At 36.8% G+C, this 50,944-nt stretch overlaps 1 protein-coding gene across 1 annotated transcript; it reads left to right on the top strand.

The window, feature by feature from the left end:
• Positions 1-19,041: 19,041 nt before the first annotated feature.
• Positions 19,042-36,314, top strand: ptger3 (prostaglandin E receptor 3 (subtype EP3)). The gene is made up of 2 exons (XM_061976464.1): positions 19,042-19,884; positions 36,006-36,314. The coding sequence occupies exons 1-2, from the start codon at positions 19,057-19,059 to the stop codon at positions 36,312-36,314; spliced, it is 1,137 nt and encodes a 378-aa protein (XP_061832448.1). The 5' UTR covers positions 19,042-19,056.
• Positions 36,315-50,944: the final 14,630 nt, after the last annotated feature.

Here is a 50,944-nt window from a genome sequence, read left to right as displayed (position 1 = left end):
CCTAAGCAGGGAAGCCCAGACTTCCCTCTCCCCAGCCACTTCGTCCAGCTCCTCCCGGGGGATCCCGAGGCGTTCCCAGGCTTGCCGGGATATATAGTCTTCCCAACGTGTCCTGAGTCTTCCCCGTGGCCTTCTACCAGTCGGACGTGCCCTAAACACCTCCCTAGGGAGGCGTTCGGGTGGCATCCTGATTAGATGCCCGAACCACCTCATCTGGCTCCTCTCGATGTGGAGGAGCAGCGGCTTTACTTTGAGCTCCTCCCGGATGACAGAGCTTCTCACCCTATCTCTAAGGGAGAGCCCCGCCACCCGGCGGAGGAAACTCATTTCGGCCGCTTGTACCCGTGATCTTGTCCTTTCGGTCATGACCCAAAGCTCATGACCATAGGTGAGGATGGGAACGTAGATCGACCGGTAAATCGAGAGCTTTGCCTTCCGGCTCAGCTCCTTCTTCACCACAACGGATCGATACAGCGTCCGCATTACTGAAGACGCCGCACCGATCCGCCTGTCGATCTCACGATCCACTCTTCCCTCACTCGTGAACAAGACTCCGAGGTACTTGAACTCCTCCACTTGGGGCAAGATCTCCTCCCCAACCCGGAGATATATAACAGCAAAACAAAATCAAACATGAAAATGTCAATGCACTCAGTACTTGGTTGGGAATCCTTTTGCACGGATTACTGCATCAATGCGGCGTGGAATGGAGGCAATCCGCCTGTGGCATTGCTGAGGTGTTATGGATGCCCAGGATGCTTCAATAGCGGCCTTTAGCTCATTTGCATGATTGGGTCTGGTATCTTTCAACTTCTTCTTCACAATACCCCACAAATTCTCTATGGGGTTCAGGTCAGGGGAGTTGGCAGGCCAATGGAGGACAGTAATGCCATGGTCAGTACACCAGTTACTGGTGGTTTTGGCACTGTGGGCAGGTGCCAGATCATGCTGTAAAATGAAATCATCTCCATAGAGCTTTTCAACAGATGGAAGCATGTAGCCGTATTCCCATGGTCAAGCCACTCCTGAACTCAAGACAACGGAAGAAGCGTCTGACTTGGGCTATGGAAAAGAAGCACTGGACAGTTGCAGAGTGGTCCAGAGCCCTGTTTTCAGACGAAAGCAAGTTTTGTATTTCATTTGGAAGTCAAGGCGCTAGAGTCTGGAGGAAGGCTGGAGAGGAGCAAAATCCAAGTTGCTTGAAATCCAGTTTGAAGTTCCCACAGTCAGCAATGGTTTGGGGAGCCATGTCAGCTGCTGGTGTTGGTCCCCTGTGTTTCATCAAGTCCAGAGTCAATGCAGCTGTGTACCAAGAGATTTTAGAGCACTACATGCTTCCATCTGTTGAAAAGCTCTATGGAGATAACAAATTAATTTTCCAGCATGATCCAGCAGTGCCAAAACCACCAGTAACTGGTGCACTGACCATGGCATTATTGTTCTTGATTGACCTGCCAACTCCCCTGACCTGAACCCCATAGAGAATTTGTGGGGTATTGTGAAGAAGATGCTGAAAGACACCAGACCCAATCATGCAAAAGAGCTATTCAAATTTTTTGAGATGGGATTTTTGAGTTTTCTTAAGCTGTATGCCATAATCAGCAATATTAAAATAATAAAAGGCTTGCAATATTTCAGTTGATGTGTAATGAATCCAGAATGTATGACATTTTTGTTTTTTTAGTTGCATTACAGAAAATATAGGACTTTATCACAATATTCTAATTTTCTGAGACAGTCCTGTATATTTTGCAATTGCATATGCAACATTTTTCTGGCAAAATGAAAACAATGAATATATTTAGCCGGAAAATGCGTTTCGCAGGCCACATACAAATGTTACGGCCAACCATATAGAATTATGTGGGGGGTCCACAATAAAATGTTATGGCAAACCGTATAAAAAATATGTGGTGGTCCACCATGAAATGTTATGGCCAATCACATAAAATTGTGTGGGAGTCCACAAAATGTTATGACCAACCATACAGAGTTATGTGAGGGGCCACAATAAAATGTTATGGCAAACCATATAGTATGATGTGGGGGGCCACAATAACATTTATGGCCCACCATATAGAATTATGTGGGGGGCCACAATAATATGTTGTGGCCAACCATATTGAATTATGTGGGGGGAGGGGGCACAAAAAATATGGCAAACCATATAAAAAAAATTGTGTGGTGGGCCACTATGAAATGTTATGGTCAACCACGTAAAATTATGTGAGTGGCAACGGTAAAATGTTATGGCCAACCATATAAAATTATGTGTGGGGGGCACAATAAAATGTAACGGCAAACCATATAGAATTATTTTGGGGGGGCACAATTAAATGTTATTACCCACCACATAAAATTATGTGGGGGGCCACAATAAAATGTTTTTGCCAACCGTATAGAATTATGCGTGGGGCCACCATGAAATATGGCAAACAATACAAAAACAATGTGGTGGACCATGATTAAAATGTTATGGCCAACCACATAAAATTACGTGGAGGGCCACAATAAAATGTTATGGCAAACCATATAGAATTATGTTGGGGGCCACAATAAAATGTTATGGCCTACCACATAAAATTATTTGGTAGGTCATGATAAAATGTTAGGGCCAACCATATAGAGTTATGTGAGGGGCTACTATAAATGTTATGGCAAACCATATAGAGTTATGTGGGGGGGCCACAATAAAATGTAATGGCCTACCACATAAAATTATGTGGTAGGTCATGATAAAATGTTAGGGCCAACCATATAGAGTTATGTGAGGGGCTACTATAAATGTTATGGCAAACCATATAGAGTTATGTGGGGGGGCCACAATAAAATGTGATGGCCTACCACATAAAATTATTTGGTAGGTCATGATAAAATGTTAGGGCCAACCATATAGAGTTATGTGAGGGGCTACTATAAATGTTATGGCAAACCATATATAGAATCATGTGGGGGGCCAATATAAAATGTCATGGCAAATAATGCAAAAATTATGTGGTGGGCCATGATGAAATGTTATGGTCAACCACGTAAAATTATGTGGGTGGCAACGGTAAAATGTTATGGCCAACCATATAAAATTATGTGTGGGGGGCACAATAAAATGTAACGGCAAACCATATAGAATTATTTTGGGGGGCCACGATTAAATGTTATTACCCACCACATAAATTATGTGGGGGGCCACAATAAAATGTTTTTGCCAACCGTATAGAATTATGCGGGGGGCCACGATGAAATATGGCAAACCATACAAAAACAATGTGGTGGACCATGATTAAAATGTTATGGCCAACCACATAAAATTACGTGGAGGGCCACGATAAAATGTTATGGCAAACCATATAGAGTTATGTGGGGGGGCCACAATAAAATGTTATGGCCTACCACATAAAATTATGTGGTAGGTCATGATAAAATGTTAGAGCCAACCATATAGAGTTATGTGAGGGGCTACTATAAATGTTATGGCAAACCATATATAGAATCATGTGGGGGGCCAATATAAAATGTCATGGCAAATAATGCAAAAATTATGTGGTGGGCCATGATGAAAAGTTATGGCCAACCATATAGGACTATGTGGGTGGCCACAATAAAAAAACCAAATAGAATTATGTGGCCCACCACATAATTCTATTTGGCCTGGAGTTTGACACCTGGGGTCCAAAATATTCCAAGTGGCCCCTGCTGTGCTGTCATAAGAAGGCCTTGAAATATAAATAAACACTTCAAAAGTATGTCCCTAAATATTTTTAATTCAATCCATTTCTTTGCTTATTAGTGTGGCACAGTATTTACCCTGCATTACTATTTGTCAGACATGAAACATTATTAAAAGTGCATGGTTTTCACTCAAATGAGTCAATAATGTTTGACTGCAAGCTGGTATGTTAGTCATGTTGCTACACCAGTTTCTTCAAATCAATTGAAAAAATAAAGCTACAATAAAAACGGCAAGATGAACTGTTACATACTTTTTGTTTACAACAGTCAATCAATAGATGTACTTGTCATGTCGCTGCTACTAGTAGAACAGTCAATCAATAGATGCACTTGTCATGTCGCTGCTACTAGTAGAACAGTCAATCAATAGATGTACTTGTCATGTCGCTGCTACTAGTAGAACAGTCAATCAATAGATGTACTTGTCATGTCGCTGCTACTAGTAGAACAGTCAATCAATAGATGCACTTGTCATGTCGCTGCTACTAGTAGAACAGTCAATAGATGCACTTGTCATGTCGCTGCTACTAGTAGAACAGTCAATCAATAGATGCACTTGTCATGTCGCTGCTACTAGTAGAACAGTCAATAGATGCACTTGTCATGTCGCTGCTACTAGTAGAACAGTCAATCAATAGATGCACTTGTCATGTCGCTGCTACTAGTAGAACAGCCAATCAATAGATGCACTTGTCATGTCGCTGCTACTAGTAGAACAGTCAATCAATAGATGCACTTGTCATGTCGCTGCTACTAGTAGAACAGTCAATCAATAGATGCACTTGTCATGTCGCTGCTACTAGTAGAACAGTCAATCAATAGATGTACTTATCATGTTGCTGCTACTAGTAGAACAGTCAATCAATAGATGCACTTGTCATGTCGCTGCTACTAGTAGAACAGTCAATCAATAGATGCACTTGTCATGTCGCTGCTACTAGTACAACAGTCAATCAATAGATGCACTTGTCATGTCGCTGCTACTAGTAGAACAGTCAATCAATAGATTTACATGTCATGTCGCTGCTACTAGTAGAACAGTCAATCAATAGATGCACTTGTCATGTCGCTGCTACTAGTAGAACAGTCAATCAATAGATGCACTTGTCATGTCGCTGCTACTAGTAGAACAGTCAATCAATAGATGCACTTGTCATGTCGCTGCTACTAGTAGAACAGTCAATAGATGCACTTGTCATGTCGCTGCTACTAGTAGAACAGTCAATCAATAGATGCACTTGTCATGTCGCTGCTACTAGTAGAACAGCCAATCAATAGATGCACTTGTCATGTCGCTGCTACTAGTAGAACAGTCAATCAATAGATGCACTTGTCATGTCGCTGCTACTAGTAGAACAGTCAATCAATAGATGCACTTGTCATGTCGCTGCTACTAGTAGAACAGTCAATCAATAGATGTACTTATCATGTTGCTGCTACTAGTAGAACAGTCAATCAATAGATGCACTTGTCATGTCGCTGCTACTAGTAGAACAGTCAATCAATAGATGCACTTGTCATGTCGCTGCTACTAGTACAACAGTCAATCAATAGATGCACTTGTCATGTCGCTGCTACTAGTAGAACAGTCAATCAATAGATTTACATGTCATGTCGCTGCTACTAGTAGAACAGTCAATCAATAGATGCACTTGTCATGTCGCTGCTACTAGTAGAACAGTCAATCAATAGATGCACTTGTCATGTCGCTGCTACTAGTAGAACAGTCAATCAATAGATGCACTTGTCATGTCGCTGCTACTAGTAGAACAGTCAATCAATAGATGCACTTGTCATGTCGCTGCTACTAGTAGAACAGTCAATAGATGCACTTGTTATGTCGCTGCTACTAGTAGAACAGTCAATCAATAGATGCACTTGTCATGTCGCTGCTACTAGTAGAACAGTCAATCAATAGATGTACTTGTCATGTCGCTGCTACTAGTAGAACAGTCAATCAATAGATGCACTTGTCATGTCGCTGCTACTAGTAGAACAGTCAATCAATAGATGCACTTGTCATGTCGCTGCTACTAGTAGAACAGTCAATCAATAGATGCACTTGTCATGTCGCTGCTACTAGTAGAACAGTCAATCAATAGATGCACTTGTCATGTCGCTGCTACTAGTAGAACAGTCAATAGATGCACTTGTTATGTCGCTGCTACTAGTAGAACAGTCAATCAATAGATGTACTTGTCATGTCGCTGCTACTAGTAGAACAGTCAATCAATAGATGTACTTGTCATGTCGCTGCTACTAGTAGAACAGTCAATCAATAGATGCACTTGTCATGTCGCTGCTACTAGTAGAACAGTCAATCAATAGATGCACTTGTCATGTCGCTGCTACTAGTAGAACAGTCAATCAATAGATGCACTTGTCATGTCGCTGCTACTAGTAGAACAGTCAATCAATAGATGCACTTGTCATGTCGCTGCTACTAGTAGAACAGTCAATCAATAGATGCACTTGTTATGTCGCTGCTACTAGTAGAACAATCAATCAATAGATGTACTTGTCATGTCGCTGCTACTAGTAGAACAGTCAATCAATAGATGCACTTGTCATGTCGCTGCTACTAGTAGAACAGTCAATCAATAGATGCACTTGTCATGTCGCTGCTACTAGTAGAACAGTCAATCAATAGATGCACTTGTCATGTCGCTGCTACTAGTAGAACAGTCAATCAATAGATGCACTTGTTATGTCGCTGCTACTAGTAGAACAGTCAATCAATAGATGCACTTGTCATGTCGCTGCTACTAGTAGAACAGTCAATCAATAAATGCACTTGTCATGTCGCTGCTACTAGTAGAACAGTCAATCAATAGATGCACTTGTCATGTCACTACTACTAGTAGAACAGTCAATCAATAGATGCACTTGTCATGTCGCTGCTACTAGTAGAACAGTCAATAGATGCACTTGTCATGTCGCTGCTACTAGTAGAACAGTCAATCAATAGATGCACTTGTCATGTCGCTGCTACTAGTAGAACAGCCAATCAATAGATGCACTTGTCATGTCGCTGCTACTAGTAGAACAGTCAATCAATAGATGCACTTGTCATGTCGCTGCTACTAGTAGAACAGTCAATCAATAGATGCACTTGTCATGTCGCTGCTACTAGTAGAACAGTCAATCAATAGATGTACTTATCATGTTGCTGCTACTAGTAGAACAGTCAATCAATAGATGCACTTGTCATGTCGCTGCTACTAGTAGAACAGTCAATCAATAGATGCACTTGTCATGTCGCTGCTACTAGTACAACAGTCAATCAATAGATGCACTTGTCATGTCGCTGCTACTAGTAGAACAGTCAATCAATAGATTTACATGTCATGTCGCTGCTACTAGTAGAACAGTCAATCAATAGATGCACTTGTCATGTCGCTGCTACTAGTAGAACAGTCAATCAATAGATGCACTTGTCATGTCGCTGCTACTAGTAGAACAGTCAATCAATAGATGCACTTGTCATGTCGCTGCTACTAGTAGAACAGTCAATCAATAGATGCACTTGTCATGTCGCTGCTACTAGTAGAACAGTCAATAGATGCACTTGTTATGTCGCTGCTACTAGTAGAACAGTCAATCAATAGATGCACTTGTCATGTCGCTGCTACTAGTAGAACAGTCAATCAATAGATGTACTTGTCATGTCGCTGCTACTAGTAGAACAGTCAATCAATAGATGCACTTGTCATGTCGCTGCTACTAGTAGAACAGTCAATCAATAGATGCACTTGTCATGTCGCTGCTACTAGTAGAACAGTCAATCAATAGATGCACTTGTCATGTCGCTGCTACTAGTAGAACAGTCAATCAATAGATGCACTTGTCATGTCGCTGCTACTAGTAGAACAGTCAATAGATGCACTTGTTATGTCGCTGCTACTAGTAGAACAGTCAATCAATAGATGTACTTGTCATGTCGCTGCTACTAGTAGAACAGTCAATCAATAGATGTACTTGTCATGTCGCTGCTACTAGTAGAACAGTCAATCAATAGATGCACTTGTCATGTCGCTGCTACTAGTAGAACAGTCAATCAATAGATGCACTTGTCATGTCGCTGCTACTAGTAGAACAGTCAATCAATAGATGCACTTGTCATGTCGCTGCTACTAGTAGAACAGTCAATCAATAGATGCACTTGTCATGTCGCTGCTACTAGTAGAACAGTCAATCAATAGATGCACTTGTTATGTCGCTGCTACTAGTAGAACAGTCAATCAATAGATGTACTTGTCATGTCGCTGCTACTAGTAGAACAGTCAATCAATAGATGCACTTGTCATGTCGCTGCTACTAGTAGAACAGTCAATCAATAGATGCACTTGTCATGTCGCTGCTACTAGTAGAACAGTCAATCAATAGATGCACTTGTCATGTCGCTGCTACTAGTAGAACAGTCAATCAATAGATGCACTTGTTATGTCGCTGCTACTAGTAGAACAGTCAATCAATAGATGCACTTGTCATGTCGCTGCTACTAGTAGAACAGTCAATCAATAAATGCACTTGTCATGTCGCTGCTACTAGTAGAACAGTCAATCAATAGATGCACTTGTCATGTCACTACTACTAGTAGAACAGTCAATCAATAGATGCACTTGTCATGTCACTACTACTAGTAGAACAGTCAATCAATAGATGCACTTGTCATGTCGCTGCTACTAGTAGAACAGTCAATCAATAGATGCACTTGTCATGTCGCTGCTACTAGTAGAACAGTCAATCAATAGATGCACTTGTCATGTCGCTGCTACTAGTAGAACAGTCAATCAATAGATGCACTTGTCAAGTCGCTGCTACGAGTAGAACAGTCAATCAATAGATGTACTTGTCATGTCGCTGCTACTAGTAGAACAGTCAATCAATAGATGCACTTGTCATGTCACTGCTACTAGTAGAACAGTCAATCAATAGATGCACTTGTCATGTCGCTGCTACTAGTAGAACAGTCAATCAATAGATGCACTTGTCATGTCGCTGCTACTAGTACAACAGTCAATCAATAGATGCACTTGTCATGTCGCTGCTACTAGTAGAACAGTCAATCAATAGATGTACTTGTCATGTCGCTGCTACTAGTAGAACAGTCAATCAATAGATGCACTTGTCATGTCGCTGCTACTAGTAGAACAGTCAATCAAAAGATGTACTTGTCATGTCGCTGCTACTAGTAGAACAGTCAATCAATAGATGCACTTGTAATGTCGCTGCTACTAGTATAACAGTCAATCAATAGATGTACTTGTCATGTCGCTGCTACTAGTAGAACAGTCAATCAATAGATGCACTTGTCATGTCGCTGCTACTAGTAGAACAGTCAATCAATAGATGCACTTGTCATGTCACTGCTACTAGTAGAACAGTCAATCAATAGATGCACTTGTCATGTCGCTGCTACTAGTAGAACAGTCAATCAATAGATGCACTTGTCATGTCGCTGCTACTAGTAGAACAGTCAATCAATAGATGCACTTGTCATGTCGCTGCTACTAGTAGAACAGTCAATCAATAGATGCACTTGTCATGTCGCTGCTACTAGTAGAACAGTCAATCAATAGATGCACTTGTCATGTCGCTGCTACTAGTAGAACAGTCAATCAATAGATGCACTTGTCATGTCGCTGCTACTAGTAGAACAGTCAATCAATAGATGCACTTGTCATGTCGCTGCTACTAGTAGAACAGTCAATCAATAGATGCACTTGTCATGTCGCTGCTACTAGTAGAACAGTCAATCAATAGATGCACTTGTCATGTCGCTGCTACTAGTAGAACAGTCAATCAATAGATGTACTTGTCATGTCGCTGCTACTAATATAACAGTCAATCAATAGATGCACTTGTCATGTCGCTGCTACTAGTAGAACAGTCAATCAATAGATGCACTTGTCATGTCGCTGCTACTAGTAGAACAGTCAATCAATAGATGCACTTGTCATGTCGCTGCTACTAGTAGAACAGTCAATCAATAGATGCACTTGTCATGTCGCTGCTACTAGTAGAACAGTCAATCAATAGATGCACTTGTCATGTCGCTGCTACTAGTAGAACAGTCAATCAATAGATGCACTTGTCATGTCGCTGCTACTAGTAGAACAGTCAATCAATAGATGTACTTGTCATGTCGCTGCTACTAGTAGAACAGTCAATCAATAGATGTACTTGTCATGTCGCTGCTACTAGTAGAACAGTCAATCAATAGATGCACTTGTCATGTCGCTGCTACTAGTAGAACAGTCAATCAATAGATGCACTTGTCATGTCGCTGCTACTAGTAGAACAGTCAATCAATAGATGCACTTGTCATGTCGCTGCTACTAGTAGAACAGTCAATCAATAGATGCACTTGTCATGTCGCTGCTACTAGTAGAACAGTCAATCAATAGATGCACTTGTCATGTCGCTGCTACTAGTAGAACAGTCAATCAATAGATGCACTTGTCATGTCGCTGCTACTAGTAGAACAGTCAATCAATAGATGCACTTGTCATGTCGCTGCTACTAGTAGAACAGTCAATCAATAGATGTACTTGTCATGTCGCTGCTACTAGTACAACAGTCAATCAATAGATGTACTTGTGGCTGCTACTAGTAGAACAGTCAATCAATAGATGCACTTGTCATGTCGCTGCTACTAGTAGAACAGTCAATCAATAGATGCACTTGTCATGTCGCTGCTACTAGTAGAACAGTCAATCAATAGATGCACTTGTCATGTCGCTGCTACTAGTAGAACAGTCAATCAATAGATGCACTTGTCATGTTGCTGCTACTAGTAGAACAGTCAATCAATAGATGCACTTGTCATGTTGCTGCTACTAGTAGAACAGTCAATCAATAGATGCACTTGTCATGTTGCTGCTACTAGTAGAACAGTCAATCAATAGATGCACTTGTCATGTTGCTGCTACTAGTAGAACAGTCAATCAATAGATGCACTTGTCATGTCGCTGCTACTAGTAGAACAGTCAATCAATAGATGCACTTGTCATGTCGCTGCTACTAGTAGAACAGTCAATCAATAGATGCACTTGTCATGTCGCTGCTACTAGTAGAACAGTCAATCAATAGATGCACTTGTCATGTCGCTGCTACTAGTAGAACAGTCAATCAATAGATGCACTTGTCATGTCGCTGCTACTAGTAGAACAGTCAATCAATAGATGCACTTGTCATGTCGCTGCTACTAGTAGAACAGTCAATCAATAGATGCACTTGTCATGTCGCTGCTACTAGTAGAACAGTCAATCAATAGATGCACTTGTCATGTCGCTGCTACTAGTAGAACAGTCAATCAATAGATGCACTTGTCATGTCGCTGCTACTAGTAGAACAGTCAATCAATAGATGCACTTGTCATGTCGCTGCTACTAGTAGAACAGTCAATCAATAGATGCACTTGTCATGTCGCTGCTACTAGTAGAACAGTCAATCAATAGATGCACTTGTCATGTCGCTGCTACTAGTACAGGTAAAAGCCAGTAAATTAGAATATTTTGAAAAACTTGATTTATTTCAGTAATTGCATTCAAAAGGTGTAACTTGTACATTATATTTATTCATTGCACACAGACTGATGCATTCAAATGTTTATTTCATTTAATTTTGATGATTTGAAGTGGCAACAAATGAAAATCCAAAATTTCGTGTGTCACAAAATTAGAATATTACTTAAGGCTAATACAAAAAAGGGATTTTTAGAAATGTTGGCCAACTGAAAAGTATGAAAATGAAAAATATGAGCATGTACAATACTCAATACTTGGTTGGAGCTCCTTTTGCCTCAATTACTGCGTTAATGCGGCGTGGCATGGAGTCGATGAGTTTCTGGCACTGCTCAGGTGTTATGAGAGCCCAGGTTGCTCTGATAGTGGCCTTCAACTCTTCTGCGTTTTGGGTCTGGCATTCTGCATCTTCCTTTTCACAATACCCCACAGATTTTCTATGGGGCTAAGGTCAGGGGAGTTGGCGGGCCAATTTAGAACAGAAATACCATGGTCCGTAAACCAGGCACGGGTAGATTTTGCGCTGTGTGCAGGCGCCAAGTCCTGTTGGAACTTGAAATCTCCATCTCCATAGAGCAGGTCAGCAGCAGGAAGCATGAAGTGCTCTAAAACTTGCTGGTAGACGGCTGCGTTGACCCTGGATCTCAGGAAACAGAGTGGACCGACACCAGCAGATGACATGGCACCCCAAACCATCACTGATGGTGGAAACTTTACACTAGACTTCAGGCAACGTGGATCCTGTGCCTCTCCTGTCTTCCTCCAGACTCTGGGACCTCGATTTCCAAAGGAAATGCAAAATTTGCATGGTTGGGTGATGGTTTGGGGTGCCATGTCATCTGCTGGTGTCGGTCCACTCTGTTTCCTGAGATCCAGGGTCAACGCAGCCGTCTACCAGCAAGTTTTAGAGCACTTCATGCTTCCTGCTGCTGACCTGCTCTATGGAGATGGAGATTTCAAGTTCCAACAGGACTTGGCGCCTGCACACAGCGCAAAATCTACTCGTGCCTGGTTTACGGACCATGGTATTTCTGTTCTAAATTGGCCCGCCAACTCCCCTGACCTTAGCCCCATAGAAAATCTGTGGGGTATTGTGAAAAGGAAGATGCAGAATGCCAGACCCAAAAACGCAGAAGAGTTGAAGGCCACTATCAGAGCAACCTGGGCTCTCATAACACCTGAGCAGTGCCAGAAACTCATCGACTCCATGCCACGCCGCATTAACGCAGTAATTGAGGCAAAAGGAGCTCCAACCAAGTATTGAGTATTGTACATGCTCATATTTTTCATTTTCATACTTTTCAGTTGGCCAACATTTCTAAAAAATCCCTTTTTTGTATTAGCCTTAAGTAATATTCTAATTTTGTGACACACGGAATTTTGGATTTTCATTTGTTGCCACTTCAAATCATCAAAATTAAATGAAATAAACATTTGAATGCATCAGTCTGTGTGCAATGAATAAATATAATGTACAAGTTACACCTTTTGAATGCAATTACTGAAATAAATCAAGTTTTTCAAAATATTCTAATTTACTGGCTTTTACCTGTATAACAGTCAATCAATAGATGCACTTGTCATGTCGCTGCTTGATGGACATTTATTAAAAGAATGAATGTCTGGTGTATGAATTAATATTTGCTGGATAAATGAATGTTTGGTGTATGTATGAATGGATATTAGCTGTATGAATGAATGGTGTATGAATGAATGAATGTTTGTGTATCAATTAATATTTGCGGAATGAATAAATGTTTGGTATATGAATGAATATTTGGTGTATGAATGAAGGTTTGGTGGATGAATGAATGACTGGCATATGAATGAATGTTTGGTGTATGAATGAATATCTGCTGTATGAATGAATGTTTGGTATATGAATGACTGGTGTATGAATGAATTAATGTTTGGTGTATGAATTAATATTTGCCGTATGAATGTTTGGTATATGAATGAAGGTTTGGTGTATGAATAAATTAATATTTGCTGTATGAATGAATGTTTTGTGTATGTATGAATGTTTGGGGTATGAATGAATGAATGTTTGGTGTATTAATTACTTAATTTTTGGTATATGAATGAATATTTGGTGTATAAATGAATGAAGGTTTGGTGTATGAATGAATAAATGTTTGGTGTATGAATGAATGTAAGGTGTACAAATGAATATTTTCTGTATGAATGAATGAATGTTCGGAGCAGGGAAGTCCCAATTAAAATTTCTACTCTGATTGGTTATTTTTGGCTTCAGATCCGCTCTGATTGTGAGTCCTGATGCTGAACTTTGATGGATCATGACAGTGAAAATGTTTCTAACGTAAACACAACTTATTCTACTTATTACATGTAGAATATAATATTGTTTAAATCATTATCTTATTACATGTAGAATATATTGTTTCAATAATTATCAAACATATTTTATTACATGTAGAATATAATATTGTTTCAATCATTATCTTATTACATGTAGAATATAATATTGTTTCAATCATTATTTTATTACATGTAGAATATAATATTGTTTCAATCATTATCAAACATATTTTATTACATGTAGAATATAATATTGTTTAAATCATTATCAAACATATTTTATTACATGTAGAATATAATATTGTTTAAATCATTATCTTATTACATGTAGAATATAATATTGTTTCAATCCTTATCAAACATATTTTATTACATGTAGAATATAATATTGTTTAAATCATCTTATTACATGTAGAATATAATATTATTTAAATCATTATCAAACATTTTATTACTTGTAGAATATAATATTGTTTCAATCATTATCAAACATATTTTATTACATGTAGAATATAATATTGTTTCAATCTTTATCTTATTACATGTAGAATATAATATTGTTTGAATGATTTTATTACATGTAGAATATAATATTGTTTCAATCATCAAACATATTTTACTACATGTAGAATATAATATTGTTTAAATCATCTTATTACATGTAGAATATAATATTATTTAAATCATTATCAAACATATTTTATTACATGTAGAATATAATATTATTTAAATCATTATCAAACATATTTTATTACATGTAGAATATAATATTGTTTCAATCTTTATCTTATTACATGTAGAATATAATATTGTTTGAATGATTTTTTTACATGTAGAATATAATATTGTTCAAATGATTATCAAACATATTTTATTACATGTAGAATATAATATTGTTTAAATCATCTTATTACATGTAGAATATAATATTATTGAAATCATTATCAAACATATTTTATTACATGTAGAATATAATATTGTTTCAATCTTTATCTTATTACATGTAGAATATAATATTGTTTGAATGATTTTATTACATGTAGAATATAATATTGTTTCAATCATTATCAAACATATTTTATTACATGTAGAATATAATAATGTTTCAATCATCTTATTACATGTAGAATATAATATTATTTAAATCATTATCAAACATATTTTATTACATGTAGAATATAATATTGTTTCAATCTTTATCTTATTACATGTAGAATATAATATTGTTTGAATGATTTTATTACATGTAGAATATAATATTGTTCAAATGATTATCAAACATATTTTATTACATGTAGAATATAATATTGTTTAAATCATCTTATTACATGTAGAATATAATATTATTTAAATCATTATCAAACATATTTTATTACATGTAGAATATAATATTGTTTCAATCTTTATATTATTACATGTAGAATATAATATTGTTTGAATGATTTTATTACATGTAGAATATAATATTGTTTCAATCATTATCAAACATATTTTATTACATGTAGAATATAATGTTTCAATCATCTTATTACATGTAGAATATAATATTATTTAAATCATTATCAAACATATTTTATTACATGTAGAATATAATATTGTTTCAATCATTATCTTATTACATGTAGAATATAATATTGTTTCAATCATTATTTTATTACATGTAGAATATAATATTGTTTCAATCATTATCAGACATATTTTATTACATGTAGAATATAATATTGTTTAAATCATTATCAAACATATTTTATTACATGTAGAATATAATATTGTTTAAATCATTATCTTATTACATGTAGAATATAATATTGTTTCAATCCTTATCAAACATATTTTATTACATGTAGAATATAATATTGTTTAAATCATCTTATTACATGTAGAATATAATATTATTTAAATCATTATCAAACATATTTTATTACATGTAGAATATAATATTGTTTCAATCTTTATCTTATTACATGTAGAATATAATATTGTTTGAATGATTTTATTACATGTAGAATATAATATTGTTTCAATCATTATCAAACATATTTTACTACATGTAGAATATAATATTGTTTAAATCATCTTATTACATGTAGAATATAATATTATTTAAATCATTATCAAACATATTTTATTACATGTAGAATATAATAATGTTTCAATCATCTTATTACATGTAGAATGTAATATTATTTAAATCATTATCAAACATATTTTATTACATGTAGAATATAATATTGTTTCAATCTTTATCTTATTACATGTAGAATATAATATTGTTTGAATGATTTTATTACATGTAGAATATAATATTGTTCAAATGATTATCAAACATATTTTATTACATGTATAATATAATGTTTAAATCATCTTATTACATGTAGAATATAATATTTAAATCATTATCAAACATATTTTATTACATGTAGAATATAATATTGTTTAAATCATTATCAATATATTTTATTACATGTAGAATATAATATTGTTGGTAAATCAGATGATATAATCAACTGGTGATCATGAAAAATACAATGTTTTTAGGAAAATAAATTGTCTATTGAACAATAAGTAAACAAAAACTACTTTTTTGTTTCCATTTAAATCATTTAAGTTTTGCCCTCAAAGTTTTCCTGTATCAAACACTTTTTATTCCTTCACTTTTATTAAAAGATGCTGGTCGGAAAGATTATTTTAATTTATGTAATTGATTAGACTTGATATTACAGATAAGACCACCAGGTGGCGCTTGTGCTTTAACAATGGTTTACTGGAGTATTTTTTTAGTCATAAAACCAGGATTATATCATCTACCGCTTATCCCTTTATATCAATTATATCATGAAATTCATCCTGGGGGCGAAAAGCTAATAAATGTGAAATATTTTTTACTTTTAAAAAGTAGGACAGTAAGGGAATATATTAATATTAGTGTATTGGTACAGTTACAGATTGTATTTATATATTGGTGAAGTGTTATAAATAACAATAAAATAGAATGGCCCACCATATAGAATTATGTAGGAGGCCACAATGAAATATCATGGCAATTCATACTAAAACTATGTGGGGGGCCATGACAAAATGCTATGACCAACCACATACAATTATGTGGGGGGCCACGATAAAATTTTAGGGCAAACCATATATAATTATGTGGGGGGCCACGATAAAATATGGCAAACCATATAGAATTATGTGGGAGGGCCACGATAAAATGGTACACCAAACAATATAGAATTATGTGGGGGGGCCACGATAAAACATGTCAAACTATATAGAATTATGTGGGAGGCCACAATAAAATGTTAGGGCAAACCAAATAATATTATGAGGGGGGCCACGAGAAAATGTTACGGCAAGCCATATAAAATTGTGTGGGGGGCCACATTAAAATGTTAGGGCAAACCATTTAGAATTGTGTGGGGGGCCACAATAAAATGTCAGGGCAAACCAAATAGAATTATGTGGGGTGCCACGATAAAATGTTAGGGCAAGCCATATAGAATTATGTGGGGGGCCGCTATAAAATGTTAGGGCAAACCATTTAGAATTATGTGGGGGGCTACAATAAAATGTCAGGGCAAACTAAATAGAGTTATGTGGGGGGGCCATGATAAAATGGTACACCAAACCATTTAGAATTATGTGGGGGGGCCACAATAAAATGTCAGCAAACCAAATAGAATTATGTGGGGGCCACAATAAAATGGTATACCAAACCATACAGAAATATGTGGGAGGTCATTATAAAATGTTAGGGCAAACCATATAGAATTATGTGGGGGGCCACAAGAAAATGTTACGGAAAGCCATATAGAATTATGTGGGGGGCCACAATAAAATTTTGGGGCAAACCATATATAATTATGTGGGGGGGCCACGATAAAATATGGCAAACCATATAGAATTATGTGGGGGGGCCCCGATATAATGGTACACCAAACCATATAGAATTATGTGGGAGGTAACAATAAAATGTCAGGGCAAACCATATAATATTATGAGGGGGGCCACAAGAAAATGTTACGGAAAGCCATATAGAATTATGTGGGGGGCCACGATAAAATGTTAGAGCAAACCAAATATAATTATGTGGGGGCCACAATAAAATGGTGCACCAAACCATACAGAATTATGTGGGAGGCCACAATAAAATGTTAGGGCAAACCAAATAGAATTATGTGGGGGGCCACAATAAAATGGTACACCAAACCATACAGAATTATGTGGGAGGCCACAATAAAAGGTTAGGGCAAACCATATAGAATTATGTGGGGGGTCACAATAAAATGTTAGGGCAAACCAAATAGAATTATGTGGGGGGCCACAATAAAATGTTAGGGCAAACCAAATAGAATTATGTGGAGGGCCACAATAAAATGTTAGGGCAAACCAAATAGAATTATGTGGGGGGCCACAATAAAATGGTGCACCAAACCATACAGAATTATGTGGGAGACCACAATAAAATGTTAGTGCAAACCATATAGAATTATGTGGGGGGGGGGGCACAATTAAATGTTAGTGCAAACCATATAGAATTATGTGGGGGGGCCACAATAAAATGGTGCACCAAACCATACAGAATTATGTGGGAGGCCACAATAAAATGTTAGGGCAAACCATTTAGAATTATGTGGGGGGCTACAATAAAATGTCAGGGCAAACCAAATAGAATTATGTGGGGGGCCACAATAAAATGGTACACAAAACCATACAGAATTATGTGGGAGGCCACAATAAAATGTTAGTGCAAACCATATAGAATTATGTGGGGGGCCACAATAAAATGTTATGGCAAACCAAATATAATTATGTGGGGGGCCACAATAAAATGGTGCACCAAACCATACAGAATTATGTGGGAGACCACCTAAAATGTTAGGGCAAACCATATAGAATTATGTGGGGGGCCACAATAAAATGTTAGGGCAAACCATACAGAATTATGTGGGGGGCCACAATAAAATGTTAGTGCAAACCATATAGAATTATGTAGGGGGCCACAATAAAATGTTAGGGCAAACCAAATAAAATTATGTGGAGGGCCACAATAAAATGTTAGGGCAAACCATACAGAATTATGTGGGGGGCCACAATAAAATGTTAGGGCAAACCATACAAAATGATGTGGGGGGCCATAATAAAATTATTCATTCACAATAAAATTCATTATTAAAATTCACAATAAATTAATAAATTAAAATAATAAATTCACAATAAATTAATAAATTAATTCACAATAAATTAAAATTCACAATAAAATTCATTCACAATAAAATTATTCATTCATCCCTTGTCTTCAAATATGACTTTAATGAGGAGTGGGACCTCCCCTGCTAGTCCCGCCTCCCGCGCGTAAAGGGACGCTTTTACGCACGGGCATTGTGTGTGTGTGTGTGGGGGGGGGGGGGGGGGGGGGGGGTGCGCACACACACACTCTGTGTTTCTGCTCCACCTTCAGCGTCTCAGACTGTCCGGAGGGATGGTGTCGGACAGGTGCGACCTCCCGGACGGGCTGGCGGCCATGCTGAGCTCCAACACCTCCGTGAACGCCAGCAGGAGCGAGTCCGGCTGCGGCTCCGTGTCCGTGGTGTTCCCCATCACCATGATGCTGACCGGCATGGTGGGCAACTCTCTGGCTCTCGCCTTGGTCTACGTGTCCTACAAGAGGAAGGAGAACCGCAGGAAAAAGTCCTTCCTGCTCTGCATCGGCTCCTTGGCGCTGACGGACCTGTTCGGCCAGCTCCTGACGAGTCCCATCGTCATCTCCGTGTACCGGGCCGACCTGCGCTGGGAGCGCATCGACTCGTCCGGCAACCTGTGCGCCTTCTTCGGCGTGTGCATGACCACCTTCGGCCTGTGCGCGCTCTTCATGGCCAGCGCCATGGCGGTGGAGCGAGCCGCGGCCATCACCAGCCCGCACTGGTACTCCAACCACATGACGAGCAGCCTCACCAAGCAGACCCTGGCGCTCATCTGGTGTCTGGTGCTGCTCTTCGCGCTGCTGCCCGTGGCGGGGGTCGGCCAGTACACGCGTCAGTGGCCCGGGACGTGGTGCTTCATCAGCACCGGGGACCGCCAAGTGCCGGGCAACATCTTCTTCTCCTTCACCTTCGCCCTGCTGGGCATCTTCTCGCTGCTCGTCACGCTCTCCTGCAACGTGGTGACCATCAGAGGTCTGATCGTCCGCTGCAAGACCAAGTCTGGATCTTCCCAGGCCTCCAAGCACTGGGAGAGACTCACCACGGAGACTGTGGTCCAGCTGCTGGGCATCATGTGCGTCCTGCTGGTGTGCTGGTCTCCTCTGCTGGTACGTCATCACGCACTTCCGACATCATCACGTCATCGCCACCACTCCTGCACAAGTACAATGTGACGTCATCAGCGCGCACTACTGCATTATGACGTCATCATCACGCACTACTGCTACAAGTACAATGTGACATCACGCACTACTGCTCCCAGTACATTATGACGTCATCATCTCGCACTATTGCTACTTGTTCAATATGACGTCATCATCATGCACTACTGCTACTAGTACAATATGACATCATCGTCATGCAGTACTGCTACCAGTACATTATGACATCATCACGCACTGCTGCCACTAGTACATTATGACATCATCACACACTACTGCTACTAGTGCAATATGACATCATCGTCATGCAGTACTGCTACCAGTACATTATGACATCATCACGCACTACTGCCACTAGTACAATATGACATCAACATGCACTACTGCTACTAGTACAATATGACATCATCGTCATGCAGTACTGCTACTAGTACAATATGACATCATCGTCATGCAGTACTGCTACCAGTACATTATGACATCATCACGCACTACTGCCACTAGTACAATATGACATCAACATGCACTACTGCTACTAGTACAATATGACGTCATCATCATGCACTACTGCTACTAGTACAATATGACATCAACATGCAGTACTGCTACTAGTACAATATGACATCATCGTCATGCAGTACTGCTACTAGTACAATATGACATCATCGTCATGCAGTACTGCTACCAGTACATTATGACATCATCACGCACTGCTGCCACTAGTACATTATGACATCATCACACACTACTGCTACTAGTGCAATATGACATCATCGTCATGCAGTACTGCTACCAGTACATTATGACATCATCACGCACTACTGCCACTAGTACAATATGACATCAACATGCGCTACTGCTACTAGTACAATATGACATCATCGTCATGCAGTACTGCTACTAGTACAATATGACATCATCGTCATGCAGTACTGCTACCAGTACATTATGACATCATCACGGACTACTGCCACTAGTACAATATGACATCAACATGCACTACTGCTACTAGTACAATATGACGTCATCATCATGCACTACTGCTACTAGTACAATATGACATCAACATGCAGTACTGCTACTAGTACAATATGACATCATCGTCATGCAGTACTGCTACTAGTACAATATGACATCATCGCCATGCAGTACTGCTACCAGTACATTATGACATCATCACGCACTACTGCTACAAGTACACAATGACGTCGTCATCACGCACTACTGCTACAAGTACAATGTGATGTCACGCACTACTGCGACCAGTACATTATGACGTCATCATCACGCACTATTGCTACTTGTTCAATATGACGTCATCATCATGCAGTACTGCTACTAGTACAATATGACATCATCGTCATGCAGTACTGCTACCAGTACATTATGACATCATCGTCATGCAGTACTGCTACCAGTACATTATGACATCATCACGCACTACTGCCACTAATACAATATGACATCATCGTCATGCAGTACTGCTACCAGTACGTACATTATGACATCATCACGGACTACTGCCACTAGTACAATATGACATCATCATGCACTACTCTACTAGTACAATATGATATCAACATGCAGTACTGCTACTAGTACAATATGACATCATCATCATGCACTACTGCCACTAGTACAATATGACATCAACATGCACTACTGCTACTAGTACAATATGACGTCATCATCACGCACTACTGCCACTAGTACAATATGACATCAACATGCACTACTGCTACTAGTACAATATGACATCATCGTCATGCAGTACTGCTACCAGTACATTATGACATCATCACGGACTACTGCCACTAGTACAATATGACATCAACATGCACTACTGCTACTAGTACAATATGACATCATCGTCATGCAGTACTGCTACCAGTACATTATGACATCATCACGCACTACTGCTACTAGTACAATATGACATCATCATCATGCAGTACTGCTACTAGTACAATATGACATCATCTTCATGCAGTACTGCTACTAGTACTATATGACATCAACATGCACTACTGCTACTAGTACAATATGACATCATCATCATGCAGTACTGCTACTAGTACAATATGACATCATCATCATGCAGTACTGCTACTAGTACAATATGACATCATCATCATGCACTACTGCTACTAGTACAATATGACATCATCATCATGCAGTACTGCTACTAGTACAATATGACATCATCATCATGCAGTACTGCTACTAGTACAATATGAGGTCATCCATTGAGTCCAAGTGTAAATACATGTACACTACAAGCAATTGGCCACATGACATCATTTGAATAATGGACACGCCCATGAAAAGTCCATCCAACCAATGAGCAGCAGTGAGTCAGGTGGATCAATGACCGCAGGTTCCAATCCCCTATTCACTGCTCTTGTGTCCTTGGCAAGATACTACACCCACTTGTCCTCCATTGCAGCCCACACTGCTGTATGAATGAGTGAATTATTATTTTATAGTAGGAATGTACAACATGTTTAGTGTATGAATGAACATTTGGTGTGTGAATGGTAAATGGTAAATGGGTTATATTTATATAACCCTTTTCTACCTTTTTTAAGGAACTCAAAGCGCTTTGACACTATTTCCACATTCACCCATTCACACACACATTCACACACTGATGGAGGGAATGAATGAACATTTGGTGTATGCATGAATGCATGTTTGGTGTATGAATGAACATTTGGCGTATAAATGATTCTTACGTGTATGAATGAATAAATGTTTGGTGTATGAATGAATGACTTTTTGGTGTACAAATGGATATTTGGTGTATGAATGAATGAACATTTGGTGTATGCATGAATGCATGTTTGGTTTATGAATGAATATTTGCTGTATTATTAATGTTTGGTGTATGAATGAATGAATATTTGCTTTATGAATGAATGTTTGGTGAATGAAAGAATATTTGCTGTATAACATTACTATCTCACTTTGTAAACAATAACATCACTCCCTCACTTTGTAAACAATAACATTACTATCTCACTTTGTAAACAATAACATCACTCCCTCACTTTGTAAACAATAACATTACTATCTCACTTTGTAAACAATAACATTACTATCTCACTTTGTAAACAATAACATTACTATCTCACTTTGTAAACAATAACATTACTATCTCACTTTGTAAACAATAACATTACTATCTCACTTTGTAAACAATAACATCACTCCCTCACTTTGTAAACAATAATATCACTCCCTCACTTTGTAAACAATAACATTACTATCTCACTTTGTAAACAATAATATCACTCCCTCACTTTGTAAACAATAACATCACTCCCTCACTTTGTAAACAATAACATTACTATTTCACTTTGTAAACAACAAGATCACTCCCTCGCTTTGTAAACAATAACATCACTATCTCACAAGGTAAACAATAACATTACTCCCCCACTTTGTAAACAATAACATCACTCCCTCACTTTGTAAACAAAAATATTACTATCTCACTTTGTAAACAATAACATTACTATCTCACTTTGTAAACGATAACATTACTCCCCCACTTTGTAAACAATAACATTATTATCTCACTTTGTAAACAATAACATCACTATCTCACTTTGTAAACAAGAACATCACTCCCTCACTTTGTAAACAATAACATTATTATCTCACTTTGTAAACAATAACATCACTATCTCACTTTGTAAACAAGAACATCACTCCCTCACTTTGTAAACAAGAACATCACTCCCTCACTTTGTAAACAATAACATCACTATCTCACTTTGTAAACAATAACATCACTCCCTCACTTTGTAAACAAGAACATCACTCCCTCACTTTGTAAACAAGAACATCACTCCCTCACTTTGTAAACAATAACATCACTATCTCACTTTGTAAACAATAACATTACTCCCCCACTTTGTAAACAATAACATTATTATCTCACTTTGTAAACAATAACATCACTATCTCACTTTGTAAACAAGAACATCACTCCCTCACTTTGTAAACAAGAACATCACTCCCTCACTTTGTAAACAATAACATCACTATCTCACTTTGTAAACAATAACATCACTCCCTCACTTTGTAAACAATAACATTACTCCCTCACTTTGTAAACAATAACATCACTCCCTCACTTTGTAAACAATAACATCATTATCTCACTTTGTAAACAATAACATCACTCCCTCACCTTGTAAACAATAACATTACTATCTCACTTTGTAAACAATAACATCACTCCCTCACTTTGTAAACAATAACATCATTATCTCACTTTGTAAACAATAACATCACTCCCTCACTTTGTAAACAACAACATCACTCCCTCGCTTTGTAAACAATAACATCACTATCTCACTTTGTAAACAATAACATTACTCCCCCACTTTGTAAACAATAACATTACTATCTCACTTTGTAAACAATAACATCACTCCCTCACTTTGTAAACAATAACTTTACTATTTCACATTGTAAACAATAACATCACTCCCTCACTTTGGAAACAATAACTTTACTATTTCACATTGTAAACAATAACATCACTCCCTCACTTTGTAAACAATAACATCACTCCCTCACTTTGTAAACAATAACATTACTATCTCACTTTGTAAACAATAACATTACTATCTCACTTTGTAAACAATAACATGACTCCCTCACTTTATAAACAATAACATTACTATCTCACTTTGTAAACAATAACACCACTCCCTCACTTTGTAAACAGTAACATTACTATCTCACTTTGTAAACAATAACATCACTCCCTAACTTTGTAAACAATAACATCACTATCTCACTTTGTAAACAATAACATCACTCCCTCACTTTATAAACAATAACATTACTATCTCACTTTGTAGACAATAACATCACTCCCTCACTTTGTAAACAATAACATTACTATCTCACTTTGTAAACAATAACATCACTCCCTCACTTTATAAACAATAACATTACTATCTCACTTTGTAGACAATAACATCACTCCCTCACTTTGTAAACAATAACATTACTATCTCACTTTGTAAACAATAACATCACTATCTCACTTTGTAAACAATAACATCACTCCCTCACTTTGTAAACAATAACATTACTATCTCACTTTGTAAACAATAACATTACTATCTCACTTTGTAAACAATAACATTACTATCTCACTTTGTAAATAATAACATCACTCCCTCACTTTGTAAACAATAACATTACTATCTCACTTTGTAAACAATAACATTACTCCCTCACTTTGTAAACAATAACATTACTATCTCACTTTGTAAACAATAACATCACTATCTCACTTTGTAAACAATAACATCACTCCCTCACTTTGTAAACAATAACATTACTATCTCACTTTGTAAACAATAACATTACTATCTCACTTTGTAAACAATAACATCACTATCTCACTTTGTAAACAATAACATCACTCCCTCACTTTGTAAACAATAATATTACTATCTCACTTTGTAAACAATAACATTACTATCTCACTTTGTAAACAATAACATCACTCCCTCACTTTGTAAACAATAACATCACTCCCTCACTTTGTAAACAATAACACCACTATCTCACTTTGTAAACAATAACACCACTCCCTCACTTTGTAAACAATAACATTACTATCTCACTTTGTAAACAATAACATCACTCACTCACTTTGTAAACAATAACATTACTCCCCTACTTTGTAAACAATAACATCACTCCCTCACTTTGTAAACAATAACATTACTATCTCACTTTGTAAACAATAACATTACTCCCTCACTTTGTAAACAATAACATTACTATCTCACTTTGTAAACAATAACATCACTCCCTCACTTTGTAAACAATAACATCACTCCCTCACTTTGTAAACAATAACATCACTCACTCACTTTGTAAACAATAACATTACTATCTAACTGTGTAAACAACAACATCACTCCTTTACTTTGTTAAGGTGGTATTATTAAATAAGTGTATAGTTGTTTTGTTGTCCAATGTTAAGGTGGTATTATTAAATAGATGTATAATTGTTTTGGAGGTCTACAGACAATTCCTTGGACTTCGTTCTTGGTTTGTGCTTTGCCATGCACTGTCAGGTGTGGACCTTATATATAGACAGGTGTGGGCCTTATATATAGACAGGTGTGGACCTTATATATAGACAGGTGTGGACCTTATATATAGACAGGTGTGGACCTTATATATAGACAGGTGTGGACCTTATATATAGACAGGTGTGGGCCTTATATATAGACAGGTGTGGGCCTTATATATAGACAGGTGTGGACCTTATATATAGACAGGTGTGGACCTTATATATAGACAGGTGTGGGCCTTATATATAGACAGGTGTGGACCTTATATATAGACAGGTGTGGACCTTATATATAGACAGGTGTGGGCCTTATATATAGACAGGTGTGGACCTTATATATAGACAGGTGTGGACCTTATATATAGACAGGTGTGGACCTTATATATAGACAGGTGTGGACCTTATATATAGACAGGTGTGGACCTTATATATAGACAGGTGTGGACCTTATATATAGACAGGTGTGGACCTTATATATAGACAGGTGTGGACCTTATATATAGACAGGTGTGGACCTTATATATAGACAGGTGTGGGCCTTATATATAGACAGGTGTGGACCTTATATATAGACAGGTGTGGACCTTATATATAGACAGGTGTGGGCCTTATATATAGACAGGTGTGGACCTTATATATAGACAGGTGTGGACCTTATATATAGACAGGTGTGGGCCTTATATATAGACAGGTGTGGACCTTATATATAGACAGGTGTGGACCTTATATATAGACAGGTGTGGACCTTATATATAGACAGGTGTGGACCTTATATATAGACAGGTGTGGACCTTATATATAGACAGGTGTGGACCTTATATATAGACAGGTGTGGACCTTATATATAGACAGGTGTGGACCTTATATATAGACAGGTGTGGACCTTATATATAGACAGGTGTGGGCCTTATATATAGACAGGTGTGGACCTTATATATAGACAGGTGTGGACCTTATATATAGACAGGTGTGGACCTTATATATAGACAGGTGTGGACCTTATATATAGACAGGTGTGGACCTTATATATAGACAGGTGTGGACCTTATATATAGACAGGTGTGGGCCTTATATATAGACAGGTGTGGACCTTATATATAGACAGGTGTGGGCCTTATATATAGACAGGTGTGGACCTTATATATAGACAGGTGTGGGCCTTATATATAGACAGGTGTGGGCCTTATATATAGACAGGTGTGGACCTTATATATAGACAGGTGTGGACCTTATATATAGACAGGTGTGGTCCTTATATATAGACAGGTGTGGGCCTTATATATAGACAGGTGTGGGCCTTATATATAGACAGGTGTGGACCTTATATATAGACAGGTGTGGACCTTATATATAGACAAGTGTGGACCTTATATATAGACAAGTGTGGACCTTATATATAGACAGGTGTGGACCTTATATATAGACAGGTGTGGGCCTTATATATAGACAGTTGTGGACCTTATATATAGACAGGTGTGGACCTTATATATAGACAAGTGTGGACCTTATATATAGACAAGTGTGGACCTTATATATAGACAGGTGTGGACCTTATATATAGACAGGTGTGGACCTTATATATAGACAGGTGTGGGCCTTATATATAGACAGGTGTGGGCCTTATATATAGACAGGTGTGGACCTTATATATAGACAGGTGTGGACCTTATATATAGACAGGTGTGGGCCTTATATATAGACAGGTGTGGACCTTATATATAGACAGGTGTGGACCTTATATATAGACAGGTGTGGGCCTTATATAGACAGGTGTGGACCTTATATATAGACAGGTGTGGGCCTTATATATAGACAGGTGTGGGCCTTATATATAGACAGGTGTGGACCTTATATATAGACAGGTGTGGGCCTTATATATAGACAGGTGTGGGCCTTATATATAGACAGGTGTGGACCTTATATATAGACAGGTGTGGACCTTATATATAGACAGGTGTGGGCCTTATATATAGACAGGTGTGGGCCTTATATATAGACAGGTGTGGACCTTATATATAGACAGGTGTGGACCTTATATATAGACAGGTGTGGACCTTATATATAGACAGGTGTGGGCCTTATATATAGACAGGTGTGGACCTTATATATAGACAGATGTGGGCCTTATATATAGACAGGTGTGGACCTTATATATAGACAGGTGTGGACCTTATATATAGACAGGTGTGGACCTTATATATAGACAGGTGTGGGCCTTATATATAGACAGGTGTGGGCCTTATATATAGACAGGTGTGGACCTTATATATAGACAGGTGTGGGCCTTATATATAGACAGGTGTGGACCTTATATATAGACAGGTGTGGGCCTTATATATAGACAGTTGTGGACCTTATATATAGACAGGTGTGGACCTTATATATAGACAAGTGTGGACCTTATATATAGACAAGTGTGGACCTTATATATAGACAGGTGTGGACCTTATATATAGACAGGTGTGGACCTTATATATAGACAGGTGTGGGCCTTATATATAGACAGGTGTGGGCCTTATATATAGACAGGTGTGGACCTTATATATAGACAGGTGTGGACCTTATATATAGACAGGTGTGGGCCTTATATATAGACAGGTGTGGACCTTATATATAGACAGGTGTGGACCTTATATATAGACAGGTGTGGGCCTTATATAGACAGGTGTGGACCTTATATATAGACAGGTGTGGGCCTTATATATAGACAGGTGTGGGCCTTATATATAGACAGGTGTGGACCTTATATATAGACAGGTGTGGGCCTTATATATAGACAGGTGTGGGCCTTATATATAGACAGGTGTGGGCCTTATATATAGACAGGTGTGGACCTTATATATAGACAGGTGTGGGCCTTATATATAGACAGGTGTGGACCTTATATATAGACAGGTGTGGGCCTTATATATAGACAGTTGTGGACCTTATATATAGACAGGTGTGGACCTTATATATAGACAAGTGTGGACCTTATATATAGACAAGTGTGGACCTTATATATAGACAGGTGTGGACCTTATATATAGACAGGTGTGGACCTTATATATAGACAGGTGTGGGCCTTATATATAGACAGGTGTGGGCCTTATATATAGACAGTTGTGGACCTTATATATAGACAGGTGTGGACCTTATATATAGACAAGTGTGGACCTTATATATAGACAAGTGTGGACCTTATATATAGACAGGTGTGGACCTTATATATAGACAGGTGTGGACCTTATATATAGACAGGTGTGGGCCTTATATATAGACAGGTGTGGGCCTTATATATAGACAGGTGTGGACCTTATATATAGACAGGTGTGGACCTTATATATAGACAGGTGTGGGCCTTATATATAGACAGGTGTGGACCTTATATATAGACAGGTGTGGACCTTATATATAGACAGGTGTGGGCCTTATATAGACAGGTGTGGACCTTATATATAGACAGGTGTGGGCCTTATATATAGACAGGTGTGGGCCTTATATATAGACAGGTGTGGACCTTATATATAGACAGGTGTGGGCCTTATATATAGACAGGTGTGGGCCTTATATATAGACAGGTGTGGACCTTATATATAGACAGGTGTGGACCTTATATATAGACAGGTGTGGGCCTTATATATAGACAGGTGTGGGCCTTATATATAGACAGGTGTGGACCTTATATATAGACAGGTGTGGACCTTATATATAGACAGGTGTGGACCTTATATATAGACAGGTGTGGGCCTTATATATAGACAGGTGTGGACCTTATATATAGACAGATGTGGGCCTTATATATAGACAGGTGTGGACCTTATATATAGACAGGTGTGGACCTTATATATAGACAGGTGTGGACCTTATATATAGACAGGTGTGGGCCTTATATATAGACAGGTGTGGGCCTTATATATAGACAGGTGTGGACCTTATATATAGACAGGTGTGGGCCTTATATATAGACAGGTGTGGACCTTATATATAGACAGGTGTGGGCCTTATATATAGACAGTTGTGGACCTTATATATAGACAGGTGTGGACCTTATATATAGACAAGTGTGGACCTTATATATAGACAAGTGTGGACCTTATATATAGACAGGTGTGGACCTTATATATAGACAGGTGTGGACCTTATATATAGACAGGTGTGGGCCTTATATATAGACAGGTGTGGGCCTTATATATAGACAGGTGTGGACCTTATATATAGACAGGTGTGGACCTTATATATAGACAGGTGTGGGCCTTATATATAGACAGGTGTGGACCTTATATATAGACAGGTGTGGACCTTATATATAGACAGGTGTGGGCCTTATATAGACAGGTGTGGACCTTATATATAGACAGGTGTGGGCCTTATATATAGACAGGTGTGGGCCTTATATATAGACAGGTGTGGACCTTATATATAGACAGGTGTGGGCCTTATATATAGACAGGTGTGGGCCTTATATATAGACAGGTGTGGGCCTTATATATAGACAGGTGTGGACCTTATATATAGACAGGTGTGGGCCTTATATATAGACAGGTGTGGACCTTATATATAGACAGGTGTGGGCCTTATATATAGACAGTTGTGGACCTTATATATAGACAGGTGTGGACCTTATATATAGACAAGTGTGGACCTTATATATAGACAAGTGTGGACCTTATATATAGACAGGTGTGGACCTTATATATAGACAGGTGTGGACCTTATATATAGACAGGTGTGGGCCTTATATATAGACAGGTGTGGGCCTTATATATAGACAGGTGTGGACCTTATATATAGACAGGTGTGGACCTTATATATAGACAGGTGTGGGCCTTATATATAGACAGGTGTGGACCTTATATATAGACAGGTGTGGACCTTATATATAGACAGGTGTGGGCCTTATATAGACAGGTGTGGACCTTATATATAGACAGGTGTGGGCCTTATATATAGACAGGTGTGGGCCTTATATATAGACAGGTGTGGACCTTATATATAGACAGGTGTGGGCCTTATATATAGACAGGTGTGGGCCTTATATATAGACAGGTGTGGACCTTATATATAGACAGGTGTGGACCTTATATATAGACAGGTGTGGGCCTTATATATAGACAGGTGTGGGCCTTATATATAGACAGGTGTGGACCTTATATATAGACAGGTGTGGACCTTATATATAGACAGGTGTGGACCTTATATATAGACAGGTGTGGGCCTTATATATAGACAGGTGTGGACCTTATATATAGACAGATGTGGGCCTTATATATAGACAGGTGTGGACCTTATATATAGACAGGTGTGGACCTTATATATAGACAGGTGTGGACCTTATATATAGACAGGTGTGGGCCTTATATATAGACAGGTGTGGGCCTTATATATAGACAGGTGTGGACCTTATATATAGACAGGTGTGGGCCTTATATATAGACAGGTGTGGACCTTATATATAGACAGGTGTGGGCCTTTCCAAGTCACGTCCAACCAAGTGAATTCACCCCAGGTGGACTCCAATGAAGCTGTAGGAACATCTCAAGGATGATCAGTGGAAACAGGATCATTTTGGGCTGTAGGTCCTTTTGTATATATAATGTCTTACTTTTTTATTTGTAATAACTTTGCAAACATATTGACATTGTCATTATGGGTTATTGTGTGTAGAATGTTGAGGACCAAAATCAATGTAGACTATTTTGGAAGAAGGATGCTCATTTAGTCCCAGGTACTAAATCTGCTGTAACGTTCCATTATGCTAATGTTACAATATGACAGCCAGACACACACGGTGTGTGTGTGTGTGTGTGTGTGTGTGTGTGTGTGTGTGTGTGTGTGTGTGTGTGTGTGTGTGTGTGTGTGTGTGTGTGTGTGTGTGGCTAACAAGAGCAGACAACCTCCTCTTTGATCCAACACTGTCACAAATAAAGGCCTCCGTCTTTGTGTAAAGGACAAAGATTGTTTTTACCAACATGGATAAAACATTCATAAACTCACAAGTTGATGCAATGCAAAACACAAACGTCCACTGCAGAGGACATTGCTTCTGTTTGATTTCCGACATGGTGTTGCGCATTTCTCAGCTCGTCTTAAAAACAATCTTTGTCCTTTACACAAAGACGGAGGCCTTTATTTGTGACGGTGTTGGATCAAAAAGTACAATGGTTGTTTTTTGTTATATATATATAATATTGGAAAATAAATACTGTATTGATGTTTTTCTCGTTTTATTTTTAGCGATGTTTCTACATTTTTAGTGATATTGTACTAATATTTTAGTAATATTTTAGTGATACTTTTAGTGATGTTTCTAAATTTTTTTGTGATATTTTAGTAATTTTTAGTGATACTTTTAGTGACGTTTCTACATTTTTAATAATACTTTTAGTGATGTTTCTACATTTTTAGTAATATTGTAGTAATATTTTAGTGATATTTTAGTGATGTTTCTACATTTTAGTGATATTTTAGTGATGTTTCTACATTTTAGTGATATTTTAGTAATATTTTAGTGATGTGTCTACATTTTTAGTGATATTGTAGTAATATTTTAGTGATTTTTCAAAATGTTAGTGATATTGTAGTAATATTTTAGTGATGTTTCTACATTTTAGTGATGTTAGTAATATTTGGTGATGTTTCTACATTTTTAGTGATATTGTAGCAATATTTTAGTGATGTTTCTACATTTTAGTGATATTGCAGTGATATTTTAGTGATGTTTCTGCATTTTAGTAATATTTTAGTGATGTTTCTACATTTTAGTGGTATTTTAGTAATATTTTAGTGATGTTTCTATATTTTTTGTGATATTGTAGTAATATGTTAGTGATGTTTCTACATTTTAGTGATATTGTAGTAATATTTTAGTGATAATTTTAGTGATGTTTCTACATTTTTAGTGATATTGTAGTAATATTTTAGTGATATTTTTAATGATGTTTCTACATTTTAGTGATATTGTAGTAATATTTTTGTGATATTTTTAGTGATGTTTCTACATTTTTAGTGATATTTCAGTAATATTTTAGAGATGCGTCTACATTTTAGTGATATTGTAGTAATATTTCAGTGACTTTTCTACATTTTAATGATATTGTAGTAATATTTCAGTGACTTTTCTACATTTTAATGATATTGTAGTAATATTTTAGTGATATTTTTAGTGATGTTTCTACATTTTAGTGATATTGTAGTAATATTTTTGTGATATTTTTAGTGATGTTTCTACATTTTTAGTGATATTGTAGTAATATTTTTGTGATATTTTTAGTGATGTTTCTACATTTTTAGTGATATTTCAGTAATATTTTAGAGATGCGTCTACATTTTAGTGATATTGTAGTAATATTTCAGTGACTTTTCTACATTTTAATGATATTGTAGTAATATTTCAGTGACTTTTCTACATTTTAATGATATTGTAGTAATATTTTAGTGATATTTTTAGTGATGTTTCTACATTTTAGTGATATTGTAGTAATATTTTTGTGATATTTTTAGTGATGTTTCTACATTTTTAGTGATATTGTAGTAATATTTTTGTGATATTTTTAGTGATGTTTCTACATTTTTAGTGATATTTCAGTAATATTTTAGAGATGCGTCTACATTTTAGTGATATTGTAGTAATATTTCAGTGACTTTTCTACATTTTAATGATATTGTGGTAATATTTTAGTGATAATTTTAGTGATGTTTCTACATTTTAATGATATTGTAGTAATATTTTAGTGATATTTTTAGTGATGTTTCTACATTTTAGTGATATTGTAGTAATATTTTAGTGATATTTTTAGTGATGTTTCTACATTTTTAGTGATATTGTAGAAATATTTTAGTGATATTTTTAGTGATGTTTCTACATTTTTAGTGATATTTCAGTAATGTTTTAGAGATGCGTCTACATTTTAGTGATATTTAAGTAATATTTTAGTGATTTTTCTACATTTTAATGATATTGTAGTAATATTTCAGTGATGTTTCCACATTTTAGCGATCTTGTAGTAATATTTTAGTGATTCTAAATTTGTTGTGATATTGTAGTAATATTTTAGTGATACTTGTAGGGATGTTTCCACATTTTAATTGATATTTTAGTGATACTTTTAGTGATTTTTCTACATATTTAGTGATATTTTAGTACTATTTTAAGAAGAAAAAGTTCTTTATTGTCATTGCTTAATTACAATAAACAATCATTTTCAACAAGAACCCGTTGTGGATTATTGATATTTGTGCAGATGGATCAGATAAAACTTCATCATCTCTTTCTGTATCGGACTTATTTTATTGTCAGAATGTTTTATTTACACTTTAAGTGAGGCAGGAGGTAAAAAATACAACCCGAATTCTGCAGTTTGATCAATAAAGAGTCAATATTTTGTTGCACGTTGTTGTTGTTGTTGTTGTTGTTGTTGTTGTTCCTGCTTCGTCTGCACAACAAACAAACAAATTTAGATGACAAAGTTGACCTGAGAGTTTTTGTACAAAGTTAATATCCTAAATAATATCCTTATAACTAATATCCTAAATAATTGATCTGGTCAGTTTTAGTGGTGAGTCACAGTTTGCCTGCACAGCTGCACACTGACTACTCTAAATGTGTCTCCTCCGCTGCACACTGACTGCTCTAAATGTGACTCCTCAGCTGCACACTGACTACTCTAAACGTGTCTCCTCAGCTGCACACTGACTACTCTAAATGTGTCTCCTCAGCTGCACACTGACTACTCTAAATGTGTCTCCTCAGCTGCACACTGGCTGCTCTAAATGTGTCTCCTCAGCTGCACACTGACTGCTCTAAACGTGTCTCCTCAGCTGCACACTGACTACTCTAAATGTGTCTCCTCAGCTGCACACTGACTACTCTAAATGTGTCTCCTCAGCTGCACACTGACTACTCTAAATGTGTCTCCTCCGCTGCACACTGACTGCTCTAAACGTGTCTCTTCAGCTGCACACTGACTACTCTAAACGTGACTCCTCAGCTGCACACTGACTGCTCTAAATGTGTCTCCTCAGCTGCACACTGACTACTCTAAATGTGTCTCCTCAGCTGCACACTGACTACTCTAAATGTATCTCCTCAGCTGCACACTGACTACTCTAAATGTGTCTCCTCAGCTGCACACTGACTACTCTGAACGTGTCTCCTCAGCTGCACACTGACTACTCTAAATGTATCTCCTCAGCTGCACACTGACTGCTCTAAACGTGTCTCCTCAGCTGCACACTGACTGCTCTAAACGTGACTCCTCAGCTGCACACTGACTGCTCTAAACGTGTCTCCTCAGCTGCACACTGACTACTCTAAACGTGTCTCCTCAGCTGCACACTGACTGCTCTAAACGTGTCTCCTCAGCTGCACACTGACTACTCTAAATGTGTCTCCTCAGCTGCACACTGACTGCTCTAAACGTGTCTCCTCAGCTGCACACTGACTACTCTAAACGTGACTCCTCAGCTGCACACTGACTGCTCTAAACGTGTCTCCTCAGCTGCACACTGACTACTCTAAATGTGTCTCCTCAGCTGCACACTGACTGCTCTAAATGTGTCTCCTCAGCTGCACACTGACTACTCTAAACGTGTCTCCTCAGCTGCACACTGACTACTCTAAACGTGTCTCCTCAGCTGCACACTGACTGCTCTAAACGTGTCTCCTCAGCTGCACACTGACTACTCTAAACGTGTCTCCTCAGCTGCACACTGACTACTCTAAACGTGTCTCCTCAGCTGCACACTGACTACTCTAAACGTGTCTCCTCAGCTGCACACTGACTACTCTAAACGTGACTCCTCAGCTGCACACTGACTACTCTAAACGTGACTCCTCAGCTGCACACTGACTGCTCTAAACGTGTCTCCTCAGCTGCACACTGACTGCTCTAAACGTGTCTCCTCAGCTGCACACTGACTGCTCTAAACGTGTCTCCTCAGCTGCACACTGACTACTCTAAACGTGTCTCCTCAGGTGCTGATGCTGAGGATGATCTCCAGCCAGGTGTCGTCTCACGAGTGCAACTCAGCGTCCGAGTCGTCCTCCATGCGAGACGTGCACCTGGACTGCAACTTCTTCCTGACCGCCATCCGCCTGGCGTCCTTGAACCAGATCCTGGACCCGTGGGTCTACCTGCTCCTGCGGGAGATCCTCCTGCGTAAGTTCTGCCTGGTGGCCAACGCCGTGTCCAACTGCTCGCTGGAGGAGCAGAAGGAGACTCAGACGCCTTTGGACACGCTTCACAAGAAGACGCAGGGGAAGAGCAGCAAGGTCGCCTTTTGACCATTCAAAGATCATCTCCTGCCGGGAGGTCTCACTCCAACACTTCTAAAGAAGACTTCTTTCATTGGAACCCATTCAAAGATCATCTCTTGCCAGGAGGTCTCACTCCAACACTTCTAAAGAAGACTTCTTCCATTGGAACCCATTCAAAGATCATCTCCTGCCGGGAGGTCTCACTCCGACACTTCTGAAGAAGACTTTTTCTACTGGAACACATTCAAAGATCATCTACTGACAGGAGGTTTCACTCCAACACTTCTGAAGAAGACTTCTTTCATTGGAACCCATTCAAAGATCATCTACTGCCAGGAGGTCTCACTCCAACACTTCTGAAGAAGACTTCTTTCATTGGAACCCATTCAAAGATCATCTCCTGCCAGGAGGTCTCACTCCAACATTTTTGCAGAAGACCTCTTCCACTGGAACCCCTTCAAAGATCATCTCCTGCCTGGAGGTCTCACTCCAACACTTTTCCCAGGAAGCAAACTGTCTTCTTCAGCACATCTTTGTTTCCATTGTGGAATCACAATCATCTTGTGAAGAATGTAAATGTTGTTGGTGACAAACCAGGAAAATAAGATTTATTATTATTATTATTGATCGTCATATTTATTATTATTATCATTATTGATCGTCATATTTATTATTATTATTATTATTGATCGTCATATTTATTATTATTATCATTATTGATCGTCATATTTATTATTATTATTATTATTGATCGTCATATTTATTATTATTATCATTATTGATCGTCATATTTATTATTATTATTATTATTGATCGTCATATTTTTTATTATTGATCGTCATATTAATTATTATTATTATTATCATTATTGATCATCATATTTATTATTATTATCATTATTGATCGTCATATTTTTTATTATTATTGATCGTCATATTAATTATTATTATTATTGACGTAATATTTATTATTATTATTGATTGTCATATAACTTATAATCATTGATCGTCACATGAATTATTATTATTGATTGTCATATTTATTATTATTACTGATTGTCATATTTATTATTATTGATTGTCATATTAATTACTATTATTTATTGTCATATTATTATTATTATTGATCGTCATATTAATTATGATTATTGATCATCATATTTATTATTATTATTATTGATCGTCATATTTTTATTGTTATTGATCATCATATTCATTATTATTATTGATTGTCATATTAATTATCATTATTGACCGTCATATTTATTATTATTATTGATTGTCATATTAATTATTATTATTTATTGTCATATTTATTATTATTATTATTATCATTGATCGTCATATTTATTATTATTATTGATCATCATCTTAATTATTATTATTGATCGTCATACTAACTATTATTGTTTGTCATATTATTGTTATTGATCGTCTAATTTATTATTATTTTGGTCGTCATATTTATTATTGTTATTGATCGTCATATTTATTATGATTATTGATAGTCATATTTATTATTGTTTTTGATCGTTGTGATTCATACGATGATTTGTTATTGATCACCCTCATTCATATCATTCATTATTATTGATTGTTGTGATTCATAAGATAATTTATTATTGTGATTCATAAGATGATTTATTATTGATGATCATATTTATTATTATTGATTGTCATATAACTTATAATCATTGATCGTCACATGAATTATTATTATTGATTGTCATATTTATTATTATTACTGATTGTCATATTTATTATTATTGATTGTCATATTAATTACTATTATTTATTGTCATATTATTATTATTATTGATCGTCATATTAATTATGATTATTGATCATCATATTTATTATTATTATTGATCATCATATTTTTTATTAATATTGATCATCATATTCATTATTATTATTGATTGTCATATTAATAATCATTATTGACCGTCATATTTATTATTATTATTATTGATTGTCATATTAATTATTATTATTTATTGTCATATTTATTATTATTATTATTATTATCATTGATCGTCATATTTATTATTATTATTGATCATCATCTTAATTATTATTATTGATCGTCATACTAACTATTATTGTTTGTCATATTATTGTTATTGATCGTCTAATTTATTATTATTTTGGTCGTCATATTTATTATTGTTTTTGATCGTCATATTTATTATGATTATTGATAGTCATATTTATTATTGTTATTGATCGTTGTGATTCATACGATGATTTGTTATTGATCACCCTCATTCATATCATTCATTATTATTGATTGTTGTGATTAATAAGATAATTTATTATTGTGATTCATAAGATGATTTATTATTGATGATCATATTTATTATTATTGATTGTCATATAACTTATAATCATTGATCGTCACATGAATTATTATTATTGATTGTCATATTTATTATTATTACTGATTGTCATATTTATTATTATTGATTGTCATATTAATTACTATTATTTATTGTCATATTATTATTATTATTATTGATCGTCATATTAATTATGATTATTGATCATCATATTTATTATTATTATTATTGATCATCATATTTTTATTGTTATTGATCATCATATTCATTATTATTATTGATTGTCATATTAATTATCATTATTGACCGTCATATTTATTATTATTATTGATTGTCATATTAATTATTATTATTTATTGTCAAATGGATTATTATTATTATTATCATTGATCATCATATTTATTATTATTATTGATCATCATATTAATTATTATTATTGATCGTCATACTAACTATTATTGTTTGTCATATTATTGTTATTGATCGTCTAATTTATTATTATTTTGGTCGTCATATTTATTATTGTTATTGATCGTCATGTTTATTATGATTATTGATAGTCATATTTATTATTGTTATTGATCGTTGTGATTCATACGATGATTTGTTATTGATCACCCTCATTCACATCATTCATTATTATTGATTGTTGTGATTCATAAGATAATTTATTATTGTGATTCATAAGATGATTTATTATTGATCATCATATTTATTATTATTGATTGTCATATTTATTATTATTATTATTGATCATCATATTAATTATTATTGATCGTCATATTTATTAGTAGTATTGATTGTTGTGATTCATAAGAGGATTTATTATTGATCATCATATTTATTATTATTGATCATCATCATTCATAAGATGATTAATTATTGATCGTTGTGATTCATAAACAAGGATAACGCTTGTAAACAGTTGAGGGCAATGTGGGTCAAAGGTCACAGAGTATGGAATGTTCTACTGTGTTATTGATTGATTGATTGATTGATTGATTGATTCTCACGTACAATATCTGTGCCTTTCTCAGTTGGGCTGAGCTGAGTGATACCAAGTGCTTACAGGCCCAGTATCGCTCCTATTTTCTACTTTGATTTTTTTTTTTATTGTTTAATGAATTTTATCTGTAAACATCTAACATCAAAGTCTAACCTCAGTTTTTCATACGCAGCAATCTCACACAGTATCATCATACAGTATCATTGTCATACAGTATCATTGTCTTACAGTATCAGTGTCTCACAGCATAATTATCATAGAGTGTTATTATCTTAAGCCATTATCATATGATCATACAGTATCATATGGTATCATTATCATACAGTATCATTATTATGCGACATCATTATCATACAGTATCATTATCATACGGTATCATATGGTATCGTTGTCATACATTATCATTATTATGCAACATCATTATCATACAGTGGTGTTATCTTAAGCCGTTATCATCTGATCCTACAGTATCAATATCATATGGTATGATTATCATACAGTATCATTAATACACGGCATTGTGAACATATAGCATAATTATCATACAGTGTTATTATCATACGTATCATCATACGATAACATACAGTATCATTATTACACGGCAATATTATCATACAGTATCATTATCATACCATGTCGGTCATTATCATACAGTATCTTTATCTTATGGCATAATTATCACACATTGTTACTGTCTTGAGCCATTATCATCTGACCATCATACAGTATCATTATCATACCATATCAGTCATTATCATACAGTATCTTTATCTTATGGCATAATTATCATACATCGTTACCGTCTTGAGCCATTATCATCTGACCATCATACAGTATCATTATCGTATGGTATAAATATCTTACAGTATCATTAATACACAGTAGTATCATACCGTATCATAATCATACAGTATCACTAGGATACTCTATCATTGTACAATATTATGATCATATGGTATTTTTATCATACACATCGTTATCATATGTTATCCACATACGGTATCAAAATCGTACAGTATCATTGTCATGGAGCCAAATATTACACATGACAAAATAATCTGCAATTTTCTTTCAATCAGCACAAAATAATCCACCGCGGGGCCAAAGAAAGTTGTGAGTGGCAGCACTTTGATAAAGAAGGTGAGAAGTAAAGTTTGTTTCATCCCTCATTTATTTATTATATTTCACGTTTTATTGCAGATAAAATGTCATTTGTCTTCATATTTTGGGAAATCATTTATTCATGATTCTCTTAGAGAAAAATGTTCTGTTTTCCTGCATCGATAATGTCACAAAATAAAATTGCCTTATTTTGGTGCATCCAAAATGTTAATTGTGCAAAATAAGAAATGCAAGCGCTGCGATCCAACATTGATCAGTAAAAAGTAAAGAAATATCGCTGCAGATGGTATCGATACCATCGATATGATACATATGGTATCGATACCATCGATATAATACAGATGGCATCGATACCATTGATATGCTACAGATGGTATCGATATGCTACGGATGGTATCGATATGCTACAGATGGTATTGATACGCTATGGATGGTGTCGATATCATCGATGTTTGTTTTTGTTTTTTGAGGGAGAACAAATATTTTATTTGGTTTTCTGATTTTTAAAAAAAAGTCAATTTAATTTTCAATTTTGTACAAAAAGTTTCCTTTCTTTATTTTTAATCAAAAGAAAATGTGATTTTTTTTTTGTCCACAAAAAAAGGACCAAAAATCTTTGTTTTTTGATTTTATTTTATTTTGAAAAACAAAAAAAGGGTCATATTTTCACCCAAATAAAATAATACATTTTTCAAAAAACAAAAATATTTTTTTCTTATATTTTTCTTTAAAGAGTTTTTTATTGTTCTTATTTATTTGAAACCAACAATGTTGTAAATTGTTATTGCTGCATGTTTGTCTGAGTCACTTTCATTACAAATAAAAAATATTTGTAAAATACTTGACATGAAAGTGAAAATTGCCTCCATACAAGAAAATAATAATTGATTTAATTTTGATTGATTATTGATTGCTGACTGTAATAAAAGAAATGATTGTCAATCCTATTCTTTGTTTCAAATTATTCTTTATTACATTTTTCATGACACACATTTTGTTGAAAACGTCATATTATTTTTCCAACGTGACAAAAAATCTCAAAAAATAATATTTGTTGATATTTTGACACAATAAGTGAGTTTTTTTTTTTTTTAAGTACTCCAGCGTTTATTTTAGATTTTTAATACCAATTTTGTATTTTACAGAGTGGGCCAAAATGTAAAACTGAACAAAGCCGCGGGCCAAGGTTGAACAAATGAACCTTTTAATAGTGACCCAAACAAGTTCTGCATTAAATATTGAACAAGCAAGGCTTATATAACTTTACAGTGACATGCAAAATCCAGTTTCAAATAATAATAATAATAATTAAATTATATCAATGGCATATCAAATACAATTAAAATAAAAATGTAATGCCTCTTTTCAATTTGCAGCCTTCTGAGGTAAATATCAACATTAACTTTTTCCACAGGCTAATAAATTTGAAATAAAAAAAGGAATAAACCAACCATTCAGGACTTTAAACTGCTCAGTTTGCAACACACTGATCTAATCTGATGTGCCCAAGCCAGATACCTGCCATCTTTTCTTGGATGCTAGTTCATTAATGTCGAACTCAGGCTTTGAGCTGAGGCAACCTTCATTATCGAACAAAGGTGTTCATCAGTCATTATATCTCGTAGTCCACCCGGACCACAGTCTTGGGGGTGTGCCTTAAATGCACTGCCTTTAACGTCCGCTTTTCATCCATTCTAACATCGGTCAGACCCAGTCACACGATATGTGCGGCTTCTGTACGCACACACGAGCGAATGCAACGCATACTTCATCAACAGCGATGCAGGTTACACTGAGGGTGCCAGTATAAAAAAACTTTAACACTGTTACAAATATGGGCCACACTGTGAACCCACACCAAACAAGAATGACAAAACACATTTCGGGAGAACATCCGCACCGTAACACAACATAAACACAATAGAACAAATACCCAGAATCCTTTGCAGAACTAACTCTTCCGGGATGCTACAAAATACACCCCCGCTACTTATTTGGTTACCCTCAGTGTAACCTGTATCGCTGTTTGGCCAAGTATGCGTTGCATTCACTTGTGTGTGCATTACGGATGCGCGGATAGGCAAATATTTCATCCGCAACCGCATTAGAAAGTCGTCAACCATCCGCCATCCACCCGATGTAACGTTTGATCAGAACTGCACCCGCCCGCCATCCGCCCGCACCCGCCCGTTGTTATATATCTAATATAGACGATGCAAGGCATTAGTGAGGCACCTGCCAACTACTCCGGTTTTCCCGTAATTCGTACGGTTTTCATCAACCTATTCCGGGTTTCGGTTGCAGTGATAAAAAATACGTTTTTTCATTAATTAAAAAAAAAAAAAGGGTGAAAACTACGCGAATTGCACCTTGTGCAGACAAGCTTTTTCGATCGGACACGGAGGAATTAGCGATGTAAAAGACCACGTTGGGACAAAAAAACACAAGTCTAATGCCGTTGCTAGCGATACAAGTGGAAAACTTTCAACGTTTTTCGTCGCCCAAACAGATTCTTTGGATGTGATAAATGCCGAAGTTTTATTTACGGAGGCAATAATTGAGCATGGATTTCCAATCGCACTGGCTGATCACATGGGACAGTTAAATATTTGTAATGCAACCTTTAAAAATCATTACGCGGTGATCGCGGTCCCAAAAATAAACTTTTCTTGCATGATAATGTCCAGAAAAATTCGCTTTATATTACTATAGAGTCCTTTTAACGAATGAGTTTGATGGTTTATCACAAACCTTAAATGAAAGAAGTCCTTTGTTCTCCTGCACCGCATGCGCTTTGGCCTTGCTTCGTGTTTGGTGCGCAATCCTGTCGGCTGTATTTCACAGCACGACATACTGTTAAAAGTGTTTATACTATTTATGCTTTCAAGTCCAAGTTGAAGAAATCTTGTTAAATGTTGACAGCATAACTACCAAAATACAGAAGTATGTCCTTAATATTTTTGCAGTGCTATTTCTGTTGAAAAGTTCAAATGATTACATTAGAGATGTGATGTGCCACTTTTCAAGTGTCTGATGGCTTCAATTAATTTTCATTCATTTTTCATATTTTGAATTCTTTTGAAAGGCTTACAAAAAAACTACATTTGAATTGTAATTCCATGCTATTGACAGGACTATTAATTTTAATGAAGTTAGCTTACCATGTTTACAGTATGATAATAGTGATAGAAATGTGAATTTTAGGCACAGAATATTTTTTACAATTGAACAAGGCAGTAGATTATACAAGCTTGGACAGAAAGTTAATAATGACACCAATTTTTTTTTTTATGGAATTGTTTAGTACTGTTTTACCATTTGTTTACTGTAAAAAGTGTTTATACTTTCAATGAACAAATTGAAGTCTTGTGAAAGGTTGACAGGATAACTGGCATTAACTGTCAAAATAATTTCAAACTATTGAAGTTAGCTTACAGAATAAACATGTCAATCAACCCATATGATTTTTGCTGTAACATTTTTGTTTTGAAAAGTCACTGTGACTGATAGAAAAGTGATGGTTTTAGCAACATTTTAACCTGTCTGAATGCTAATAATCATTTTGCGTCGGGGGGCGAAGCCCTGAACCCTCCACCAGGACTTTGTCCTGGACTTACCGGGGCCTGTGGCCCTTGGACCCTGGCTACTAGGTTTTTCTGATTTCAAAAGTTGGTATGGTGAGGTTATAAAGCTTTTGCCTGTTAAAGAAAGGAGCCTGATCCAATGCAGTACAGACATTCGCGTGCCACGCTGTCACGACCCAGACGCACACCAGTGCGCAATCATATGGGAGCCGCGCTGAGCGCACCTCCAAGCGCGTCTCGCTGCCGGCGACGGCCAGTAATGGGCCCGACGCTCCAGCGCTATCCATTTTCAGGGTTAGTTGATTCGGCAGGTGGGTTGTTACGCACTCCTTAGCGGGTTCCGACTTCCATGGCCACCGTCCTGCTGTCTATATCAACCAGGGTGAGCCCCACCCCTTTCGTGAGCGCACTGCGCGCGGAGTGACCCCTGTTACGCGCCCCCGGCAACAGGGGTGGCGGGCAGGTAAGCTGTGCGGGCGGAGCGCGTGGAGTGACCCATGTTATGAGCCCCCGGCCACGGGGGTGGCGGGCAGGTAAGCTGCTTACCTGCTGCGCGTGACGCCGGCTGCGGCGAAGGCGGACGAGGCGGGGTGTCGGTGCGGTGGGCGCGGTGGTGACCCTGGACGTGCGTCGGGCCCTTCTCGCGGATCGCCTCAGCTACGGCTCCCGGTGGGGCCCTCTTGGGGGAAGGGGCCTCGGTCCCGGACCCCGGCGAGGCGTCCCTTCTCCGCTCCGTAAAAGTGTCCATCTCTTTTTTTTCTTCTTCTTCTGTTGTGGCATATGCTGCAGGTGCCTGCTCGTTTTTCGTATGTGGGTAACAACATTTAACTATGTATACAGGTAAAAGCCAGTAAATTAGAATATTTTGAAAAACTTGATTTATTTCAGTAATTGCATTCAAAAGGTGTAACTTGTACATTATATTTATTCATTGCACACAGACTGATGCATTCAAATGTTTATTTCATTTAATTTTGATGATTTGAAGTGGCAACAAATGAAAATCCAAAATTCCGTGTGTCACAAAATTAGAATATTACTTAAGGCTAATACAAAAAAGGGATTTTTAGAAATGTTGGCCAACTGAAAAGTATGAAAATGAAAAATATGAGCATGTACAATACTCAATACTTGGTTGGAGCTCCTTTTGCCTCAATTACTGCGTTAATGCGGCGTGGCATGGAGTCAATGAGTTTCTGGCACTGCTCAGGTGTTATGAGAGCCCAGGTTGCTCTGATAGTGGCCTTCAACTCTTCTGCGTTTTTGGGTCTGGCATTCTGCATCTTCCTTTTCACAATACCCCACAGATTTTCTATGGGGCTAAGGTCAGGGGAGTTGGCGGGCCAATTTAGAACAGAAATACCATGGTCCGTAAACCAGGCACGGGTAGATTCTGCGCTGTGTGCAGGCGCCAAGTCCTGTTGGAACTTGAAATCTCCATCTCCATAGAGCAGGTCAGCAGCAGGAAGCATGAAGTGCTCTAAAACTTGCTGGTAGACGGCTGCGTTGACCCTGGATCTCAGGAAACAGAGTGGACCGACACCAGCAGATGACATGGCACCCCAAACCATCACCCAACCATGCAAATTTTGCATTTCCTTTGGAAATCGAGGTCCCAGAGTCTGGAGGAAGACAGGAGAGGCACAGGATCCACGTTGCCTGAAGTCTAGTGTAAAGTTTCCACCATCAGTGATGGTTTGGGGTGCCATGTCATCTGCTGGTGTCGGTCCACTCTGTTTCCTGAGATCCAGGGTCAACGCAGCCGTCTACCAGCAAGTTTTAGAGCACTTCATGCTTCCTGCTGCTGACCTGCTCTATGGAGATGGAGATTTCAAGTTCCAACAGGACTTGGCGCCTGCACACAGCGCAAAATCTACCCGTGCCTGGTTTACGGACCATGGTATTTCTGTTCTAAATTGGCCCGCCAACTCCCCTGACCTTAGCCCCATAGAAAATCTGTGGGGTATTGTGAAAAGGAAGATGCAGAATGCCAGACCCAAAAACGCAGAAGAGTTGAAGGCCACTATCAGAGCAACCTGGGCTCTCATAACACCTGAGCAGTGCCAGAAACTCATCGACTCCATGCCACGCCGCATTAACGCAGTAATTGAGGCAAAAGGAGCTCCAACCAAGTATTGAGTATTGTACATGCTCATATTTTTCATTTTCATACTTTTCAGTTGGCCAACATTTCTAAAAATCCCTTTTTTGTATTAGCCTTAAGTAATATTCTAATTTTGTGACACACGGAATTTTGGATTTTCATTTGTTGCCACTTCAAATCATCAAAATTAAATGAAATAAACATTTGAATGCATCAGTCTGTGTGCAATGAATAAATATAATGTACAAGTTACACCTTTTGAATGCAATTACTGAAATAAATCAAGTTTTTCAAAATATTCTAATTTACTGGCTTTTACCTGTATATATTTACCAATTGGTTTAACTGCCACCCGCAAAAAAAAAAAAAAAAAAAAAAAAAAAAAATCTAATTAATCCGCCCGACCCGCGCGCGGATAAAATCTTATTTTTTTTTATTTCATCCGCCCGATCCGCGGATAATCCGCGGACTCCGCGGTTGTGCCCGCAAACCGCGCATCTCTAGTGTGCATGCATGAGCTGCACGTATTATGTGACTGGGCCAGCACTCGTCAGACTGGCTGAAAATCACACTCGATGATTTCCCGGAGGGGCGCTGAAGGTTGGAAGACTCCCGGGAGGGTTGGCAAGTCTGAGAATTAGCGGTGAATGCGATGTTACCGCGACACCGCCGCTGTATATAATCGGCGGGCCAGCTCTAGTGTTAATTTGATATCGCCTCAAGGGCCAAGTGAAATTGAGTTTGACACCCATGGTCTGAAGGAACACGAGTACATTCTGTAACGCCTATTATTTGATGTATTTCCTACATGAATACACACTCAATGAACTAATTAACTAATTAATACACACTTTGGTGTTTTTAGTGGCAGAAAACAGAAAAACTTGTGAATTTCCTGCATGCTTTGAATGGGAAGAAACAGCACCATCTGCTGGACAAATATTGAAATAAAGAATTAAAGGCGATATAATGATTTAATTCATCAATATGATGATTGTAATCAATGGATTTCAAGTTGAATTCATTGTACCTTTTGAAAATATATTACAATTAAAGTATTAATAAGAATAATTCGAAAACAATAGTCTACACTTATTTAGTTTTAAGGTGGAATGGTCCACTCTACTGGACTGTTATCTAGTTTTTAAGGTGGAATGGTCCATTCTACTGGACTATTATCTAGTTTTTAAGGTGGAATGATCCATTCTACTGGACTGTTATCTAGTTTTTAAGGTGGAATGGTCCATTCTACTGGACTATTATCTAGATTTTAAGGTGGAATGCTCCATTCTACTGGACTGTTATCTAGTTTTTAAGGTGGAATGGTCCATTCTACTGGACTATTATCTAGTTTTTAAGGTGGAATGATCCATTCTACTGGACTGTTATCTAGTTTTTAAGGTGGAATGGTCCATTCTACTGGACTATTATCTAGATTTTAAGGTGGAATGCTCCATTCTACTGGACTGTTATCTAGTTTTTAAGGTGGAATGGTCCATTCTACTGGACTATTATCTAGATTTTAAGGTGGAATGGTCCATTCTGCTAGACTGTTATCTAGTTTTTAAGGCAGAATGGTCCATTCTACTGGATGGTTATCTAGTTTTTAAGGTGGAATGGTCCATTCTACTGGATGGTTATCTAGTGTTTAAGGTGGAATGGTCCACTGGAGTGGACAGTTATCTAGTGTTTAAGGTGGAATGGTCCACTAGTGTGGACAGTTATCTAGTCTTTAAGGTGGAATGGTCCACTGGAGTGGACAGTTATCTAGTTTTTAAGGTGGAATGGTCCACTAGTGTGGACAGTTATCTAGTCTTTAAGGTGGAATGGTCCACTGGAGTGGACAGTTATCTAGTCTTTAAGGTGGAATGGTCCACTGGAGTGGACAGTTATCTAGTTTTTAAGGTGGAATGGTCCACTAGTGTGGACAGTTATCTAGTCTTTAAGGTGGAATGGTCCACTGGAGTGGACAGTTATCTAGTTTTTAAGGTGGAATGGTCCACTGGAATGGACAGTTATCTAGTGTTTAAGGTGGAATGGTCCACTAGTGTGGACAGTTATCTAGTGTTTAAGGTGGAATGGTCCACTGGAGTGGACAGTTATCTAGTGTTTAAGGTGGAATGGTTCACTGGAGTGGACAGTTACAGTATCTAGTGTTTAAGGTGGAATGGTCCACTGGAGTGGACAGTTATCTAGTGTTTAAGGTTGAATGGTCCACTCTACTTGACAGTTATCTAGTTTTTAAGGTGAAATGGTCCACTAGAGTGGACAGTTATCTAGTGTTTAAGGTGGAATGGTCCACTGGAGTGGACCGTTATCTAGTTTTTAAGGTAGAATGGTCCACTCTACTTGACTGTTATCTAGTTTTTAAGGTGGAATGGTCCACTGGAGTGGACAGTTACAGTATCTAGTCTTTAAGGTGTAATGGTCCACTGGAGTGGACAGTTATCTAGTGTTTAAGGTGGAATGGTCCACTGGAGTGGACAGTTATCTAGTGTTTAAGGTGGAATGGTCCACTGGAGTGGACAGTTACAGTATCTAGTGTTTAAGGTGGAATGGTCCACTGGAGTGGACAGTTATCTAGTGTTTAAGGTGGAATGGTCCACTCTACTTGACTGTTATCTAGTTTTTAAGGTGAAATTGTCCACTAGAGTGGACAGTTATCTAGTGTTTAAGGTGGAATGGTCCACTGGAGTGGACCGTTATCTAGTTTTTAAGGTAGAATGGTCCACTCTACTTGACTGTTATCTAGTCTTTAAGGTGTAATGGTCCACTGGAGTGGACAGTTATCTAGTGTTTAAGGTGGAATGGTCCACTGGAGTGGACAGTTATCTAGTGTTTAAGGTGGAATGGTCCACTGGAGTGGACAGTTATCTAGTGTTTAAGGTGGAATGGTCCACTGGAGTGGACAGTTATCTAGTGTTTAAGGTGGAATGGTTCACTGGAGTGGACAGTTATCTAGTGTTTAAGGTGGAATGGTTCACTGGAGTGGACAGTTATCTAGTGTTTAAGGTGGAATGGTCCACTGGAGTGGACAGTTACAGTATCTAGTGTTTAAGGTGGAATGAATGAGCTGACATAAGATGGTGGCTCAGACCTTGCGTGCTGACAGTGCAGTTGTTGATGTGAAGAAGTACTTATGAGGTGAAGGAGGTCCGGGTCGTTACGTGGTCACATGATGGCAGCCAGACGTGCGTCCAGAGGAATAAATCATGTGACCTGATGATGTCATGGTCAGAGAGGAGGAGGAGGAGTCAAGGTCATCAGCAAGGTGAGGATTGTAATGTTTCATATCTTTCATGTCTGGGCTGCAGTTACTTCTGTCAATGTGGAAAAAGCAGAATTGAAAATGAAATGAAAGTATTTTATTTTCCTGACAGGAAACTCCAACTGCAACATTCACATCAAAGTACAAGTGAGAGTTTTATTCAAGCAAAATGTTCATTTCAACTTTTTATTCATCAATATTTGATTTGGTTTCCTGCATTTAAAGCTATAATTATTCATATTTTTTATTATTCATAGTTTTTATTATTCATATTTTTAATAATCAATAACGATTTGGATTTCAGTCATTTTTTTATGAAAACTTTCCATTTCCATTTAATTTGATTTTTGTGGGAACTTTTGGAAGAGATCAGAATGAACCACTGAGAACACTAGTAGTACTAAGTACACTAGTAGTACTAAGTACACTAGTAGTACTAGTACTTAAACAATGCATTGGTACTACTAGCACTTAATAAGTACACTAGTACTACTAGTGTACTTATTAACTCATACTTAATAGATACACTAGTACTACTAGTACTTAATAAGTACACTAGTACTACTAGTGTACTTATTAACTCATACTTAATAGATACACTAGTACTACTAGTGTACTTAATAAGTAAACTAGTACTACTAATGTACTTAAAAAGTACTTAATAAGTACACTAGTACTAAATAAGTACAATAGTACTACTAATGTACTTAATAAGTACACTAGTACTTAATAAGTACACTATTACTAAATAAGTACATGAGTAGTACTAGTGTACTTAATAAGTACATTATGTATATATATGTATATATATATATATATATATATACATACATACATACATATATATGTATATATACTCATATATATATATATATATATATATATATATATATATATATATATATATATATATATATATATATATATATATATATATATATATATATATATGTATATATGAGTATATATACATATATATGTATGTATGTATGTATGTATGTATATATATATATATACATACACATATGTATGTATATATGTATGTATATACAGTAAGTCTGATTGTTTACATATACAGGTATGTGTATATCAGTGACGTGCAGTCACTGGAGGCAGGTGAGGCGGGGCCTCACCTGCCATCATGGAAAGAAAAAAAATGTAAAAAGAAAAAAATTAATTAAATTGTTATATGTATCCAGTGATTATACTATAAAGTAATTTTCCATTTAACTTCA

Source organism: Nerophis lumbriciformis, linkage group LG14, assembly GCF_033978685.3.
Source record: "Nerophis lumbriciformis linkage group LG14, RoL_Nlum_v2.1, whole genome shotgun sequence".
NCBI lineage: Eukaryota > Metazoa > Chordata > Actinopteri > Syngnathiformes > Syngnathidae > Nerophis > Nerophis lumbriciformis.
The sequence above is the reverse complement of the archived record's forward strand: the minus strand, read 5'-3'. Positions and strand labels throughout refer to the sequence as shown.

Bases quoted from the DNA above. Each gene is read 5' to 3' on its own strand.
- ptger3 (XM_061976464.1), top strand. From the start codon at position 19,057: ATGGTGTCGGACAGGTGCGACCTCCCGGACGGGCTGGCGGCCATGCTG. The intron at 19,885-36,005 runs GTACGTCATCAC...GTGTCTCCTCAG, and splicing joins TGTGCTGGTCTCCTCTGCTG to GTGCTGATGCTGAGGATGAT.